We start from the raw sequence: 72,089 nt of genomic DNA, 5'->3' as shown, positions 1-72,089 counted from the left end.
ATCTCCCACGTCCGCCGTTAGAAGAAAGTAGAACACAGAGCCACATTACGCTTCAAAGATAGGCTAGATAAACATGCGCTTTCGAAATTAAAAGGCGAGGCAGCCTCTGCTGTAGCTCATTTGGTAGAGGGCCATACCCGACATGGGTTTGGACCCCACCGGCGGCATATGGTCTCTTCTTCGACCTTCTGTGCAACGTTTTCTAATATGAAAGTCAGAACAGTCTTAATTTCCTAGCTTAATCAACACTACTAAAAGAAGGGAACTTGCGGAGTCCTACGGAACGGGCTTTTCGATAGATGTGAATGGCATTAGATCGAGGGTTCGCTTATAGGGTTTGCGAAAGGGAATGTCGACCTTGTCTAGCTGTAGAGGCTTGAGCAGTTGATATGCAGTTGAGAGTGTCCCGTGGCTCATGAGTAGAGTGAAATTTTGAAGGCTATATTTTTTGTTCCGCTATTCCCAACGCAGAGAAGAAAATATAAGAATATTTTAACTGCTGTGTAGCAGTTGCTTAAAATGGTGTATCAAGGCAAGTTCTCAACAAAACCCATGCTGATCTCACCAGGCTACGAATATTTTCCAGATCTCTTTGTCGTATGGTGCACTAAACCTGGCGGCAAGCGTACGCAACACGTACACAGCTCACCGATGTGCCTTTCGACCGGAGTGGACGAAATATGCCAAAAAGTCAGGTGTAATGCGAAGCTCTTCAGTCTCACGCTCTTGCAGAAAAGCGTTTGAAGCTGCGTTGTCATCAGTGCCAAGGTTCCTCAACTGCTTCCTTGTTGTCGGGTGGCTTTTCGGTCGGTGTAAGACCTCCTCCATGTTTGAAAACAAGCGAGGTGGCGCTGCAGTCGCTACCGGGCTCGCGTTAGGCAAGAGGCCAGGGAGACAGCATTACATTTCCGAAATGAAGCTGAACCCTTCGTTGGAAGCACAATTACCAATATGTAATGCAGAAGCTCGGTTGAAGGATATAAAGAAAAGACACATCCCCTACAAAGTTTATATCGAGTTATTAAAGTGAAAGCTGAAAGATTTATTGGAGACTATTTGGAGTGATTAAATTAATAACAAGCTGCATCTGGCATAAGCAATCGTAGGATAATGGGACATGCTCACACTACGAATGTTTCACTGAAGTAATTTTATGCTGCCGTCGTATTGAACACACGCACCTCACTCGTAACTTCTTACTGACAAAGCAGAACAATCCTCGATGTTAGAAATGAGTAGGTGAGCTCACAGTAAACCAAATTTCATTATCATGCATAGTATTCGAAAAGTTAAGGAGAAAGTCTTTTACTCCATTTTGAGGCGAACACATCTTTTTCCACACCACCGTGCTCCTACAGGAGGCAATTCTTCTCTTAAAATTTCAACTATTTTCAGCTTCCTGAAGGAAGCAAGGATCCTAAATAGGTTTGTTTTAAAACGTTTCATTTCATACCCAGCGAACAAACTCATTAAACCTTCTGTTAGGAGCATGATGCCTGGCCGTATTTGCCTTTACATCGTAACACAACTGAAAACCCAATCTCATGTCACTGAAACCCGATTTTGTCGAAAGGGTCGTGAAATCACCCCCACATGACCACACGGGGATGTTCAAACACACCACAATGATCATACAGCACAACAGTGATAACGTCATTACACAATTCACCATTGGTCATCAGGGTAGTTACATCAGACGGAATTTAATTTGAATAAAATATGAGATAAACAATGGGATTATAAGGTCGCGACATGACTCAAACATCATTATGATAGGCAAGAATGTAAATTAATTGCCCTGAAAAAAAATTGAGTTGGTATGGGTATCGAACCCGGTACATTTGGGTCGCATGATGACGATCAAGACCAGCGTCACGAATATAGGTTGAGGTTCTTTGGTCAGGAATATAGGTCAATAACTAATAATGGGCAACATTTCTGAAAAAAAGGTCGACCTATATGCGAGTAAAAACGGTAAATGCTACAGCAGATTCTGCAAATTGCTGATATCAAATTATCGCCGTCACCTGCCGGCCTAACCTCCCCCTTGGGTGAGACCTCTCTCAATGACCTCCAATTATGCCTATTTTCCGAAAGTCATGACCATACTACTACAGGAAATTTTCCAAGCTCCTCAGCAGTCTCTACTTCCTTTTGCTTCCATTTACGCTTCTTTCTCTTGGTATCTGCTCTGTCGCTGTGATGGACCACAGGACTGCCGGTCTCGCGCATTGCACGACCAGCCGGAGAATGATAAGCCAAAACGCATAAGCCACATTTTTCTACTTTGCAGCGAGTTGTATCATTACCCCCGGATTACTAATGTGTTTTTCCGCAGGCCCTTTACCCAGAAATATGAATCAGGCTAGTTGCACAATACAGAGGAAAGTACACCACCACAACATTTTGTTTCATTCATAGCCGCTGTTCGCGTTTCATTCCAGCCTGACTGCAAAGATAACATGGAATACCAACTCCCCTTTAATGTCCCCGTTCTCGTCTCGAAGTCGCGGATTTTTAGATGTGCGCTCAGTATTCTCGTTAGTGCATTTGTGCTCACAAGGGACTATAACAGCCAACGCGGCTAATACGCTAGATTTAATCCTGGCAAATCGATCTGACATAGTCTCACCTATTACATATATACCTGCCAGGCATCAGCGACCACTTGCTAATGCACTCTGACATTAATCTAGCCACTCCGAACACTAGCAAAAAGAAAAAAAAAGAATAATACGAGACTACACGGAGCAAATTTTCAGGCGATAAATAATGATCTATTTTTTTTATCGATGCTTTCCCATAGCTTTGGTGTCCGCAGCATTCAAACCAACTGGAGCATGTTCACAGCTATAGTCACCCAACTCACAGAACAATTGTGCTCACAAGGGACTATAACACCCAACGCGGCGAATACGCTAGATTTAATCCTGACAAATCGATCTGACATAGCCTCACCTATTACATACCTGCCAGGCATCAGCGACCACTTGCTAATGCACTCTGACATTAATCTAGCCATTCCGAACACTAACAAAAAGGAAAAAAATAATAATACGAGACTACAACGGAGCAAATTTTCAGGCGATAAATAATGAACTATTTTTTTATCGATGCTTTCCCATAGCTTTGGTGTCCGAAGCATTCAAACCAACTGGAGCATGTTCACAGCTATAGTCACCCAACTCACAGAACAATACACTCCTGAACGCACTGCCACCACCCACTCAATAGCTCCCTGGTGTAATAATCACATTAAACGTTTATCTAACAAAAAGAAAGCCTCTACCGCATCGTAAAGTTCTCGCCAACTAGTGAGTGATCGGACTTCGTATTCAGCGGCTTCCAACATGTATGTTCAGGCGCTCAAAAGCGCTAAAAGCACTTCCACTCACTTGTAACCACCAATGTCAAAAATTCTGGCGGGTCATTAATTCTTCCACCGACGATAGTTTTGCGTTATCTGACCCGTTAGGCGACCCCATCCCTTCCGACGCTTGCGTCACGATTCTTAACCGCGCAATCACTGACAACTTTACACCCATATCTGATGTATACATATGCCTACAACTCACCACTTCAACTATATTTTCATGCCACCTATAACTGTTGCTCCTACTGGTGTGAATAAGCTTATTGATGGACTCAGTGTTCATTCCGCTCCGAGTTATGACTGCGTTACTTAAAAAGCACTGCAGCTTATTCGCCCATTATACTAACCAAACTTTTCCAGCATCGACCAGTCAACGCTGCTACTGAGTAGAAGATCAGAAAGGTGGTTACAGTCTACAAATCCGGCAGCAAAGCATCCCCTATTAATTATCGTCCCATATCCCTTACCAATACTTGACCCAAAATGTTCAAAAATATAATATTCACCAACCTTGTTAACTTCCTTTCATTGAACAACTTTTTTATGTCAGCGCAACATGGTTTTCGAAAACCTTACTCTTGCGAAACACAGTTAATATAGTTTACACATGCATTGCACTGTATTCTAGACCTACCATCACTAACTGACTGTATATTTCTGGATTTTTCGAAGGCTTTTGACGATGTATGTCACAACCTTTTGGCTCACAAACTAAAACATCTGAATATTGACTGTAACTTATTGAAATGGATTGAAGGTCTACTTAATCGCTCACAATTAGTTTTTGCTAACGGTTATAACACCTGTTTTACAGAGGTGCCTTCCGGAGTTCCACAAGGTTCAGTTCTTGGACCCTAGCTACTGTTCCTGATTTAACATTAATGATCCCCGCTCTCTTATGGATTCTCATATTCACCTATTCGCTGATATTTGCGTCATTTTTAGAGAAATAACCAACACTAACAACCTTACATTACTTCAGTCAGTGGCGGTCACAGAGAGTGGTTTTAGGGGGAGCGGACAGACTGCTGTATATAAAAAAAGAAAAAATAGAAACAACGATTTTTTATTTTATTTGCACAAAAAATTTTTTGCGCTTTGTTATTGAAAAATAAATGGCGAAAGGTATAGATATTATACCATTACTCAATCTTTGAATGTTAACGTTTACGCGAGCAATATTCATTTCGATACCAGGGGAAACGAGTCGACGTCTGAGATATCCCGCCACGACATGTCCACTAAGGTCAAAGCACCTGCCCGGACATTTCACCAGTGGGGTTAGCGGCCTTCATTTCTCAGTTCTGGGAAGTGGCTTTGTTCCGCCCTCAGTCCCCTCCTTCAAGGCTGCTGGTCGGCGCTCCTTGTCAAGCCAGAAAGGGATGGTCCCCTCGCTGGCGTCGCTGTGTCCCATGGTGGGATAAAGACATGAATGGGTGGCTCCCTTCCCCCCCTCCCCCGCTGACGAGGTTGCTGGCCACCGCAACCGCAGGTGAATGGCACCGCCGTCGCCGCTGCGCCGGCGGCATGGCAAGACAACGGTAGCGGCAAGGCAGGAACACGATTCCTCGACAATCACAACGAATTGTGCTCGTATAACTATCAACGTGTAGAACGTGGAATTGTGCGAAATAAGACAGCCGCTAACAAGGTGAACGTACAAAGCAGGGGACTACTTGACGAGACCGCCACTGACTTCAGTGCGAAGAATGGTGAATGCAGCTATATATGAACAAATGCGAAGTCATGCGTATATCTAGAAAAACTTCCGTCCCACCTCACTACTACATCGATAACATTTCGTTGGAATCAGCCTCATCATATAAGTGCATCGGCGTCCACATTACTTATTATCTTAACTGGTCTCTTCATACCGAGAACATAATTGAAAATGCTAATCGTATGCTTTGCTACTTACGTCGCAACTTCTTTAACGTTCCTTCCAATTTGAAACTACTGCTTTATCAAACACTAATACGATAAAAACTCGAGCATGCAACACGTGTATGGCACCCTGCTCATGACAACTTCATTAATGATCTTGAGCTGGTGCAAAATAACTCTGTGCGTTTAATCCTTGTTAACTACAACCGCACAGCGAGTATAACTACTATGAAGTCTAATATCTGCCTCCCATAACTGACATCGCGTAGAAAATTGTTTCGTATCACCCTGTTCCACAAGCTGTTCCATCATCCCGCTCTTCGTGATCACCTCATCCCCCATACAATTTCTGTATCCCGCCGCATTGATCATGATCACAAAGTCGGAAGTATGTCATGCAACAGAAAATGCTGCTCGCAGTCATTCCTGCCGCGAACCTCATGCGACTGGAACCACCTTCCCGCAGAAGTTGCCGGCACTGAAAATTATGAGCAGTTCCGCGTAGCACTAGCTAACATTGTATATTCAGGCGCTGTTTAATATTCATGTATTCAACTGTATTTTTCTCTCAGTTTTCGTATATTTACCACTCCCCCGTGTAATGCCACATGGCCTTGAGGGGTAACATAAATAAATAAACAAACAGAGTAATATGCAAGCCTCTTACACAACATTCACGAATATTTCTTTCTTTCTGTAATAACGATTTGTAGACAGCCTAAATACTCATATTTCACTGAGGTGAAGGTTCATTTTTCACAGTCACAGTTCCATACTGTAGAGCGCAGGATAGCGCTTGTGCTGCATCGTTCTTCTTCTGTGTGTGTCATTGTAGGCGCTATTGTTTATTTTCTCAAGTACTATGCACCATGTACCCCAAACTGAAATTCTTCTAAATCTTCTTTGATATTAGCAGTTGCAAATTCAAGCCTTCTGCAGGATTTGAAGGAGGCCCAATGAGCCGAGGACTAATTTTATGCATATGTAAATGTAAACAGCTAATCTATCTGTACTATTGTAACTTGCATTCTCTTTTTTGCTTTATGTGCTGTTTTTATATTTCGTGCCATAGTGCTGAATGTCGTAATTTTTGTATGTATTATATTGTAAATTGATACTGTATGTCTGCTGTCAAAGCGTTTTCTTTTTCTTTACTGTAATGCGCGATAGTAATGTTTATCTCTTATATTGTTTGGTGTACTTTCCATGTTCTTTTAAAGTACCAACTTGTTTTTCCTACGTTCCAAACTGTCATCTAATGGTCCCCTGGGCCTTGTCAAGCTGTGTGCACAGCTTTTAGCCCAGGGTGACCAGCCAGATTTTTCTGGTAAATAAAGTGCATTGACTGATTTATTAATTCATTGATATGCAACTTACAAATGATTGGAAATGAGGGGAACATGTGCACAGGGCGGAAAGCGCGTGGTCTGCCAGGAAACACTGAGGTGGCCCCGAGAAGGGCCTTTAGTAAGGACGACATCCGTTTTGTGCCTCTTCACTAAGCAGCGACGACAATGCGTGCGCAGTCCTCGTTTTGCCCGAGCTGTCGAAGCAATCCTTGGTAAAAAAAACACGAGGGAACAAAGTCGTGCTGTGTATGCAGATGCGATCGCCTCGTGGTTGCATTCACGGCGAACAATCATCCGGCAAGCCCGGCTTTTTCGACGGATTCACGAAACGACTGAAAAGAACAAAAGTAAGGAGCGAAGAAAGGTGCACTGCTTACAGGTTAGAACACAAAAAAACCAAGCTAGGCGCTGCACTCGGTTAACCCATTCAACGAGGCGTGGCGTGAGCTTTAAGGTGGCGGTTCCACTGCCGCCATCTTGAAAGTAGTTCATATTCTGCCACCAGGCTACGACACTGATCCATCACTGAGAAAGTGTCTACCCGTCTTGCCCCCAGGGACCCGAGACTGGTTTTGGTTGAGATGTTGAGATACGTGTCCGGTCCTTTCTTGACCCGTGCTGCGTGAAGGCTTTTCTTTTGTTGCTGCGCCTGCCTTCAGAGGATTACAAACGAACCATGGCAAGCCCGGCTGCTAGTCCCCGTCGTGCGTGGGGGGAGGTGTTGGCTGGGGTGGTTCCGCATGCTTCTTTCTCTGCCTGTCCCTCGCCAAAGCCAAAGAGAGTGGGGCTTCCTTTATTCGGTCTATGGTTCCGGAAGGGTGAAGGGAAAAAGTTGGAGAGCCGGGGCAAAGAGGGTACCGTCTTTGTCCAAACGGCGTCAGAGGTGGGTTGATCCTTGTCAGGGATAAGGATGCCAGCACGGGAACAGAGGACCGTTTCCTTCTCTCTCTTGTTTAGCCTTGGCTAAATAGCCGCAGAAAGCTGTACCGTCGATGTTACTATCTGGAGGGCCTCCTTTGAGGGAATGTGCCGTTTCGTTCTTGAGTTTTACCCGACTACAGACTTTCCTGTTTTCAATGTCGTGACATATATTAGTGGGAGCAAAGAAAAAGAAAAAAATAATGCTGCCCAGCCCGCATCGCAAAAGGCACAACGTCGACACAGTGGAAACTTGGGAGAGTTAGTGATAATTGTCGACATAATTGCACAGAGCAAATTAGTAAGTAAGCGAAAAGAGGAAGCGGACGCCAAAAATAAGGAAGGTGTGAAATAAAGAAAATTAATTATGTTTATGTCCCATGTATATATTTCTAGCGTTTTTTGTTTTGTTTTTTTCAATGAACCTTATAGTTGAAATCGGTGCCTTTCTTGTGTCCTTCCTTCTGCCCTCGTCTTTTGCGCGTTCAATCACTTCGTCACTGTTGATGCATAGTAATATTAGTAGCAGTCGGAACACTCCTGGTCTAGAGTGTAACCTGCTAACTATAGCGCTGAAAAAAAATATATTTTTTTATCAAATGATATTGCATCTATGATAAGTCAACGCACAGCGTATGCCTGTCCAACCTTATAAACTATGGTTGGTAAAGAAAAAGGCAGAGAGAAGTGGGCAATTGTCAATTTCTGTTTACCCTTGAGATGAATCGACATTGCGCAAGAGACGTGAAATTGCTATTGAGAGGGTTAGCACCGCAGGGTGTCGGAATGTGTTTACCTCAGAAGCAAATATTCGTCGTACATGCGGCGGCACCTTGCAACCAATTCCGATCAACTTCGACGGAATTTTGCCAAGGCTCACAAAAATGCAGTATGCAGATGCATACCATTCACGAGGCGGACTCGAGACTTTTTTATAGACATTGTACGAAGAAGAACGGGGGGGGGGGGGGGGGGGCGAGGTGTGCAGGAATGCTGCCAAAAAAAAGGGGTCGGCTACAAAGCGATAGTTCTGTAGGCACTTAGGGCGACCCCCTCCCCTCTCTCGTTTGGACCCTCAACTGCGTGCTCTTATTCATTTTAGACGTACGTCTTTCTTGTATCCAGTTTGCATCATTAGGTTGCTTATTCCCTCCAGAATTTTCCATCGCGTGCTGAAATGTATATCTTTCTTGCCTTGCGTCGATTTGCCTCGATTTGGTTGGATCAAAGATTGAAAAAGTGCGCCCGCGTATGTGTGTGTATATGCGTGCGTGTCCACGCGCGCGTACCTGGAAACTGTAGCAACAGCTGCTATTTTCACACCGTCTATTGTCAGGAAACTGTAGCCTCGTTTACATGAACCCGACTTCGGCGGGTCGAGCCAGGAGATCGAGTTGAGCAAGGTCAGCCCAACTTGACTGCATGTTTACATGAACTCGATTTTAGCGAGTCGCGACCGGTTCAACAGCAGCGGCACCAAGCGTCGAACGGCGCAGCGGGAAAGGGCAGTGGCAGCCGGGAAGATTGCGGCATGCACGGCTGCCTCGCAGGCGCTACGGCGCAAGCGAATAACAGGTTCGCATGTATCACCTCTCCTTCCACTAATCCGACTCAGACCGGTTTACGTGCTATCTGCTGTTGGGGTCGAGTGAGTCAACCCACCCCCTGCAGCGGAGTTGACTGGACTCGCTCCCTCGACTCCCGGACCCGACTCGTTTACATGAACCCAGTAACCGGTTTTCAGCTCAAATCCTCCACTCAACCCGTCATGTAAACACCGCTTATAACGTGCTTGTAATCATTTTCCGAGAATTCCTTTTCCTGCGGCGCTAGTCTACCCCGCCTGCAGGAGGGGCGCGCAGCAAGGGGAGGGGGCGGTCCTTTGTGCCAGTTCCGGAAGAGGGGACCTCACAGCACTATAGTCGGTTACAACTAAAGAACGAAGCGAAGCGGCACATGCAACTCAGAGGGAGCCCTCCAGCCAGTCACGTCGATTTCTGTGGCTGTGCATGCAGCCAAGCCTGCGAAAGAGAAGGAAGGAGACGGCGTTTTGTCCCCGTGTAGCCGAGAGTGGATGTCCTTTGTTCGGGATAAGGCTAAAAGAATAATAACGCAAAAAGAAAGGAAAAAATTTTGCTGCCCCGGCATCCGCCATCGTCTCTAGGAGCACCTGAGCTGGAGCAGGGGAAAAGACAGGGAGAAAGGCGAAGGTACTAGTAGGTGTGGTGCCCTCGTTTATTGTCTCAGCTGCACTTGTCAGTAAAGGGGGACAGGGGGGGGGGGGGGGGGGAGAGGGTTGGGCTGCTCACCTTTCGCATAGATCCGCGCGAGAGCGTCTTCTTCGCAAAAGCGCTGAATGTTACAGGTGGGGTCATACTCGGCAACAGACGGTCGTGGCAGCTTCAGTCTCCACTGCTGTCGCGGCGCACCTGTGGAGACCGAACAGAAAACTGTTCGGTCGACGCGCTTGGCTGGGCGGTCTCCTTTGATGGGCATGTGCTGCTTCGTTCTTGAGTTTTACCCGACTTATATACCACATGGATTCATTTCAGCGGTGGAACATGGCGCCCCCTGAACCACGGCATTCGTTTGAAAGAAGTGCGAGTCTAGTTCAGGAAAACTGCACCTGCTCCATGGTTAGTGCTGAAATAGTGCCGCTGCAGCCGCCATGGAAGCAGATGATGGTTTGCGGGTTGTGATAAACGGCGGAGACTCAAGTAACTTTCACTCGTCGACAAGCTAGAACGCTGCTCGAGTTCTCCAAAGAAACGGATCGAGGCTGGTTCATGGCAACATGTTATTGTGATGTGCTGTTTGCACATTTCTTCATGAGATACGAGAGGTTGGCTGCCGCTGATGTAGGCTGTAAACAGCTGGCTGCAATTCATTGGCATCGCAAAGGCTAGCGACGACCAGGCCTGCACTCGACCATCCGTTTTGGAAGCAGACAGTGCCAAACTGCGCTCAAAGTGCCGGAACTAGCGGTACACACCCGCCGCACCGCCGCTGCCGCAGAACTTTGCCGAACTGGTGCATTGAGTGCAGGCGAATCGAGCGCTCTCCAACTTCCCCTCCACAGCGCTAGCCGGAACAACGAACAACCGGCAGCACGAAGCGAAAGCCTGTCTCTTCCCTTTCCTGTCGCTTTAGCAATGCCTGTCCTCGAAAAATAATACGACGCCCAGAATGCGTTTCGTAGCGTCAGGTGAAAAAACATTGGCAGTGGTTTAGCTCTGCTATGCCTGGATATACGTAGAGTAAAGTGCTCCGGTGTTTCGGCCGCACGTTTCGCCTTGGCTGCTCGACGGCGAACTGCCAGGCGACAACCTCGGGATCGGAAGAATTTACATTTTCCAGTCTTCTGCGCCGTTTGGCAGCGGCTCGACTCTCCTTAGCTTACCAGAGCTTACATGTTGAGCGCGACCGTCATTTCTCCGCGCACCCTCCTCGCGCATGCGCAGTAGCGCGCGGCGCAACTGTCGTAAACACGAGGTCACGCGTCGGAGAGGAGCGCACGCCGGCGGCGCCGGCAGCGAGGAGCTCGCACCGGCTGTGGCGAGGAGGCGACGCACCTGCGGACCTGCGCCTCTCATGACGTCACGCGGTTCTCGCGCATGCGCATAACAGGCGGCGCACACTCGCGCAAAACTCGGCTCTGACCCGCGTAGTGTGGCTTTACTAGCTTTACGCTACAGAACAATCCAGCAAAGCAATATGGCGGAAATCTGCTTGGAAGTTCGACACACACTACACAGGGCAAAATCGAGGGAAACGTGCAAACATCGTAGAGGTATCGTTCCCTCTCGTGAACACCTCCTGATTGTAAATGTTTAGCAGCGCCACACTCGTTATTTTTTTAACTGTGATTATTTAGTACACGTGCATGTGTGTAGATGGCGCTACTTGCTACATTTATCGCATGTCGCTGCGTTATTGCTATTATTGTTTGTATTCTGTGGACTTTGTTCTTGGCAATTGTTACAAGTTGATTAAAAGAATGAGAGACCGACATTTTAAGAGTATATTTGCCAGAAAAAAAGAAGCCGCGGAACGTTTCAAGAGCTTGTGTCCTTCATGACGAGAACAAAAAAGGTAGCTAAAATCAACAAGACATTGCGCATTCCCCAAAAGCCGTAGAGTAAAGGCAATGCTTAGCCGCGTAGAGCGAAGTATTAAGTTTCTTCACGCAAAATCTCAAAACTGCCACGCGCTGGTTACCTGAACAGTATTGCATTCCGTTTTTAACTATTTCGAAAAAACGCTAACTTTGATAAGGAATAACTTTTAAACTAAACAAGGCAGACGGATGAAATTTTTAGAATGGAAGGGCAATTAGACGATCTCAAAGTGTACAAAAAGGCGCCGCAGTGCAATGCATATCCCAAAAGTTATTGCAGATTACATTGTTCTGTTTTCTATGCTTTTTCAAAGATGCGTGGCTAATAAACTAATCTATACACGTACTTCTAAATGCTTAAATATGTTCATTAGCATCCTATCTCAAAGCATCTCGAAAGATATTTCTCTAGGTGCAAGAGGTTTTTCACAATTTTGCATTTCCTGAGACAAGTTGAGCTGAACTGCCAGTTTTCGTCTTTGCGTTTTCTTTTACAGTTGAAACAAATTTGCAGCTACCGTTAAACAAAATGCATCTTTTGAAAGCAGAGAAAAGTAGCTTTTCGGAGATATCTGAGCCATATTTATGAAGCGAACGAGCGAGGTACAGTCGACGTACAAATATCGCCAAAAATGGTTCCCGCTCACCGTCAGAGTGGGACCGCCACAAGGCGTGAGAAGTCGCTAAAGAGGCAAAGGCACACTGCACTGGGTGAATGATATAGCTAGACTAAGCGCAAGTCATAACTTCTCTAAAGCCACACTGCACTCGTTTAATCCTGCAATGAGGCCTAGCGCGGGTTCTGATGTCTGGCGCCGATTTCGACAAAGAGAGGGAACACGGCCGCGAGATTGGAAGATCCCTTAGAAAAATAACCGTTTGCCGTGTTTGCAGCCAGGTACCACTGATACAACTTCTTTTATTTGACTTAAAAGAAAGCCCGCGAAATACAAAAAGAGCCACGTGATAGGGAAGCAGTTTCAACGCTCCCAGACGACCGGCCAAGCAAAGACATTCGCTTATCTTTGCAACGTTGTCCCGAACGGGTTCGGCGTTTTGCGATCGTTGCGAGATATACGCCAGCAACTCTCGTATCGGCGCTAGGGCGACCGTTTCTTCAGCGCGTGACGGTGCAAGTTAGCGGCACGGCCACATTCCTATCACTCGAGGCGAGGTTACGCGTCAAAAAGCGCTCCATGCGAGCCGCGCTTCACTTCCTTGAAAAGCAGCACCCGCTCACTTTCCATGACGCATAAGCAGTTCCTGGCGCATATCTCGCCACCTCCTCAAGACGCCAAACGCTGTTCGGGACAGCGTTGCAAACATAAGTGGATGTCGTTGCTTGATCGCTCGTTTGGGAGCGCTGTAACTGCTTCCCTATCATGTGGTTCTTTTTGTATTTCGCGGGCTTTCTTTTAAGTCAGATAAAAGAAGTTGTATCAGTGGTACTTAGCTGCAAACAAGGGAAACGGTTATTTTTCTATGGGATCTACAACTCCTGCTTCGACATTTCCTCCCTGAAAGCAATAATTAAAAAGTTAGCTAATTAGTCTTTGCTAATTAATCACGTTTGCATAATAAAACAATACTGCAGACTAGGACACGCGACTATCAACAACCCTCAGTTGGTCTCACTCGGCTAGGGATCATCCTCTTTTTAACAAGCTTGGCTACTTTTAGCTGGGACACCCTGTATATCTCCAGTTTTATTGGATTGTCACGCCGTGGGTCTGAAGCTTAGTGGTTAGCGCACCTGGCTCTCGCCCAATGGACCTGAGTTTGAATCCCGCTGATTGTGAGGTTTATTTGTTTGTTTATTTTATTTGTGGCAGACTTGAAGGTCATGTTGCGTACATGGCGATCTCAGCCATGCACCTGTAGCAGTGAAGCTACTGCTTCAAAAAAGTGCAACCACTGTGGATGATGATGGCACAGCCTGTCTGAACGCCGTCTGCCTAACACAGTGGTGCTAGACATGCCAGGCCAAGTAAAGCCGCTTTAGAAGTAAACATATGACCGCCACCGTTTCTCATTTAGGCTGGCATCGGGTGTTAATTCACAAGTATTACTGTGTAGGAATGTGGCCGAAGTTACATTGCAACGAACAGCAGGGTTTATAATGCATGGAACACTATTATCATCATGCCAGATCTAGACCACTACAATGTGTAGCAGCCAGGAAAATGCAGCACCCATCAACTCAGCAGCGAGGTTCTACTGTGCAAAGCTTTCACTGTTAGCTCGAGGGCAAAATACTTAATTTTTTTCATTTACTTGATAGCCCACAATGTCAAACTGAACTCAGTTTGCTTTTTGCTTATATTGGCTGCTGAGGTGCATTGATATTTTTGTACTTCCTTTTCTTGTCAAAAAAGCATGCTCAGCCGAGGAGATGGAGAACGCCGCGGACTGCCAGCTCCAGCTGCCTGGTCGGCAGGACACTGTGATAGGTTCTGCTAGGGATGATGGAAAGGTGATTGTGCATGTTCTTAAGTCATATAGTGTATCAAATACCTAAGTAGAGTGAGTGAATGATTCTTAATTAAATTGGGGCTGGCACATAGTGAAATGGGTACAGTTTAGAGGATGATGCTAGCTTACAGTAGAAACTTATACTAGTCCCAGTAAGTGTGCCGAAAAGGGTAGTGTGCAAAGCATAGATGACTGGTTTCAGACAATATCATGTAAGGCAGAGGTCAGCATTTCTAATTTGTCATTTTTGTACTTCATTACCTGACGATGCCATAATGGGTCTGCAGTTATTCTTGTCCTGAGGAAATTCTTAGTACACAAATAATTGTGTACTGTGGCTGTTGGCATCTTTCATATTTATAACGAGCCCCTCATCCCCCTTCCCTTGTTTGCTTAATTGTTTAGCGAGGGCCTTGGTTCTGGCAGCCTTGACGCTATAGGAAGCATAAGAGGGTTCTCACGCAGCTTCCACCCTCTTCGTTCGATGACGTTCTACGTCACACCTGCGGTAACTCAGGACGTTCTACGTCCGCCACTTATGAACGTGGGTGGCGCTGATGAACACTCTCAAGGTTAGGTTACTTGTAAACATAAATACCCCTGTATACCTAAATATATTTTATTGTGTCGTATCTCAAAATATAACAGCCATGCATCTTCTGGCTTGCATAATACACAAAAAGCAAAAAATTGAACTGCACTGCACCCCCGCGTCACTGCTGCTCTCTGCAGCGACCTCAGGTGGAGTTCTCCGCTGCTACGGCCGCTGCCGCACCCCGCTATGGCCAACCATAGCTTTTAGTACGCTCTTGGCGAGTTCAACGGTAGAAATTGGCCGTGCGAGCGGATGTAATGAGGTGTGAGAGAAGAATTGCTGTTTGGCTGTATTCAATGATTCATTACGTATGCCTGTTGCGTGTGACGCGTCTTTAGGGCACTGCGGATGCTAAGAGCGTGCTACCCAGCGACACAACTCATTCTATGTCATCAGACGCTGACTAAAAGCTGTGAAGGTGGTGGCGCGCGTATCTGCGCAGTATTTGTTTACGTCGCGCACTTCAAGGTTTTCCGGACTGGTTTTGTCACTAACGTCGATCGCCGTTATATACAGCAGTGACATCGCAATAATATCGTTCGGGCAGATGTGGGATCCTGTTTGTAATGACGGAATCGTACTTACAACAGAGAAAGGTGGTACGGTTGTGAAGTACGCAGTGCTTGCGTTCTGGAAATTACAAACTCTTTATTGCACTGGGTCTAGAGCAGGGACCGTTTGTCGATCCCTGATGTGTTTGGCACATTGATGCTGCGCTTTATCACCGATGAAAGGACGGCCAAGCCAAACAGCCAAACACCTGTGATGCGATGTTGTTGGAGTAGGGCGTGCTCCAAGCACCGTTTCGTCATCGTGCTCCGTGTTTGACGACTTGCAAGCAGGTGTGACGCGCCGTCAGCGTTGTGCTGTGTCTTACGTGGTTGCAACAGGATATAGTGTTGTGCAATCTTGGTATGCGAGCGAAGAAATCGGCGGCTGTCGCCACGTTGCGTGTCCTTCGCAGAGGTGCTTAGATTAATAGGCGATGACGTCCGTTTTGCCGGTTATATTTCGATGGTCAACATCGTCGATGTCTGTCAGCAATCAGCACAGCCGCGCAGCATACCTGTAGCCGGCAGAGATGTTGGGAGTGGCCCACCCATAGCGCGTACGCCTATAATTTATGTACGGCACGCCGGGGGCGTGACCAATGGTTTTGATTGACAGGTGAACTCGGAGCTAAACTCGTGAACGGTGAAGTCCCCCGAATTCATCTCGGGACTGTCATGGCGGCAGCAGCAGCAGCCTGGGTCATCGCTTCCTCTGACGGCAAATGTCAGTACGGCCGACTTGACCCGTTTACTGCCATGGCCGACGACGAATTCCAGCGACATTTTCGCCTCTCCAAAACATCGGTACGATGGTTGTGTAAAGATTTAGGCGACGACCCACGCCTGCGGAGAGTGCGTACCGGGCCTCACTCGCTTTCGGTCGAAGAGCAAATCCTCTGCACCCTCCGGTTCTTCGTGACCGGGAGCTTCCAGGGGAGCGTCGGCGCAGACCGCTTTATTGGACTCCACCAAAGCACTGTGAGCCGCTGTGTTAGGGACGTCTCCGACGCGCTTATTGACGCGGCTGGGCAGAAGTGGTGGCTCGCTTTCCCCAAGACTGTGGCCGAGCGTGCCTATGTTAAGGAGCGTTTTCTTCTGCGCGGCGGCATCACAGAGAACAAGGTGAATGCGTCTACTAGCTGGCAATGAACAGAGAGCAGTGAGTTGTGATTGACCGACTCTCAAATCATGGGCACAAGTTTCATACAAAACTCCCATGACATGCCTGATATTGAGTGCTGCAATGAGACTGCTTGGGTGTTCGACTGGCTGGTCGAGGGCTGTGGCTCCTGCTAAACATTGTGAAAAGAAGTGCGTAAGATGCATAAAGAAAAGCAAATGTAGCAATCTGTTTAAAGTGTATTAAAGCGCTTATTTGATCATACTTTTCTGTTGAGTGCAAGCTGTGCAGCGATGCATTAATTGCTTTCTCATCCCTATATATGCCATTTTGTAGGTGAGTGAAAATGGAAGAGTTTATGCTCTCTATGCACTGTGCCTGCATGGTGAACTTACACATATGTAACAATTGGGTGGCGACACAACTTCAGCTGAAGCCTGCGTGATGGAAAGCGTTCTTGTTTCAGGAAAGACAACAATGACAGAAATGGCAAGGACAAGTGGCAACAGCCAATCATGAATTTGCATGCTGTCCTCACCATGCTTTCAAGCGTTGCACTGCTGCCCTCACACTGGTGCTGTCACATCATAACCATCACGTCGTCCTCGTCAAGCCATTTTCATTACGTTGTAATCACGACTTGGCGTCAGTATCATCCTTGTAGATTGATCGAATTTAGTGCAATGCCTGGCCCAAATAGTGCGGTTGAACAGGATAGGGGCCAAATAAATGGGCAAACCCAAAGAGGAGATGCAGAAAACCTCACGTGTGCGTGATGGGCACACACACCATGCTAAAGGTGCCTTATTGAATGCCATCAAGCAGAACCTCAAATATGCAGCAAGGTGTCCCAGCATTTGATACAAAGCAGCTTCTCAAGATACATGTTGACTACCTTTTAATTTCATTCGGGCAGAACTGGTCTACGCTGATATTCAGAAGTTGGATTTCTCTTTACTGGCTGCTTCATGAAAGTGCCTAGATGCCTGGCAAAGAAAACCACTGTGCACTCGGCAAGAACACTTCACATTAAAATTGCTGCACACACTGTTCTGCACTCACTAGTGTAGGGTCCTTCAAGAGCAGTGAAGGCCCGCAACCCACCACACAGTCAAGGCCAACCAATGCAAGCACCCTTCCCCCAATATTGGGCAGCTTTCCACTACCCGTTTCACTGAAATTGAGAACAAAACGCGTATGGGTGGACGTCATGCAAAAGCAATCCCCAGATGAAAAGTTACCCGTGCAAAATTATTACACGACCATCACTGCTACTATTCCTTCCTATCTACCTACCCATTTACTCCAGTGCGTTTAAAGTGAACAAAAGTTGCTAAAAATAAAAGTGATAGCGCGGCCTCGCGACTGCATGCTGGCACAGTTAAGGAGTACAACGAATGAAGTGAATTTCATTGCGCACATAACGCAGAATGGCAAAGGAACTGTCGTTTTTTGTTTACAAATAACAACAGCAGTCTAACTTACCTGGTAGCGGCCGACACGACGTTCACGTCTTTCTTAGTTTGTGCGACGAGTTCCGACAAAAACCGTCGCCAACCTGCTGCATCTTTTACTGCGGGCCCCAATTCATTGAGGAGCTCTGCAACTTGTCGCCACAACCGCTCTCTTTCGCACCCCGTAAAAGATGACGATAAGTCGCTGCTCGGTCTTGCTAAACGAGGATGCTGCTCAAGAAAGTCAAGCAGCTGTAATTTCTAGCGAACGGAAGCATGCCGTCCCGACCTAGTCTTTTTCGCCGGAGTTGGTGTAGAGCTGCTTCCTGCCATGCTACTACTACAGCAATTGCCCACGGTGGAGGTGTGGTTTTGCTTCTAAGCACGAACTAACGCGTTTAAATTTTCGCGGTCCATTTCAAATTTTCGCGGGCTCACTTGAGACATGTGTCTATAAACGCCTTCTCAAAGACCGTCATTACGAATCTCACCTTAAAAACTTAAGAACCCGAGGAAAAGTGGCGACCTTTGGTTTCATGTCTAAGTAATGCAGTGCCTGTTTGTTGACGCCCTACGCCGCGCCGTTTACGCTACCTACCTCATCGCCATTGGCAGTCAGCTGATGACAGGACCGTAGCGTTGGTAGCGTTCCCTCGCGGTACAAAGCAAAAATTAATAATGCATGAATCACTCTAAAGCGCTTTGAATCCAAATCTTGCACACTATAAAATGCTTATAAAGGTGTACTAAGTGCATTATAAAATTCAACTAGCCTCGTTTGTCTAATTGCACACGCAATGCACTTGGTGGAGCGACACACAAATGAAAAGTGCACCGGCGGTGTGCTCACGTGACCCGTTCTTTGTAGACCGCCCAAGAAACCCATGAGGTGGCGACGATGTGATGATAAAGCACGGAATATATCCAGATAACCCAATGATGTTGGAGGCGTGACGAGGGTGGGATTTTGTCTTGCTACCATTAGTTCACTCATCTGAGGGCGTCGCCAGAGCTCGGGAAGATTCCGAGTTTCAGCAAACTCGGGCCTTCCAGCATAGCGCCCCTGGGCACAGAAAAAAACGAAGAGTCCGTTGCAGCACTCCCAGATCCCATTTTACGGTTGTTATTGCCGAGAAGCGGACAGCCGTTGTTTCAGCAGTAAGCATTGTAACTCTGTGTATATGAGATCGAGCCGTGCGGGGAGCGTGGCAAGAGACATCTAATTTTTAGGGCTGGCAATGCGATATTCGGTAAAGGATCTCACAAATCTTGTAGCGGCTCATTGCATCCGCGAAGGGCCAGCGCCCATGCCAACTGTGAACCACAAAAGCAACAAAAGATTGCCGTTCCCGTGCCAGTGGAGTCCTGTGTTTCGGTTGTCCAAAAATACCGGCGTGATGTCTTATGCTGCCTCGAGCGCCCTCAGTAGTGAATATTTGCTTCCCTCAGCTGTCAACGACATGAAAATAGCTAAGCAGGTATTGTCGTGTGCGAAATATACGCGACCGACATCGGTGTCACGCCCACCCACCACTCACATCCAATCATTGCCGCTCACGTCCACTCACATCCACTCATCAATCATGTCCACTCACCTCTACTCTCGCTCACATCCGCCCACTCGCACTCACACTCATATCCACTTACACTCACATCCACTCACTCACACTCATGACCACCCATGCTGTCATCCACTGACTCGCAACCACTCACTCGCACTCACACTCATGACCACCGACACTCATACCCACTGACTCGCACTCACGACCACTCCTCACACTTACAGACGTGAGTGTGGTGAGGCGATATGAGTTGTGGGGTTTTAATAGGGGAGATAAACGCGTTCTTCCGACTTAACCGCGGCTGACACAGTTCAGGACCGCGCGGACCCCACCCCGTGGTCGCGTACGCTACCACGGGAACAAAGGAACGACACACTGGCTGACACAAACAAGGCATTTATTGCTATAACAACAATAACGCCAGCTAGCAACAAAATACGCTGAGGAATCGAGGACGACCGACTCACCAGCACGGTTACGAGCGAATGTTGACCCACGGTAGGGCAGAGGAAAACTCCGAGGCCGGGCAGGACGACATGGGGGGTGAACGTTGCTCCAGCCGGCGAAGAGCGGAGCCTTGCGCTTGAACGTCTACGCGCTACCCCTGGTCCCGAGCAGAAGAGAACCGTCTCTCCCCTGTGCGCACGCATCAAAACGCCATCCGTGGCGCTAGTGTCGCTTAGTGTCGCTGCGACGCGAGCGCCCTCCCCTGTTAGTTAAAGTAACACAACTGAGAAGAGTGCATTGCGGGAAAGCGAACCGCAGGGGATGAGTGCGTCCCCACAGAGTGCACTAATGAGTGAGTGCGGCGACCTATATTTCAAACACGGTTATACGGACATTTCTTTGAACAATATAGTCGGGCAGCAGCTATGAAATATTATAAAAACGGGAGTGAGAGAAACCCTTTAATGAAGAAGAGAATTTAGCCGGCGTTTAAAAATCGCTAGCATACTACTCTGCGTGGGGAAGGGAATTCGGGAGATAAAGACGGAAGGAGAGCGGTGCGGAAAAGGTACAATAAAAGAAAGAGGAGGCAAGATAAAATGGGGCCATGAAATGCGTACTAAGGTGCATCGGCGTGAAATGATGTAACATATGGAATGATGAAGTGCATAATCCGACAGATGGGCTAACAAGGTTCACAGCGTGAAGACTGCATAAGGTTAACATGCAAGGTGAAATCAGAGCTTGTCAAGATGTCCAGTGCCCTTTAAATACGCAAACAAAAAGTTAATTGCATTTCTCTGTGGCCTTGGGCAGGCTAAGGGGCCTAAAGAACTGTCCATTGTTAGAGGCACTGGGGAGAGCATCTCCACGCAATGTTCATAGTACGCACGCTCGTCAGCACATGCTGGGCACTCAAGCAGGATATGTTCCACAGTTTCGATCGAGCCGCAGTTGTCATGAAGCGTGCTGTTTTATGACCGAAGCGGTATCGCAAGCCGTTTGTGAATGCAGCGTTCAGGTGAAGTCGGTGAAAAAGTGTTTCCAGATGGGGAGGAATTCTGGGTGGGAGTCTTGATCTAATTTTCCAAGCGTTAAATTGAACCGGCAGAAAATTTAGAAGCGTGGTGAAGCAACTGTGCAGGTTTGTCGGGAATGGCAGTCGCGAGAATATATTGTCACGACCAGAGGAGCTGTGAAGGTAGGCGTCGGGAAGAACGCAAGACTGGGAGCCTTCTTTAATTGTGGAGCCAGCTTCCAGGACACAGAACAGAGCCAGCGCGCTTCGAGAGGCCACCGCCGCTTCTCGTCATTTTCGACTCAGCGCGGAGGCCGCGCGGCGCGTTAGGGGCGTAGCAATATTACTTTAAATAAGCAATTAACAGCTTTAATTAACCTGCTGCCAAATAATCTGGACGGTAGATGGAGTCCGACAGTAGAGATTCACAATACAAAACTACTCCTCAATAACCGTCACCTCGCGCTACACTCACTTTCGAACTATTATGCATCATTATTTATTTATTTATTTATTTATTCAAAATACCTTACAGGGCCCAGAAGGGCCCTGTAATACTATTAGGTATTTATTAGGTTCACATGGTCAAGCCCGAAATGCAACGTAACCTTCATCTGGCAACACCAACAATTCACGTCAGCGGCCACGATCAGGAAATTCGGCGCGGCATATAAAGAAACGCTCGTCCGCATCCGGCATCGTTTTGGTACGACACCGCTGCAGGAATTAGGCACTTACCCACTTATCCAGGTTAGTAACTCGAGTCGTTCTGCCTGTATAAAAAGTAGTAACTACTGCTCTTCAACAATGTCGAGCCCAGTAGAAGTGTACGATGTGATGAAAAGTTATTGATGCCGCCTCAGAAGCGTGCTTCTTTTTTTGATTTCCTACTTCTTTTGTGTGACATTGAAGAGAACCCGGGTCCTGATGGCAATATTTTTACATCTGTTCTTGAATCTATGAAAAGAAACATCAAATTCCGTTTGTAGAATGCAAGGTCGGCGTGGTGTACCAGATACCGCTCTCATGTGGACGACAGTATGTCGGTCAAACTGGTCGCTGCCTGAATGACCGCCTCCGTCAGCATAATCGAAATGTAAGTAATAAAAACGAAAATGATGGAGAACTCGTGAAACATTGCAACGCATGTGTAAAGTGCAAGCCGCTACTACACAAGTGTTTTTTTTTTTTAGTTGGGAAAAGTAAGCACAAGCGCACTCGGGAAATTATCGAAGCAGAAAAGATAGCCAGATTAGGAAGTGCCTGTGGAAGCACTCCTTCTGTCAAACTCTCAAAAAAAGAAATTGCTTACCAACGCTCGCAGGTAATTTGCGCATGGTTTAGAATGACACGGCAAAAATCCATGTATAAATTCTTGTGCTTTTGTTTCAAAGAAAATTGTTGGAAGTTAGCTCTGTGTGTGTCTACTCATTCTTGGTCCCTAGTCCTGTTTGCGCTATTGCTCCGATGTTTGTAGAGTTACCTGATTCATCACTGTCCTCACAAAAGGCGGGGACATATATGGTTTAAAAGCAGCTGTTTCGGCCGGACCGAGGGCTGGTTTCAGTCAAATGTAAATGTTTTCTCCTTGCTTGTATCTTTCTTTGTTTTATTAATAGTTATTGAACAATATTGAATCTACAAGACGTCAAGCATCCTTCAATAATTATCACCAATGCAATTTCTCTCCAAAAGATTGAGAGGAAAACTCGACTGTGATGAAACGTTGCGGCGATTTTCGGCAGTGGATATGAGATGGCAACCAAACTGGCCGCAATCTTTTTGATTGGGTAGACGTACAGTTCGAACTTAATTTTTATGTACTCGGGAAAGGGATAGAAAATATCATGCCTCTGAGTATTGTCGCCGTTTCCCTCAAGAAAAAAAAAAACTACAAAAGAAAAGCAGCACAAGCAAATGAAAGCTAATAAGAATCAAGCTAGGGCGACAGTTTTTGTTTCGCCTAAAATTATCGTGCAAGCGAGTGCAGCTGTTCAAACTGCCAATACCGAGAAGGCAGTGAAGAAAAAAACGACCGACGGACGCCACAGACAAAATTGTGACGAGAAGAAAAGAGAAAACGGTTTGCGGCAGGCGGAAGGGGGGCCAGGAGCTTTTCGTAAAAAGGTCGAAGGGTGCCGGCATGTTCGACGCTGGGCTAGGCTCGTAGAACAGGAAAGAGTTGAAAATTAAGCTCCCCCACGCTTTCGCCGGAGTCCAAAAAAAAAAGTTTTTGTGTGTGTGTGTGTGGCCATGAAAAGGCTCTCGTCAGCGCCATGTAAGCGGAACTCCGTCGCCGGCAATTTGAGCGGCTGGGGGCTGCCGTGACTTTAGGGCTGCCCTATGGCAAGTCGCCACTGCATACTAGCTTCCGCTGTATGTGTGCAAGGCGTGGTTCTGATTTATGGAGCCCAATCTTTGGCACTGGCCGAGTGAAATCGAAATGAACTTGTGAAATGAGATTTTGTTTATTTTTCGTGTTTTCAGTACAGTAAGTGGATTAACTTCTGTTTGCACGCACCAGCCCCTTGTGCTCTAAGCGGTGCGGGCCGGGCGCTATTATTTTTCTTTCTTTTTTGACACGCCCACCCTAATTTTTGTTTTCACTTACAGATGTCAGCTACCCGCACTGATATCTGGACAGCATGAGATCGAGCTATTCTTTCAGCCGGACACTACAATTTCCTCCAAGAACTTCTGGATAGCGCTTTTTCCCAGTAAAGTCCTATCCCTTCAGAAGGGCATGCGCTACAAAATGGCTCACAAACAGCTGCATGCGCATTCTTCCTCGAACAACGTTGGAGAATAATCTGGTGCAATGTAAGCACCCCCTGTTACCACGTGGATGAGCACGTGGTCTCCGCACGCACTGGATTCAAAAATACTGCGCTGGTTTGTAAAGCCACCATCAGACAGGGATTATGTGCTATTCAGAAAACGTACTGCACCACAGACTTGTCCACCGATCGGTCACGCATAGCAAGCTTAGGAGGTTTTGCAAACCGATTGATAATGGCAGCTACCCTTAGTGTCGTTATTACGCGGAGAAATCCTCTACTTGCGGCCCATTCCAGCCATTTCTCTTTCCGTGAGGAAATCACTCGATCGTCTGAAAAACATGCTCCATTTTCCATTCCGCGAAAAGTATTCACAGTCGTCACTTGACTCCAATGTGTTCATGCAGGCACCGAATGTCATGGTCAAACCAAATATTGGTAATTTAAACCCTATCCTAGACTATCGTCAAAGCAAACTCATTATTGTTACCCGCGCACAAGGTAGTGGGCTGCGACTACACCCCCCCCCAATTGTCTAAGTCCCCGAATCGCCATGCAAGACTGCCCCATACATTTAGTCTAGGTTCGTTCGATTCGCCTGCACTCCCTGCACCAGTTCTGTAAAGTTCCGCGGCGGTGCCGCTAGCTTGCAGCGCCAGTTCCTGCAGATAAAGTTCATTTTGGCACTGGCTGCTTCCAAAACGAATGTTCGAGAGCAGACTTGGTCGTCTGCTAGCCTTGGCGTCGCCACCAAATTACAGCCAGCAGCATGGTGCCCATATATCAACGGCCACCAACATCCCGAACCCCGTGAAGAATATTCAAAAACAGCACATCGCAGCGAAGTGTTGCCATGGATCAGCCTCGATGCAACCTCACGAACGCTAAGCGAAACGCACTTGTGTTCTTTTACTGAACTCCACTGAGGAGTGCGCGCTCCGACTTGCATGTTAAGCGGTTGTTGCAACAACGTGCATCATGCTGCATGCAAATGTGCACTTTTTAGTTAACATAACCGGCTTCAAGTACTGTTATAACTTTATTAGTCCAAAGGAAAGACGGTGGTGGCGGGTCCGTCGAGAGCACGGTGGCCAGCGAGGTCCGCCGTCGCCGCCTTCTCAGGTGGCCAGTCACTTTCCGTAAGAGTCGGGCGGGTGTGAGACACCGTTCTCATCGGCGAGTGGAATAATTTGAGTATATCCGCCTTTTATCGCAAAGCGCAAGCCATCGTCGCGCAAGCCGTCATCTGCTTCCATGGCGGCTGCAGCTGCACCATTTCGGTACCGACCACTGAGGAGGTGCAAAACGTCTGCACCTTTTTGAAACGAATGGCGTCGTGCAGACGGCGCCATCTTGCACCGCTGAAACGAATGGCGCAGTGCAGCACCGCGAGAACCAGATCACGTATAGTTAGCTCGTTAGTTCATTCTTTAAATAATTGTAGAATTTGCTTTCGTGCGCGCCGCTCGTTAGTACTTCCGTGCACTTGCTTCTTATACCATTCGTTTACTCAGTCGTTTGCTTGCTCTTGATTTGTCCGCTCGTCTAGGTATGTTTTTTTTTCGACTTTCTCCCGATAGCGCATTCAAGCACGCACATGTTTTACGCTATGTTTTTAGCAGTCCCCTTGCTTTAATTTGCGCTAACTAAAAGTGCAACAGCTATGTTTCCAGAGCGCCTACTGTAAAATAACTATGACTCACTTGTCGGGTGATTTGCTGCCCACTCCATCACATTGTAACATCAAGCGCACCATTAAACTTCTACTCGCTGCGCTGTAAGGCATAAAGAATGATTAACCTTAAAGGTACACTGAAGAGGATTCTGAACATGTCTTTTTGCCGCGGGAACTCGATCCACACGTTCCTAGCATTCTTAGAAACAGTGACTTATTGCCCTGTGTGGCCGATTTCCCCAATTAAAACGAATTAACGTCCGGCTCCCGCCTTTTTTTTTTTAATTCTGCCTGGTACGGTGGGTGGAGTCGACCAACGCGTGGAGCGCTTTTCACCCAGTCCCGTGGAGGCTTTGCTTTCGCTTTATTTTGTTTTTTAGGTTTCCATGAATAAATAGTTCCATTCGTAGATAATATAGCCGCAAAATAAGCCCGACGAAATAAAAATACGCGCGGACTATTTGCTACTACGGACTACTACGTATTACTCCGCCGATGGCAGAGCGGCAGGCCGCCACGGGACTGGGAGAAAGGCGCTCCACGCGTTGGTCGACTCCGCCCACCGTACGAGGCAGAATTAAAAAAATAAAAGGCGGGAGCCGGACGTTAATTCGATTTAATTGGGGAAATCGGCCACACAGGGCAGTAAGTCGCAGTTTCTAAGAAAGCTCGGAACGTGTAGATCGAGTTCCCGCGGCAAAAAGACAAGTTCAGATTCCTCTTCAGTGCACCTTTAACAGTATTAACACGCCAATAACATCATTCCGGTCTTCGCTTCTGCCACTGATGCAAGGGTGCTCTCAAACTTTGACTGTGCCACAGTTTGGAGTAGCAAGATGAATGTAATGAATTTTATTTACTTTTTGCTTCACATTTCATTCGTACCGCGCTTTATTGCGCGCCACTGTTTTGTTACTGAATTTTGCTGGTCTTGCCTTTCCGACCCATGCCACTAACTCGTCGCACTGCATATAAATATTTTTTCTTATACTTACAAAGGCAATATTATCGCTCGCATCTTACTCGCCGATACTTGGGAGCGGCAACCCCGAAATACTTTTTTTTTCGTAATCAGGAGCTATTGGTATGCGATCAGAACAGTTACATTGTATAGTTAACCAAAGCGTTTGCTCATTGCCGCTCGGTAGGTAACGGTTTTACTGGTTTTAAGCAAAACAATGAAAATAAAACACCGTGATTGCATTGAAAACAACTTGGGGTTTTCAATAAAGCACTTGCGGCCCATTGCTGCAGTTTACCGACCACCACCGTGACGCTGGGGAAGCACTGGCGTAATACCGCACCGCCGTGGACCGTGCTCAGGTTGCTTAAAGTACCACGACGATGCTGCTGATGACAGCGCAAGGAACAGTTCATGCCATGCGAACGGCTTTTGTGACGTAAACGAGCCGTCCGATATCTGCATGGTTGCTATCGCAACATGATGTTTCATTATGTTTTCTTTCTTCGGGCGAAGTTTGCCCGCTTCATCGACACTGGCGCTGCGATCAGCGGCCCGATTCGGATGACGCGGCTAGCACTTTATCTGGCCGCTTGCGGCCAGTGCGCCGCCCGCGCTGTGTCCTCACCTATCTTACACCGTGGCCCAGTCGCTGCCGAAGTGTCCGTCGTTAGCACAAATTATCCCAGAGGAAGTGCAGCAGGCGGTCCCTGAACTTGTTGGCCCTGCTGCCCTTACACCGACGCCCCCGCGCCAGACGTACGCGTCGGTACTCCGGCAGAACTGCCACCTCACCCCTTGGAGCGCAAGCCCATCTGCTTACCAGCCGCGGCCCCCGCCTGTCCGTGTGTTGGCCGAAGCGAGGCTTCGGAAGACGGACGTGTGGCGGGCACCTGACGAGCGGCCCCTTTGTTACCACTGCGGTGAGGCTGGCCATATCTTGCGGTGGTGCCCTTATCGCCGAGCTAGAATTCGTGAATTTCATCCGCGAGTCCCCTGTCCGCTCAATGACGAACGGCCCCGCGAAATTGAGGAGCACTTGTCAACGCGCCGGGATCACACTGATTTTCCTCGCCCTGACTACCGCCCACCGACCTCCACCCGCTATCGTTCGCCGAGTCCCCGTCCTTCGACAAGCCGTTTTAGCCGCTCACCGAGTCCTCGCCGGGGATACCAGACTCAGCGGCCTGCGGAGGTAAGGCCGCTGACGAGCGAACAGCCGAACATCCTCTATCGCGTTCACGACCAGAAGACGGCTATCAAACGAGGACACGTGACGATCACAAAGGATGTGCAGCTTCACACTTACCGGTTGATATCGACGATTTAGCAGTTACGGCATTGGTGGATACGGGAGCGAACTATTCGGTTATGAGCAACAAGCTAGCAAATGAACTCAGGAAAGTTTTAACCGCGTGGACTGGGCCTCAGATTCGCACAGCTGGTGGGCACCTAATCACCCCTGTTGGCCGGTGTACGGGGAGAGTTACAATCGAGGGATTTGTTTAAGTTTGTGACTTTGTTGTCCTACCTCACTGTTCGCGCGATGTCATTCCCGGCCTGGATTTTAGAGCGCAGCTCTTTCGCGTCCGTTCCTGGGTTTCGCGTCGTCGTCGGCGTTGTCGTCGGCCTCGTAACCAGCTCCGCCCCCCTTTCATCCCCCCAGCGCTAGCAGCGACCGACTGATACCGCTGGATGCCGCTGACGCCGCTAGAGAGTCAAGATAACGTGACTGCATAGAACACCGTCGCCGCCATGCAGAAAGAGGAGGAAAGGGTCCCCCCCCCTGTTCTTGTGTGGCGGATAGGGTGCTCTTCAGTTGCCGACGCGCCGGTTATTGCACGTAGGCCCCGGCACGTCGACGAATACGTGACCACCTTCCCACGGCTAGACCTGGTTCTTAGCGCTGCGGAAGCGAGGGTATCATATTGTTTGTGTCGGCATCGGCGGCGTTGTCCCTGAAACCAACTCCGCAGCTGGGGTTGACTGACTATCGAAAAGGTGAAACAGCTTATTTGCTGCGCTCAAATTTCGCATTAGGAAGTAACGTAATCGTCGGTAATTTTTTTTTACAAGCTAACGGCGCCGTTATCAATTTAAAAGAGCCGCGCGTGACGTTTTCGCCGACGCAAGCAATTGAAAGAGCCGACCCAGACGACTACAGAATGCCCACCCTGCGTATTGCTGCTGATGACGTGACGGTGCCTCCGAGGTGCAGCATGATGGTCCCCGTGCGAAGTGACTCGCCCGGTGATCGAGACGTTATGGCAGAGAGAAACGTCAGCCTTCTACTCGAGAAAGGAATCTGCGCTGCAAGAGGGCTTGTTCGCTTGCGGGATCGCTCTGCGACACTTGCTCACCAACTTCGGAACCGCGTTCCAGCCCATTGCGAAAGGAACGGCCGTCGCATACGTTACCGACTTCATTGAGCCCGCTGAAATATGTGCTCTGGAGTTACCGTCGCCGGACGAACGTGATTCAGCAGCCGTTCTGTCTACCGTGGACATTAATCCCGGCTTGTCGGTGGGTCAGAAGCAGCGCTTGTTAGAGCTCCTTCCCGATTTCGCAGAGTGCTTCGCCACGACATCAAAGGTAGGGCGAACCCCGGTAGCCAAACACCGCATCATCGTCAACGAGTAGACAAGCCCCATATCCCAACACCCGTACAGAGTGTCGCCGATGGAACGGGAGGCTATACGATCCCAAGTGCAAGAAATGCTTGCAGACGACGTAGTCCAGCCGACCACGAGCCTCCGGGCTTCGCCTGTGGTACTGGTGAAGAAAAAAGATAACAGCTTGCGATTCTGCGTCGATTATCGGAAGTTATATCGTGTCACGAAACATGACGTTTACCCCCTTCCACATATCGATGATGTTTTGGATCGACTGCATGATGCTAGATATTTTTCTTCACTCGACCTTAAGAATGGTTACTGGCAGATAGAAGTGGACGAAAGGAACAGAGAGAAGACAGCGTTCGTGACACCTGTCAGCCTTTATGAATTCAAAGTGCTACCCTTTGGACTGTGTTCTGCACCAGGAACCTTCCAATGCATGATGGACACCATTCTTTCTGGGCTGAAATGGCAGACATGCCTAGTGTACCTTGATGATGTTGTAATTTTTGCTCCTAGCTTCGAGGAACACCTCAACCGGCTGTGAATGGTGCTACAGGAATTCCGTTCGGCACAGTTGACGATAAAGCCACAAAAGTGTCACTTCGGTTTCGAAGGGCTCAGTTTTCTTGGTCACGTGATAAGCGCTGACGGATCCGTCCTGACCCGGAGAAGACTACCGCTGTAGGACAGTTCCCGCGCCCAACCGACAAAAAGTCCGTTCGTAGGTTTCTGGGCCTGTGTGCCTACTACAGACGTTTCGTTGAAAACTTTTCCACAATTGCCGAGCCCCTTACAATGCTTACTAGAGACAATGTCTCTTTTTTGTGGCACGAGGATCAGGAAGCTGCCTTCAACAAGCTACGCAGCCGCCTGCAGACTGTCCCAACACTCGCTCATTTTGATGAACGAGCCGCCAATGAAATTCATACTGACGCCAGCAATGTTGGCCTCGCCGCTATTCTCGTTCAGTGGCAGGACGGCAACGAGAAAGTCATAGCGTACGCCAGCCGCTCCTTCTAGAAAGCAGAGGCAAACTACTCTACCACAGAGAAGGAATGCCTTGCGGTAGTGTGGGCGATTAGCAAGTTCCGACCATATCTCTATGGTCGCCAGTTTCGAACTGTAAGTGACCATCAATCGTTATGCTGGCTAGACAACCTTAAAGACCCTTCGGGACGGTTTGCGAGGTGGAGCCTTCGGCTCCAAGAATACGACATCACGGTAGTCTACAAGTCCGGCCGTGAGCACAACGATGCCGATTTTTTGTCACGTGCACCTGCCGACGTTGCTCCGGCCGACACGGAGGACGACTTCCCGTTTTTTGCTCTCATGTCGTCCGATATGGCCCGGCGTCAACGGGCTGACTCAGAGTTGCGTCCACTCATCGAGAACCTGAGGGCCTTAACGTCGCTCTTCCACGGCTCAGTTTTTTATGTCATCCATTGTCTTGCGTCATGGTGCGCTATCAGTCGTCTCCATGGACCATGGAACCGCCTTTACGGCGGCATTAATGCCATCTCTCTTCGAACTCACCCACACCAGTCACAGGAAGACAACAGCATATCATCCACAAACCAACGGCTTGACTGAACGCCTCAACCGGACGCTTGCAGATATGCTTGATATGTATGTCGACGTTGAGCATCGCACGTGGGACGAAGTTCTTCCTTATGCAACCTTCGCCTACTTTACGGGCGAACAGGAGACTACCCGTCTTACACCTTTCCAGCTGGTCTACGGACGGTGTGTCACTACCATGCTGGATGCTATGCTGCCCGCTGGTCATAACGACGCAGACATCGGCACCTATGCTGACGTTGACACATTTGTCCAGCGTTGACACATTTGACACATTTGAAGCCAAAGAAAACATCTACTTGACGGCGCACCAGGCGGCCAGCTGAGTTTTGGTATTTTTTGGTGGTTCGCGGCTTTACCAGCTATGCGCTTCGCATGGTTTAGTTTATTGGCGCACCTCGATACCTATGTGCGGAAGTGCAGAGAAACTCCAAAAGTCCATCGGAGTGCTCTTCGGACGATGATCATGCCTCGACATGTACCTGCGACGAGGGAAACACCTGTGGCTATCTAACGTTGCACGAGCCTTCACATTAGCAAACGCACCGCTCGGAGCGTTGCTTCGCCGAAGTACCAAGACGCTAGGTCGCACAGCCAGCGCTACAAAGACTATCAGTTAATACAGACATTGAATATGTCCGTACGCACCCGTCTTTATTCACCCGTCGTGACGGTGGATTGGCGATGAAAGCTGCCGCACCACTACCTTAGCTTGCTGCCGACATTGCCAGCTCCCCGACTCTCGGGCTATCCTTCCAGACCTGCCACCTCAGCCCAGAAGCATCGTGCGCTGTGTGATGTTGCAGTAGCTGAACTGCAGACTGCAGTTTTTGCGAGAACTTCGTTATCGGGATCGGGAACGGGCCCATCGTAACCATAGCGCAAACATAAGCGATGCGATGGTAGCGACGGCTGATTGCGGCTTTCAACGTCCGGCCCGCGGTAGTTTTCATTTCGGCTACTGCTGTGTTGCACCGTTCGAGTCAGGAACCACGGAGTCCACGTTTACGTCAGTTTACGTCACTTTTAGCGTATTTCGTCGTCAGAGAGTGCGTGTTTGAATCAGAGCGACGGGAAAAAGTTTCTCAACTTCCAATCCAAATCTTTTAGCAAGAAATGCATCTTCCGTCGCCGTACAAGCGAGAACAAAGCTAGAAATGTCTAGCTATCAGATTCTGCTAAAAAAATGATATAGCTGTCCTCAGTGTCCCTTTAAGACCTATTGCCGAGTTCTTCGTTACAGTGGTAGAAAAAAAGACACTGGAGAGAAGGCTGCGTCCCGATTTCAGGAGACAAGAGCTCATGAAGCCGCTCCCTTTCCTCTTACCCTCTTTGGGTACCCCAAAGTCAGCCCCGCGGGACGACCGACACCCGGTACTGGCCACCCGAACCAATCGTATTCTGTAAAGTGGGGAAGCTCTTTTCCGTTTAAAACAGCTCTTACTAGTTCCCCTTTTCGCGTCCCGTCTACATACCCCACTGCCCACAGACTATGAAACGTAGGAAGTGCAGCAGTCGCCAGCGTAGCAAGACTGGGCTAAAAAAAAAGACCGCTTTTGAGCCGGGGCGTCGTTTTCTTAACTATTATATAGGCATCAAATCTGCTGGCTCGTTATCATGGTTGCTCTATCCTGGTCTCCACCCTATGGAGAAGGCCAACTTTAGCAACCGATTACGAGGCGTAGGCGCTAATCCGTACTGGGATGCAGATCACTCTTTCCTGTATGTTTATAGGCAGGTGACCGTTAAATTATTCATTGGTCGCGAGAGATTACTCGGGAAGAGCAACGGTGGCTGTGATGGAAACAGGCACCTGCCACTGAGCTGGTAGTGGTATGAGGACTCGCTGCAATCTATGAGCGTAGAGTAGAGAACGACCAATTCTGCATATAGGCATGAAATCGCTAAAACCCTTAAGTGGGAGCTTAAATGGGTTAAACGCTGCCACTTCTTCCTTCCCTCATTGCATGCGAATATACGACACCAATTATGGATGTCGTCCTCTACACTTCTTACCAGTCTGACCGGTCTCCTCAGACAAATCCTGCAGGCTCCTGTTGTATCGCATCCCTCCTCCTTATGAGTTGGCCTTAAAAAGCGGGCCCGGCACAACGGTTTTAAAGGCTTAACGCCCTAAAACTCCTCGTCAGCAAAACAAACTATCCCGAATGAAAGTTGTCGCAGTGTAGGACTAAAAAAAATTCCCCTCCAATGCATCTATAATGTGCACACATATCGCAAAAAAGAACATAGGCGGTTTTTGCACTCTCGATAAAATGACACAGGGTAGAGATGTGAACTACAATCTCTCGCTCAAAAGCAGAACGCCTGAGGCACTAGCCATCAACCCATCGCGGTGTGTAAACAGGAGAGATATGCGAGCGGCTGACATTGCTTGAAGGCTCTTGAAACATCATTTCAGAGCACGACGCCCACTGCTGCTGTACACGAGCTTTCGAAAACTAAGCCAACAGAAGGATTCAGTCACGCAGGGTGTGGCATAAACTGTCGCCAAGGACAGCAGCAACATCATCATCATTTATTAACCCTTACGGGTTCAGTGGGGACATTACATTAGCGGGTGGGGGGGGGGTACAAATGTCAGGTGGTCATACATAAGAAAAGGCAAAAAAAGGAAAACTAGGCAAAGGAAAACAGTACACAAATTAGTAAAGTCAAAGAAAATATGAAAAAGAAGCAAACACTAAACAAATTAGTAAAATCAATTTAAGACAATGTTAAAAGAAGCAACACAGTAAACAAACTAATATAGTCAATAAAAACACTGAAAAAGAAGCATACATAAATACACACTACAGTAATATAATGTGTACAATAAAGTGTTCGATTGTTTTGCAGCGCTTCCTAGCTGACACACAGGTAAAGTTTTATTGTTCTTGGAAATGGCCGATGTGTAGCCTTCTCAAGTTGCAACGATTATTCTCGACGACAATGTTTTCAGGCAAGTTATTTCAGAATTCGATCGCTCAAGGAAGAAACCATTTGTTGAATGCATTGGTGGAGCCGTGCAATCGCGCTGTATGCTAAATGAATTACATAAGCGGCGAGATGATCGTACCGGAGTTCGCAGACGGTTTTCCCGAAGTACGGGAAAGTTAAAGTAGAGTTTGTGGGAGAGGCAGAAAATTTAAATTTTTCGGCGAAGCGCTAATGATTTGAGACCAAGAGATGATTTCATGACAGTGACACTGAGTCGAGGTTTGTACTGCGAGGTGATGAAACGTGCTGCCCGGTTCTGGATGGCCTCGAGTGAGTCAATCAAGTAGGCCTGGTGAGGGTTCCGTATTGTTGAGGCGTATTCTAGTTTGCTGCGAATATATGTTTCGTATGCTAGGTCTCTGATAGCTGGGGGAGGCATGGCAAGTGATCTCCTGTTGAATCCATGTGACCTCGAAGCACTAGCGCATAATTTTGTTGCGTTATCTGCCCATGTTAGACTGGTCGTTATCTCAGTGCCGAGGTACCTGTAAGAATTAGTTTGAGACAAGGCTGTGGAGTTCAGGGTGTATGGAAAATAAAGATTGGAGCGTTTGCATGAAATGTGCATGACTTTACAATTTGAAACATTGAGCTGCGTTACCCAGTCGGAGCACCACTTCTGAATTCTCCTGAGATCTTCCTGTAATATTGTCTTATCAGTGCTTTTGCTGATGCGCTGATAGATGACGCTATCGTCCCCAAAAAGACGCACGGTTGATGAGATACCAGAAGGTATATCGTTGATAAATATTAAAAACAGTAACGGAGCGAGCACCGATCCCTGGAGGACGACGCAGATTACTCTAGTAGTTTCGGAAGTATGACCGGCGATCACTGTGAACTGTTGACGGTTAGTTAAGAAGCAGTGGATCCAGGTTAAAGTAAGAGGATTGAGAGACAGACGGTAGAGTTTGGACATCAGACGTTGGTGGGGGGACATTATCGAAGGCTTTGGTAAAATCTAAGTAGATGATATCGGTTTGAAATGAGAAGTCTAAATTTAAGTGAAGATCAGTAGTGAGCTCGAAAAGTTGTGCTTCGCACGAAAAGCCTGCCCTGATGCCATGATGATTGGGAAAGAAAAAGAAATTCTGATCGAGGTGAGATGCAATGTGTGAGTATAATATGTGCTCGAAGAGTTTACACGAGATACATGTCAATGAAATCGGTCTGTAATTCGAGGGGTTGGTGCGATCTCCAGCTTTGAAAATCGGCACAACTCTGCTTATCTTCCAGTCCTCCGGAAGTCAGTTAGTTTCGAGACAATGAGCGAAAATAAGTTGTAGGTTTGTTCCTTTGAGGATCTTTGGCGGGGGTGTTGTCCGGTCCAGGGGAAGTGGATGGTTTCAGATTGTCAATGAGATTTGAGAATCCCTCTGATGTGATGACAATAGGTGGCCTGGCTAGGTGCATAATTAAGGTTAGGCAGGGCAAAGCTGCTGCTTTCTGTTGGCTCATGGGTGGAAACAGATGTGAAATACGTGTTCATTACGTCGGAGCGCTCGAAATCTGTAACATCGGAGCCGTCTCGCGCCTCCAAAGAAGTATTGCAGGAAAGGTTTTTATTCGGCATAAGTAGGTTCCAAAATTTTTTCGGGTTCACCCTTATTATGTCCAAGAGGTCGTGGCAGTAAAATTTTCTTTTGAAAGAGCGTAATAGTTGTGTGTATTCGCGTAGGCAATCGACGTATTTGCCACCTCACAGCGCATCCTGATTACTTGGCACTGCGGAAAAAGCGTTTCTTCTTTCGAGATAATTTCCTCAGCGCATTTGAGTACCATGGTTTACCGGTGTCACCTCGGATGCAGATAAGCGGGACATTACTGTCTACAAGATATAACAGATTTTCTTAAAAGGCAGCAGTTTTCATTAACCGATTTCATGTGTCCGTAAATTCCAAAGGCGCAAAGGAAATCTTCGAGATGGGCGTTAATGCTCGCGAAATCAGGCTTTATATAATTTCGTATATATTTAATAGACGGTTGGTGGATAGGGATTTCAATGGAAAGCTTGAAAGATATGAGGCAATGATCGCTTAGTCCACTAGTACACGAAAGCGATTCGATGAATTGAGGGTTACAAACGAGGACTATGTCGAGAATGTTTGAACCTCGCGTTGGGACACATACTGCCTGAGAAAGCTTGAAGGTAAGGACTAGTTCTAAAAAGTGTTTGGATTGCCGAGATGACAGAGTCATGTTTTCCTAATCGATGTCAGGAAAATTGAAGACCCCGCAGACTGTACACGAATGGCGTGAGGCAAACGAGACGGCAGGTCCTCGAGAACAGAATGCAGGTCATTAATAAACGAGGGATCGATATCAACAGCTCTGTAGCATGCAACTAGTATGTTGGTACAAAAGAGGAAAAAGAATTTAATGCATAATATTTCACTATGGCTGGTAATACTAACTAGGGCAGAAGAAAGGCTTGATTTCACCAGAGCAAGGATGCCGTCTCCACTGCGGTCTGCTCTGTCTCGCCGGTACACGTGAAATGACAGATTGTCATAGAGTAGTTCGAAATCTTGAATATCAGGTGTAAGCCAAGATTCAGTGAATAATGCGATGTCTGTGCTGGGGTCATCAAGAAGGGCATCAACTATTTCTTTTTTACGTAAGTAACTTCGAAGAAGTTGTTAGCAAAACCAAGGTTTTATGAACGGCTGCCATAGGGCGTGGGTACTGAGAAGGATTTCAAAGATATGAATAGCGGGTCCCGCGGCACTTGCAGTTATCCCCATGGTTTCAGCTAAACTACAGAATCCGCATCTGCACGATAGACTAAATGCTTTTTGCGGATGAGTAGCTTATCGAAACGAATCTTGAACTATGCTTTGCTTTGCTCACCGTAAGAGAAAAGTTTCTTTCTAGCTAATCGAACCTTAGCTGAATAATCTTCGCGAACAGAAAATGCTGTTTCCGTAAGCTTCGGCCAGGCAAACAATATTCTCGATTTGTCTTTGAATTGTGCTAGCGTGACAATGATTGGACGGTTTTTGCCTGCCTCGAAGCTACCCGATCGGTGCGTACGTTCGATCTGATGGTTATGAATTGAAATTTCGAGCTTTTCGGAGCGAAAAGAAACATGAGCTTCGGACTGTTACCAAGTTTTGCCAAAATCGTCTGTGATGCCGAAGAATAACAGGTTCGAGCGACGTAAGCGATTCTCGGCATCGTCGTACTTATCAGTCAACAGTTTAAAGTCAGATTAAAGCTTAGTGAAGTCAGAGGTGGTTGTAGGAGCAGCGCCACTTTCAGGGTTGGCTGCTAGATTTTTTCAAGGATTTCAACGCGCGATGAAAGCCTACGTACACAGACCTCAATGGTAGTTTGCGCGGATCTAAGCACGGCAAGCACATATAGAAATGTTTTCTCGCTCAGTTCGATGCGTAGTACTGCTTGAGAGATTGATTCTAAACACAGAGGGACGTCGTTCTCGGCAGCACCTGGGTTTAGTTTGGCATCTCCGGACAAAGCGAGCAAAAGGCAAGTAAGGTGAGCATTTAGGCAATAGAAACCAGCAATACATATACTGCTTCGACAGGAATCAATAGTGTCTTTGCGGCACGACATCGCCAGCAAGAAACGGTCATAGAGCGGAGATATTTGGCACCAGGCAAGTAGAACCTGTAGAAGAAGAAAATGCCTCTCCATAAGACGTTGATTTGCGGCGGCGTGCCCCAAGTGGCTCCAGCAGGGCAGCGGCTTATGTATTCGTGCAGTTATGGTGGTACCGGCATTTGGTTGGCAGGTGAAGGTCCCGTCCATCGCCAGGAATCGCGGATGCAGGTGAAGCTTGTTGTCATCTGGGCTGTTTCAGTATCGGCTGGCAGCCAGGCGAAATGGTGGCTGCCGTGCAACGCGAAAGGGCACGAGCAGTCAAAGTAGAGCTGTTCAGATGCGATAGTCCGGGGTAAGATAACCTGTAGAAGCATGACCGGTTGATTTGCGGCGGCGTAGCCCAAGTGGCTCCAGCAAGGCAGCGGCTTACGTGGTCGTGCAGTTCTGGTGGTGGTAGCGGCATTTGGTTAGCAGGTGAAGATCCCGTTCATGGCCAGGAATCGCGTATGCAGGTGAAGCTTGTTATCTGCGCTGTTTCAGTCTCGGCTGGCAGCCAGGCGAAATGGTGGCTGCCGTGCAACGCGAAAGGGCACGAGCAGTCAAAGTAGAGCTGTTCAGATGCGATAGTCCGGGGTAAGATAACCTGTAGAAGCATGACCGGTTGATTTGCGGCGGCGTAGCCCAAGTGGCTCCAGCAAGGCAGCGGCTTATGTATTCGTGCAGTTATGGTGGTACCGGCATTTGGTTGGCAGGTGAAGGTCCCGTCCATCGCCAGGAATCGCGGATGCAGGTGAAGCTTGTTGTCATCTGGGCTGTTTCAGTATCGGCTGGCAGCCAGGCGAAATGGTGGCTGCCGTGCAACGCGAAAGGGTACGAGCAGTCAAAGTAGAGCTGTTCAGATGCGATAGTCCGGGGTAAGATAACCTGTAGAAGCATGACCGGTTGATTTGCGGCGGCGTAGCCCAAGTGGCTCCATCAAGGCAGCGGCTTACGTGGTCGTGCAGTTCTGGTGGTGGTAGCGGCATTTGGTTGGCAGGTGAAGATCCCGTTCATGGCCAGGAATCGCGCATGCAGGTGAAGCTTGTTATCTGCGCTGTTTCAGTCTCGGCTGGCAGCCAGGCGAAATGGTGGCTGCCGTGCAACGCGAAAGGGCACGAGCAGTCAAAGTAGAGCTGTTCAGATGCGATGGTCCGGGGTAAGATAACCTGTAGAAGCATGACCGGTTGATTTGCGGCGGCGTAGCCCAAGTGGCTCCAGCAAGGCAGCGGCTTATGTATTCGTGCAGTTATGGTGGTACCGGCATTTGGTTGGCAGGTGAAGGTCCCGTCCATCGCCAGGAATCGCGGATGCAGGTGAAGCTTGTTGTCATCTGGGCTGTTTCAGTATCGGCTGGCAGCCAGGCGAAATGGTGGCTGCCGTGCAACGCGAAAGGGCACGAGCAGTCAAAGTAGAGCTGTTCAGATGCGATGGTCCGGGGTAAGATAACCTGTAGAAGCATGACCGGTTGATTTGCGGCGGCGTAGCCCAAGTGGCTCCAGCAGGGCAGCGGCTTACGTGGTCGTGCAGTTCTGGTGGTGATAGCGGCATTTGGTTGGCAGGTGAAGGTCCCGTTCATCGCCAGGAATCGCGTATGCAGGTGAAGCTTGTCATCTGGGCTGTTTCAGTCTCGGCTGGCAGCCAGGCGAAATGGTGGCTGCCGTGCAACGCGAAAGGGCACGAGCAGTCAAAGTAGAGCTGTTCGGATGCGATGGTCCGGGGTAAGATAACCTGTAGAAGCATGACCGGTTGATTTGCGGTCGTCATTCTGTTTTTTGAATGGCCGCTCCACCACTTGTGGGTTTATATCCTCGACATGCCAAGTGATTTGGGACATCCTTGGCCCGATATATATTACGGTCCCAACCACACCTGAGGAGTGGTTGCAGGTAATCAAAGAACTGGGCATACTCGTGGCTACCACACCGAAACTTCTTTACGCTTGCCATGTAACATCCCTAATTTTGAAGCATCTCAGCTTGCTCCCTGCTTGTTTTACATATGAGAGTCAATTATTTATTTCACCTAATTTTTCAGGTCGCACACGACTTTCAAGAGCGATGAAACTTGCCACATTGTTTGGGTGCGCTTGATGGCAAGCATGTTGTCATTGAATGCCCTGCTAATTCCGGCAGCCTCGACAGAAATTATAAGAATTTCTTTAGTAAATCACTGCTTGCTATCAGCGATGCTTACTACAGGTATAACTCCTTGGTAGCAAACTGTACTCTTTACATGTTCATCAACAGGTCCATCGAAACGAAGAGCTCACTTCATTATTTTTTTTTGTCAATGTTGCTTTGCATAAATACTCATCACGTCCACATGTAAGGATAAAGAGGTGCAAACTTCCTTATGTGTGATAGATGCTTGTAATGAACACATGAAAATAGCTCTGTGCATTGTTGCAGTGCTGTACAGACTGTATCACGCATTAGCTGCCTGCCAACGTGATATTACTGAAAATCATGCACAAGTATACGTGTGGTGTGAATTGACTTGGCGTGCCTATGAAGGCACTTATATAAAGTGTAATATTTCACATCTTCATTTTAAGTTACATAAACATTCTGTGCATGTTGTTTCATTTTTTACGTTCATTTATGTTGAGGTTGGACACTTCGGGAGCGAGTCTGATGGCGGAGTATTTGGCCGCAGTACCCTCCACGAATAACTCCCACGCGATGCGCCACTAGGAACAGCAGGCAATATGCCATATTTTTCTGTTGGGGATGAGGCTTTTCCCCTGAAAACGTCTATGATACATCCGTACTCCAAGAAAAGTAAGCTTCATCAATATCTTTGCATGAGTACTTTGTTGCAGTAGCAGAAAGCACCGATCTTTGAAGCTATGCTCGAGCTCTTTTTTGCCAAGCACTGTTATCAAACATTTAGGCCGACATGTGGTGAAGAAAGTGTGAAGTGGAATTGACCACTTCCTGTATTTCCTCCGATTTCTAATCACAAGGAAGCTAGCCAAAAGTGTTTTCTTCCGCTTTCTCCGCATGCAGCTTGACTGCAATGAGCATGAGAGCAACGTTTAAAACCTGGCACCAGCTATAACTTAGTGGTATAAGGTACTCAATTAGTAGCAGTGGTAATCATGAGCCTGGGCGAGCAGTCATACCGATGCCTCAGTGACCCAAGGCTCGCAAAGCTTCCGGCTGGAGGTGCACAGCAGCCACTGCAGCAGAAAAATGGGCTGAAGGCACTGAAACAAGAAGAATGTCTGCCCGACGGAATATAGTGCTAGATTGACCTGCGATATGTTAGTCCCACACATTCAAGGCTCATTTCTTATATATTAAACTTGTTCATTGCAAAATCATAACTAACTTTCTTGCATGTAGGTACTATTGCAGTAGAAAATATCACTTGGCCCAATAATATGACATATTGGCTGACATGTCGTTGATATATGCTGTTCATGCCGGTGTTTCATCTGAACTCTGTAGTGAATTGCTGTTGTCAGCTTGTTAATTTTTAATGTATTCAATTGTTCTCTGCTCTTGGTTCACATTACAGACCTTCATCCGCTGTTTGCCGCCAGTGGTTCTAGTGGACCACAGCCCGGCAGTCAAAGCGCTGCCCCAAGTGCCTTTGAAGAAATGCACCAGAAAAGAATTTTTAATTACCGTCTAAGCCGGGCTCGCAGGGTTGTAGTAAATGCCTTTAGCATTATGGCCCAGAGGTGGCGCATTCTGCAAAAGACGAGAACATCAGAAAAATAATATCTGCATGTTTTGCCTTGCATAATTTCCTGATGAAGGAGTCACATATCTCTCGATCTTCATATTGTCCGCCCGGTACAGCTCACAGCACTGATTGGCAAGGGAATGTTATTGATGGAAGTTGGAGGGCAGAAGATGATGCAAATTCTGCACTGAGGGACTTGCCCCACTCTGGCAGCAACTCAACCAGGTACTAAGAGCTTGCAGCTGAATGCGGGTCTTTTACATGCCGGTGTTCAGTAATTTTTTCAGAACTGTGCTTGCATGTTGTTAAAACTTGCATCACTTGCTTCAGTTACAGTGTTTCTGTATTTGAGGTGTGTTTAAACCACATTTATGTTACAGGCTTGCGTATGACGTAAGGGACAGATTGTGCCGGTACCTTATTAGCGACGGCAAAGTACCATGGCAATGTCCATGATAAGGGGGAAATAAGATTCAGCAGGTAAAATATCACATTTTTATTCGCACATGAACCGCTTCACAGTTGCCACTAGCTGTCATGCTTCGCAAGTTCGCCTCCTATTTTCAGTGTCATGCATGGCATCTAATTGTCCTCAGGTGAATATAATATATTAGGTAACATTGGCTAAGGAAACATATCACAGTTCTGTTTAGAAAATAACAGCAAAAGAGTTATTTATCAAACAGTAACGCTTCCCTCATTTTTGGATACATAACGTTATCAATTTCATGCATGGCATCTAGCTGCTGCACTTTGGTCAAACTTCGCAGTTTGTCAGCGAGTGCCATACAAAAATGGTATGGCAGATCTTGCGTCTGCTGTTCAGATTTCATTGACGATATCTGTTGCAGGCACGAAGAAGCTACTTGCAGATGCATGTCCTCTGAGGAGCTGAAAATATAATTTTAGTGTGTAAATTAAGCATTTTCACTTTACCTTCCTGTGGTGGTGGCACGTTTACGAGCCTTTGCTGGCTTAGGAGTGCTAGAAAGAAGACAGCGACTCAATTTAGCAAAATTTCAAAAGTACACTACATGAATAGCAGCAGGGTATCATAAGAAAAATACCTTTCAATGTCCAAAGGAGCGTCCAACTCGGCATCTAGCCCAGCTTCCATTTCGCTCCTTTCCAGTGACCTACAATAAAGACAACTTTGCTGTTTTACCATTCTGTAACGCAGTAGTGACCAGTTTTTCTTCGCCTTTCACTTTCCACACTCAGGTGTTGTAGGTCAAGGTGGTCCAGCTGGACTTACAGGAATATGAAGGAGCTCCTGTGACTGAGGCTCTTCGATTGCTTGATTGGCCTCTGTATGTGCAATACTGCAGCAGGATCATATCATCATCATCATCAGCCTGACTACACCCACTGCAGGACAAAGGCCTCTCCCATATTTCTCCAATTAACTCGGTCCTGTGTTCACTGCAGCCATGTTATCTCCGCAAACTTTCTAATCTCATCCGCCCATCTAACTTTCTGCCGCCCCCTGGTATGCTTAATCCAATTCATTACCTTTAATGACCATCGATTATCCTGCTATCTCATTACATGTCCTGCCCATGCCCATTTCTTCTGCTTGTTTCAACTAAGGTGTCACGAACTCGTGTGTGTTCCCTGACCCATTCTGCTCTCTTCCTGTCTCTTAGCGTTACACCTATCATTTTCCTTTCCACGGCTCGCTGCGTTTACCTCAACATCAGCTGGACTCTTTTTGTTAGCCTACACGTTTCTGTCCCATAGGTGAGGATCAGTAAGATACAGCTGTTACACACTTTTCTCTTGAGGCACATTGGTAAGTTGCCGTTCATAACCTGAGAGTGCCTGCCGAATGCGCTCTGCTGCATTCTTATTCTTCTAGTGATTTCAATCTCGTGGTCTGGAACTGCGGTCCTGCCCTAAATATATGTATTCACTCATGCAGTAACATGTAGTGTGCCATGAAGCAAGCTTGCATGCACCAACCAATGCTTTAGACAAGAATCCTTGCATCGTGGCTTAACTCTGTCATGAGTTTCTGTTCCTTTCTTGTCCTTGCTACCAAAAAACTAACCATAGCAAGTGGCTTTCCTGTTATGCATGCCTTTGGGTGTCGGCACTTTTGTAGTCTGACATATTGTTTCAAAACTAACTACATTCTAGCAAAGCAAGAGAAGAAATTATCGGCCTATTACTTATGTGTATAGTTCAAGCCTGTAATAAAGAACTTTTTTTCTACACTGAGGTTACTTTGACCCACCTGATGCCTGTAATGACAATAAACGCTTCTATCACCCCCCCCCCCCTATTGGCATGTGAGTTGAAGGTAAACTGTATGCGTGTTCAGTTCAGAGTACAAAAGAAAGCTTTGGCTTCAAACAGTACTGCAGACCTACTTACTACAGATGTAGTGAGTGCTGTTTAGTGTGAAAGGAGTGGTGGATGCCTACCTGCTTCAGGGCATATTGAAGTTAGTTAGGTGTACAGGCTTTGTCAAATAAAATATATAGCTGAAATGATCTGACCTGCTTTCGTGCTGTGCCATGCGGCTTCTTTCCCGTGATCTTCCATGTTCCAAATGTGTAGTAGGGGAGACAAAACTTTTGTTTGCCCACTGAATTCATTCTGGATCTCCTAGGTTCAGCATGCCCCAAAACACGTCTCAGAAATGAATCATAGCGACTGTATATTGTTGGCAAGGGCTGTATTTGTGTCCTTCAAAACATGCTTCATGTGAGGTTCCCATTCATATTAATGCTCACATAGTGCTAATAGTTTAAAGTAGTGTTATAACTCACTCTTTTACAGTGACAAATCTCACATTGCTGCAAAGGCTGAAAAAGTTTTAAGACAAAGCATTTATTAGCAAAGTTCAAGCACAGCAATACGACATGGAGTCTCTAATATCTTGCACATGATATAGTTGCCTAGAAAAAAGGGGTGTTCTGCGTCAGTGCATTCGCGTGAAGGTACTTCATACTACAAATCAACAGGACCATTCAGTATGAAAAGGAACAACCATATTGCAGAAAAAGAAGGAATTTTTGTTACTTCATATTAAATTCGAAAATTAGTTTCCAATATTATACACAAGGAGGAAAACTAGCTAGGAAACAGGAAAAAGTGTGCTTGTCCCACATAATGATAGAGTAATAAATAATTGAATGCCCAAACTTCGATTCATATTGAGAGAGCCTGTCGTGCCATTTCACTTTCAGTAGGTTACCTAAAGGGGTTGTCAACACAAGCATGCAAAGCATTCTGCTGTAGTATACTGACATTGCAGTAACATACAGTAATGTTAGTAATGTAGGAAAGTACATTCTCGTTTCTCTGTTGGAGTATGCAAACCCTTCTCTGAGGAATATGTCCCTCAGCTACTGCCCAGTTCCAAAATGCGCAACAGATTTCAAGACAAACGGCATGATTACTGAGCTTACATTGGTTGCCGTAAAACTGGTTCGGTTTGGTTTATTGGGGTTTAACGTCCCAAAGCAACTGAGGCTATGAGAGACACCGTAGTGAAGGGCTCCGGAAATTTCGACCACCTGGGGTTCTTTAACGTGCACTGACATCGCACAGCACACGGGCCTCTAGAATTTCGCCTTCAAGAAATTCAGCCGCCGCGGCCGGGATCGAACCCGCGTCTTTCGGGCCAGCAGCCGAGCGCCGTAACCGCTGAGCCACCGCGGCGGGGTTGCCGTGAAACTGGCTCTATAATAGCCATTATGGAATCAAAATACTTCCACTTTATGACTGGGATGTCATTACTTCCTGCACCACTTTTCATTTTGTTTTTTATTTATTGCGGCACTTAAGAAAAGTGTCTTTTAAGTTTTTAAATTTCTTCTGGCAGGTCATCCCTGGAATAAAGAATTCATGTTCACACTATTTCTTAGCTATATATGAATACAATGATCTGGTTTTGCATCGATCCACAAACAACATGCAGCATATACTACAGGCACGACAGTGACCGTAAAGAAAGCCTTGGCTGCGCAAACATTGTAAATCGGCAGCAAAAGTTTACGGGATGCATGCTCTCAGAAAAGAAATCATTCTAGATCTGCCTCGCCACCCAGTCCCGTTGTGTTACCAGCTGACGAGTGTGCACGTCCCCTCATTCCTTGAGACATTTCAGGTGACGTAGATGATATGGCGATACCGAATTTTTTTACGCGTACTCGCGCACCGCAAAATTTTCCTGGCGATTAGCGGATGATTAAAAACACAAACGTGCAATCTGGGCTTCGCGCACAACCGCGATGACAACGGGGGCGCGTACGCGTTCTGCTGTTCGCGGTGATTTTCATCGTGATTGTACATTCCACAACACATGCAGTTGGTTTGCGGTTCTTGAATGTATTGCTCTTAAAACTTTATGTACTGATTCGTTTCCGCGCGTTTGGCGAATTCATTGAGCTTTCGAGGAAAGGTATCCAGCCAAGCAAGCGTAACCAGAACACCATCCGCATTCCGAGAGACTCAGCTGTGGGCGAGCCACAGGTTTTTATGCATCGTTATAATCCGGTAATAATAAGTGGTTCATCTGAGGAAATATTCGCCCGCTTGCTGTAAAAGTTTTCAAGAAGCCATTACCGTTTGCACGCATATCGCGGAATATTACCACTTCACCCAGGCTAAGCACGCCATCGGACAGCGTCTAGGCACATTAACTGAAGTTTGGCGACGGGAAAATGCACATTAAATCCCTCGCAAGATCATGGCGTGAGTAACCCATGCACTGTGGCAACAAACGTTGGGACATACCCTGTGCGGGCATAGTAAACAAGAGATGCGTACGTACCGCTCATGCCGAGTTCGGCGGCGATCTTATTCCACAGGTCATCCTTTAGAAGGTTATTCTTGTGATCTGGATGCCGCTTGCCATACAGAACCGAATAATTTTTCACTACGTCGATGAACATTTCAGTTGTGACTGGAGACATGGCCATGGAACCACTCGCGCTCACCGACGCCATATTGCAAACTGCCGAAGCCCGCGGGTGCTGTCCTACTGGCTGATGGCAGTCGGCGGATTTTTTCCGGCGGCGAAAATCGGTTCTTGACTGAACGGGCATTCCGCCGCGTATTCCGGCAGATTCTCTCCCGCGGCAGCGGATTCCGCTCGCTCTCGCCGCCGAATGCCCAACGGTGAACGAGCCATTAAAGGCGTAGATATAGTCCGACGTAACGCGCGCGCGCGCGCGCGTCAGTCTCCGCGACGTTACGCTGGCGAAAAGCCGACGTCTATACTTCAACGCAACGACGCAGTGGACGTAACCAGCGCCACCCGGCGCAGACCAACGTCGCCGACGCGGAAATAGCCTCTCGGCTATTTCTCGCCGACCACGCCAGGCAGCGTCCGCCACGTATCCCAGCATTCTCTGCGCGCAGAGGCAATGGCGGCGTGCAGCTACAGCGGAAGCGGCGAGCCCTCGTATATCGAGAATACAATGGACAGCGCCGAGCCGTCAAGTAGTGTTGTGGAGCGGCTACTTGAGGGAATCCGCGCACATCCCTGCGTCTACGATACGAAACGATTAGATTACAGGGATGTGGAAAGGAAAGCAAATGCGTGGGAAGCGATCCGCAAGCTATGCGGCCTCGACACAGGTGAGTGTCTCATTGACTCGACATTTGCAGTGCATACTGTGCACTGCCTGTCTTAATGCACGGATCGAAGACGTGCAATGCCTTTATTGTTTCCCTTATGCGTGCTGCTTTCAGTGGCAGATTGCCACAAACTATGGAAGCGCCTGCGGGACAGATACACGCGGGAGGCGAAGGCAATCGACTTGGCGACGCGGAGCGGCAGCGGCTTCGTGTCGAGGAGCACCTGGGAATTCTCCGCGGCGATGGAATTCTACAGAAATTGCGGCCGTCCAAGAAAGTGAGCCTTCTAGCGGGTGCTTAACGCAGTGGGGGAAATGACCGAACGCCTTGTCTTGTAGCTAGATTAGTTGATCAGAGTGCGAGATCGAGAAAAACACCTGCTAAGTCGTGCACCGTATGTCTGAATGTGCGATAACGAGAAATAGCTCGATTACCACTTTATTTATGTACTGGAACGCGGTGCCTAGATTTACTTTAACAGTTTCGCGACCCGCACGGAACATGGAAAGAATTTAAAAATGTTTGGGAATGCAAGCGAAAAAAAGAAATACTCACAGAAAGCGCACTCGATCTGGATCACGCTTTTATAGTTTTCAGTTGAAGTTAGAAAGTGTGCAAAAATTACTAAGCTCCACTGCTGTGCTGTATATGTTGTTTAGGTCTTGTTACTGGTGTGCATTACAGAAAAAAATGTGATTTTCAGTAAAATTTATAGCATTCACTCTTGGTTGCACGTTTGTGTTGTGGAAGAAGCAAGTTTTTCAGGTTCAGAATGGAATGCTATGCATGTATCATTTGAAAAGTTTGCCATGCTAACTGGACCTCACTAGGTGCACCACTTTTCGAGGTAATCAAAGGAAGTAGCTTGGGAAGTGCACGGCAGCTTATGTCACTTGTCTTTCTCTCCCGAAGAATTATTTGGTGGTCCCATCACTTCTCGACATATCTTCTGTCTGCCTGCGTTTTTAACGTGTTTTTCTTTGCTCGCATGGAGTCTATAGCTTGTCAGGGTTGGGAAGGAAAGCTGACTTGCCACTAAGCACAGCATTAGAAAGTTTTGTTTTAATTGCAGGCAGTGCATTTTTCTTTTTCATCCTAAAACATGGTGTCGAATTAGTGACATGTATATTTGTTCCTTTGTTGCAGAACTACGTGCAACCTCCAAAAGCTCCCGGCAGTGGCAGGGGACATAGATACCTCACCAGAGGTTATCTTTAACGACATAATGCACGGCAGAGCATCGCCTGCTGAGAGCATACCAGATGTGCCAGCAGCACCTGTGTCCGCAGAGCCGCCTAATCCCGAGGATGAGCCTGCTCCTGGCCGGATGGCACCACCCCTCTCCCAGCCAACTAGGGAGCCATCAGCAAAAAAAAAAGGAAAGGGGGTACTGATGTGTTCGAACAGCAGGTACTGTCCCACCTGCAGCACAAAATTTCAGAGACTGAGGCATTTGGCCTTTCAGTTGGGCTGACATTAGAAAGGATGGGGAGACAGGCCGCAGCCAGGTGCAAGGTACGGATCATGGAGATACTGGAGGAATGCGACGGCTGATAAATCGTAGCAGCTTTTTTTTTGTTGTTGTTGTCGGGTAACCACGTTAGCATGCTCCATGTTGAAGATGTAAAAAAACAGCGCAGCGACGACGGATAAGACAGCAGGAAGAAGGACAAGCGGTGACTAACAACGGAGGTTTATTGAAAAACCATCTATTAATACCCTCCAAAAAAACCACCAGGACGCATGCTACCCCACAGTCAGTTCTAATCATAGGAATCAAGATGCTTAATCTGACAGTCATGGAGAAGCACCGAGGCAGTGCTTACGCACGTGTCACCATTCACGTGGATTTGATATGCGGCACACAGTTCCCTTGTTAATTTATCTCTATGCCTGCAAACAACTGTCGTCTCACAGAAAAGAGGACTGCACATTTTCTTATCGGGGCAAACCGGGATATCATTATTCAGGGGCAGTCTCTGTTATGTAACGCAAGGTTGGACGATGGGGGACCTTTTAGCGAGGTATGATGCTGGCGTAGGCGGGTGTTCACACAATTTCCGGTTTGGCCGATGTATTTCTTGCCACACGAAAACTCAACGTCATAGACTATCCTTTCAGCACATGGCACAAACTTATTTTGGTGTTTTATCTTGCAGGCTCTACTACCGGTTATTTTTTGTTTTTTAGCCTTTGCTTTCCTATCTACTATGGCACATATTTTTCCAAGTTTTTTCGGGGCTGAGAACAGCACTTGAATGCCATATCTGAGGCCTACACTCTTTAGTATATGGGACAAAAGATGAACATATGGTATAATCGCATGCCTCTTCATACCGGTCTGCTCAGATGGATGGTAATTCTTAAAAGACTGTGGTTTCCTCAGAAGTTTATTGCATGCAGGCAAGATTATCTCATCTGGAAAGGCTGCTGATTGTAATCTCCTAACCTGCTGACGAAAAGTATTTGCCATTCCATGCACACAAGACTTTCAAAGTGCTGATCCTAAACATGCAACGGCTATTCCACATTTAACTTGCTTGCATGCACTTGGTTGCATGCAATAAAATTCTGAGGAAACTAAAGTCTTTTAAGAACTGCCATCCATCTGAGCAGACCAGCATGAAGAGGCATGCGGTTATACCGTATGTTCATCTTTCTTCATAAAGAGTGTAGGCGCCAAATATGGCATTCAAGTGCTGTTCTCAGCCCCGGAAAAACTTGGAAAAATATGTGCCATAGTAGATAGGAAAGCAAAGGCTAAAAAACAAAAAACAACCGGTAGTAGAGCCTGCAAGATAAAACACCAAAATAGGTTCGTGTCATGTGCTGAAAGGGTAGTCTATGACGTTGAGTTTTCGGGTGGCAAGAAATACATCGGCCAAACCGGAAATTGTGTGAACACCCGCCTATGCCAGCATAATACCTTGTTAAGGGGGGATGAGGGTCTTAAAAGTGACCTTTTTATTTGTGGCTAGAATCTGATGAAATTTTGCACACAGATGTGTTTCTCTCTTCTGATTTCAAAAATGTAGTGATAATGGTGGTCTTAGATCAAAAGTTATCTTAAATTCTAGAGTGTAATTAGGTAATTTCTTATGCAGCTTTAATGAACTTTCTCATTGCATTTTGTTGCTTTTAATTACATGAACTGATAGCCAGCAAATTCCCATACCCGATGACATTCTTACTTTTTTTGTTTAGGCCATGTATAAATAGCAATTTACAATTAGCTTAACGAGTTGCAGTGTAAAATACTGCAACCCTCGACATAGTATATCAGGATGACATGCCTTTAGAGAAAAACGAAGAATGTCATCGGGTATGAGAACTCTCTGGCTATCAATTCATGTGAATAAAACAACAGAATGCGACGACAAAGTTCATTAAAGCTGTGTAAGAAATAACTAATTACATTCTAGACTTTGTAAGATCTAAGACCACCAGCTCAATTATTTATTTATTTATTCAATAAACCCCTAAAGGCCCTCAATCGAGGGTATTACATAGGGGGGAACAATGACACACAACGCAAAATAAGAATGAGCAAGCACCAAGGTGCAATACATAAATACAAAAAGCACATGTAGAAAACAAAACAAGAAACAAACAAAAACCTGTAGTATACATTGTGATTTACACGAAAAAAGAACAGATAGCGTTTTAGAGGCAATAACAATTGCAGGAACAAAACAAAATAATAAAACAGCTCAATGTAGCAAGTGGTACAATCAATTAGTAAAGCTAAACAGACATTTGGGTTAGAAGGTCCTGAAACTTGTTAAGATCCCTTTCAGAAGCGATGTGTGATGGTAGATTATTCCAGTCGACTATAGTACGTGGTACGAAACAGTTAGCAAAAGAAGAAGTGTGGCATGATATGCGTTTAACTTTCAGCGGGTGGTCGCGACGTGGAAAAAGAGATTCAGGTGATTGAAAAAAATCGTTATGGAGCAGAACAGGATGATAAAGTTTATGGAAAAGGGTCAAGCGTACATATTTGGAATCATAAGAGAATAATGCATCTGTGTGCAAAATTTTATGCGATTCTAGCCATAAATAAAAAGTTAGTTTTAAGACCCTCGTCCCTCCTTAAAAGGTCCCCCATCGTCCAACCTTGCGTTACATAACAGAGACTGCCCCTGAATAATGATATCCCGGTTTGCCCCGATAAGAAAATGTGCAGTCCTCTTTTCTGTGAGACGACAGTTGTTTGCAGGCATAGAGATAAATTAACAAGGGAACTGTGTGCCGCATATCAAATCCACGTGAATGGTGACACGTGTGTAAGCACTGCCTCGGTGCTTCTCCATGACTGTGAGATTAAGCATCTTGATTCCTATGATTAGAACTGACTGTGGGGTAGCATGCGTCCTGGTGGTTTTTTTGGAGGGTATTAATAGATGGTTTTTCAATAAACCTCCGTTGTTAGTCACCGCTTGTCCTTCTTCCTGCTGTCTTGTCTGTCGTCGCTGCGCTGTTTTTTACATCTTCAACATGCACCAACTCGCTCAGTTTTCGGTTCTTCTGCATATTCCATGTTTTATTTCGCTTCTGATATGGAACTGCTCCAGTTCTGTGATTTTAAATGTGATAGCATGTTTCATATTTTAATTCGCTCATGATATGGAACTGCTCTAGTTCTGTGATTTTGAATGTGATAGCATGTTCCTATTTTTAGTTTGCTTGACCTGTGCCATCTCTGCTCACTAATTATACTGTGCTTAGTCCAGTTACAACACTGATGGGATACACAGTGCTTGTGCAGATTTAAAGGGACACTGAGGAGAAATTGAAGTTGGCTTGTATCGACAGAATACCAGCTCCTGATTACAAAAACGCCACTCACACTGACAACAAAGCTCTTGTAACGTAGAAAAGAGCAAGAACCAAAATACAGGTATCGCCGCCACAGGCCAAACTCGCAAGTACAAGCGTGATGTCGTCATAGGACAAAGCAGTGTTGCTAGAACCACTCTAGGACCCGAGAAGCCACAAATCCCTGAGGCGCAGCCAATGCATGCGCAAATGTCCTTGACCTCGCCAGATGGCGCCATGTGCCCGGCAACTACGCGCGCTCCTGAAGCATCGGGACCAATCAGCGCCTGTTTTCCGGCGGTAGACGGGCTCCCGGTATTCCGCTAGCGGTAACAAGGTACACGGTATGCTAAAGGTGTCTATTTGCGAGAACTTCGTTGCCGACTTCGAGAACGAGATCCATCGTAACGCTGGCAAAACGCCAGTGCAAACGTAATCGAAGCGACTGTAGCGACGGCCGCAATAGCCGATAGATGCCTTCAACGTGCGGCCGGCGGTAGCTTTCATTTCGGCTGCTGCTAGGCCGCATTATGCTAGCCACCATAGCCGCACTGCTGGCTGCCAGAAATCACGGAGTCTGCTTTACGTCATGCACACGTCATGTTTCACGTCACTTAGTCCTGTGTCGTCATAGGAGAATCCCAAGTTTGAATCAGAGCGGCGGGAAAAACTTTTTCAACTTCGAATCCAAATTTCTTGGAAATACATGCATCTTTCGCTGCCAGCCAAGTGGCAACAAAGCCATGACATGCCGAACTATCGGATTTTACTATAAAAAAAATATTAATAGTGCTCTCCTCAGTGTCCCTTTAAAGGATGGTTTTTATTGCAACCCATTGCTGCTACATCTAGTACCTGATTGTGTTTTACAGGTTTAATATTTGATTGGTAGCTGTTGTTCAGCTACATTACTTTGCTGCAGTGTAAACCCAGATGCGCATTTTAGCTACTGCTATTGGCATAGTAATATAATTTCTGAATCAACTGTGATGTTAGCTATGAATGTATAAAATATGCATCATACCACTTTTTCATTTCAATGCAAGAAGACTGGCCGCAACATGCTTCAAGTGCTTCTGATATGGAACTGCTCCAGTTCTGTGATTTTAAATGTGATAGCATGTTTCATATTTTATTTCGCTCATGATATTGCCACGTATCATTGTAGTGTTTGTATGCGAGACTGTAGCAGCTGCTGGGCTCTCTCCTTTCGCACGACGTTCGTGAAGGTCTTTAGAAGCTGCTCCTTGAAGGTTTCCCAGTTCGTGAGGTTAGCTTCCTCATTCTCAAACCAGACTTTTGCTGGTCCCTCCAAGGCGAAGAAGACGTACCTAAGTTTTGTGGCATCGTCCCAGTTGTTGAAGATAGCCACACGGTCGAACTGGTCCAGCCATTCTTCGGGGTCGGCGCCAGGCGAAGCGTCGAAGGTTGGTGGCACCCGGGGCTGGTGAAGAATGATTGGAGTCGTCGTCTGGGGCAAGCTCATGGTAGACGTTGCGGCTGGCTTCCGCTTCCGGGTAGGGTCCGGCAGATTCCCGAACTCTGGTGCGTCCCCTTGCAGGCGTCGGCTAGCGCGGTGGCCTGGACTCAGGTCCTGCGGTTGATGACTCAGAGGGCTGGCGTCACGGCTTGTAGGGGGTGTCCGGTACATGGAAGGCTACCCAGCACCTCCACCAGATGTCACGTTGTAGTGACGGCAGTCCAGCGGTCAGGAAGACACCAGAAATACTTGCAAACAAAGCTCTTTATTTGGGCTGTCTTGCGCCCGCAAAAGAACTGACTCACTCGGTGGCGGCGTAAGCAGCAAGCGTGCTCGTCAATCGTCGAACTACGAATGCCCGCCGCTCGCGGCATCGCTGAATTTAAAGCCGGCAAAGAAACTTCCAGATAGCAGGACAAGATCATCTACAGTAATCTGGAAAAACCTAGATGCAGCCTTTCGTGGCTGCGATCAATCGAGATTAGACTGGTCGCTTCTCGCGTCACGAACAAAAATGATAACAGCCCTTTCCTGCAGCCTTGAGCGTGAACGAACAAACACTACAATGATACGTGGCAATATGGAACTTCTCTAGTTCTGTGATTTTAAATGTGATAGCATGTTCCTATTTTTAGTTTGCTTGACCTGTGCCATCTCTGCTCACTAATTATACTGTGCTTAGTCCAGTTACAACACTGATGGGATACACAGTGCTTGTGCAGATTTAAAGGATGGTTTTTATTGCAACCCATTGCTGCTACATCTAGTACCTGATTGCGTTTTACAGGTTTAATATTTGATTGGTAGCTGTTGTTCAGCTACATTACTTTGCTGCAGTGTAAACCCAGATGCGCATTTTAGCTACTGCTATTGGCATAGTAATATAATTTCTGAATCAACTGTGATGTTAGCTATGAATGTATAAAATATGCATCATACCACTTTTTCATTTCAATGCAAGAAGACTGGCCGCAACATGCTTCAAGTGCTTCTGATATGGAACTGCTCCAGTTCTGTGATTTTAAATGTGATAGCATGTTTCATATTTTATTTCGCTGATGATATGGAACTGCTCTAGTTCTGTGATTTTAAATGTGGTAGCATGTTCCTATTTTTAGTTTGCTTGACCTGTGCCATCTCTGCTCACTAATTATACTGTGCTTAGTTGTCACAAAGTGCATGCATGCCTTTTCTTTCTTTTTTCTTCTCCGACCAATGTGGCCACGGCTGGCCACGTTGCCGGTTGTATGCAGGCATGTCGCGACGCAGCGGCGATGACTTTGCCTCCCCCCGCGTGGGCGTTGACCCCTCGCGACGCTGGGGGGTCAAGACTACGCCGCCCCCCTGCTCAGGATTATCGCCGGGAAGCGAGTGCTTTCCCGAGGGGGGGACAGGAAGCGGCCGCTGAATGCCCTAGCACCCGTCCCAACCTTGGGAAGTTAACATCGCTCCTCGTTAGGACCATACCTTTCCTTCGCATCCCCTTCAGTTTCGTCATGTTTCTTCTCCCCCCTTCTCAACATCTGTAAATCGTTGGTGCACGGGGCCGAGAGGATTCGTTTGCTTTTATTTGTTTTTTTGTGGTTTGTCACGTGAACACGGTGGCGGGAAAATCACGACCGAGTTAGTTGGTTTAGAGATTTCGGTGCGTGTCCGACGTGTGTAGGGTCAGCCAGGGCAGTGGTCGGCAAGCGAGCCTAGGCGGTGTCTGACGCGTAGAGCGTGGCGATGGCGGCCACGAAAGACGCGTGGAAGACGCGTAACCCATGGCCCAAGTTCGCCCGTATCCGCACCCCCCCCCCCCCCCCATCAGCACCGCGCGCTTCCGCAGCCCGACGCTCCCTGCGACCGGACCTTGCCACTACGCAGCTAAGTCACCGATTCTCACCACTCGCTTTGCTCTTTTCTTTGTTCTGTCGCTGTTCTCGTCCTATTCTTTTGTATATTGCTTTAATCGTGTAACTTTGTTGTATAGTTCTCGCCCTGTTGTTTTCCTTCCTATTGTTAATAGTTTGTGTTTGTGTTCTGATTTTGTGCTTGTTTATTCGCGTCGCGCCTGTGTATTTTCGGAATATTGCTTGGTTTGTTTTGTAGCCGTTTGTTCTTGTTCTTACCCAAGTAAAAGGGTTGCTGAGGAAACTTGCCTATACGCCTCATATGCCTCGGGTCAACGGCTAATCAGGCGTGGCCCCTATCGCCGGTCAGGAGTCTAACCTCATCTTCCGCACGCGGGGTGGAGAGGTTTGTCGCTCCTCCCCCTCCGAATTTACGGAGAGTGCAGTGGTGGGCAGGTTGGCCCGATTAATTATAATTTCGGCGCCAATCAAACATCTAGCCGGCCACCATATCCTGACAATTGGCGTCCGCGACAGGACTTGCTGACCACGATTGGCCTTGACCGCGAGGCATAGCGTTCAAGTGAGAAAGCGCGCGCTGTCCCAGCTAAGAGCATGTGTACGCTGGATGACTTAGAGAGCCTCATTAGGCGAGGAAAGGTTCTGGGCCTCGAGGGACCTAGCCTTCGTGAATTTTTCTGGAATGAACGGAAGGCGCAAGAGGAGCGTCTACGCGAACGTCGTCGCGAGGAGGACGAGCGCCGTCGTCAGGAGGACGAGCTAGACAAAGCACGCTCAGCGCGCAGGCTGCTGGAGATGCAGAAAGAACTTGAGGCGCTTCGAGCAAGGAGCAAGCTTAGCAGGAGCGAAGGCTCTGATTACGCTTCAAACGGAAGCGAAGTGCCAGGTGAGGCGGCACAGAAGGTGCTTGAGGCCGGCGAACGAGATTACCGGCAAGGCGACTGCAGGGCGGAAGCAGAAGTGGCATCGGCAGCAGATCAGGTGCGTTTGCCGACGCCTCCCGAGCATGGGGAGCTCACGTTCAAAGGGGGTGAACTTTGTATCGTCAAAGGACGAAGTGGTGAGCTCGGCCATGCAATCGGGGTAGAGGTGAGTTCGGAAACGCCTGAAGCGAACACGCTGGAAGAGCTGTTCAGCCGAATGCCGGCACCGCCCTCAGACGTCACATTGGAGGCCACAGTGTCGCCTGACCTGGAGGACGGGACACTGAGGCGGTCTTTCGGGAACAAAGATCCCGGCGATGTCGCGGCTTCCGAGCGACTGACCGAGAAACGGGCTGTGAAATGCCCCGGTCCTCATGATGATGAGGAAAGAAAGGCCGAGCTCGACGGTGCGGTCCGAGTAGAGGTGAGTGCGGAAACAGCTGAAGCGAATACGCTGGAAGAGCGGTTCAGCCGAGTGCGGGCACCACCCTCAGGCGTCACAAAGGCGGCGACAGCACCGCCTGATCTAGCGAATCGAGCACGGGTGCAGCCTTTCGAGATACGAGAGGATCCTGGGGCTGTCTCGGTTCCTGAGAGGCTGACAGAGCCGCAAGGAGGGGAGGGTGACGACCTTGATGTCGTCGAAGAACCCGAGGCCAAGCTCAACGGAGCGGTCAGAGTCGAGGAGCATTGTTCGGACGCGTCGGCTGTAGAGCCGGACCGGGAGAACGGAGCCCAGTTGCGCCTCGTAGGGGAATCAGCGCATCATCGTGATGCCGCAGTTCCCGCGCGGCTAGAACCGCGACAAGCGGCCGAAACAGGATCGGTCGCTTTGACAGATGACCCGTTTTCGGAGCAGCAGCCAGGAATGCAGATAGGTGTACAGTCATACGTGGGGGTAGGGCGAGCCGGTTGCTGCGAGAGCGCCGTTTCCGCACAGCCAGGCGCACAACCGGCAAATGACGTAGAGTCCTTAGGTACTCGCCAAGGGGACTATTTCCACGAAAAGCCAGGTTACCGCACTGGGGATATGTGCAGCTCGACAAACGCGAGCGAGCAAGTAAGCCCTGTGATGCAGTGCCCGTCTTCCAGTGCTGCGCATCAGAAAAGGGAGGAAGAAACACATGCGGTGCTTCTTAGCAGCCTGAGAGCTATAGGGCACCTGATTTGCATGACTCGTACCAGACTCGGGAAGTGCTCAAACGGCGACAACCGTTTTCACGCTGCAGCGAAAAGTTTGTACGATGCCCGAGCGATTTTTCGTGTCAGCTGCCTTAATGTCGAGGTAGGAAACGGAAAATTCCTATCCGGGAAGTTCTACACCAAGAGGTACGGAGAAGTCCCTCTCAATGCCGGAGTAAAGAAAGAGACGAGACCGGCACTGGTTATCTCTGCCGGAACCTAGACGGTTATGAGCTATGAACGCTTCTCCCATTCTAGGTAGACATTCCTTTTTCTTTCTTCATGTTTGAGGGCTTGTTTTCCTATGTCGTGGAAATTCTGTGCAGCACAAGATGTTTGTGTGCTGCTTAGCATGTGAGTGTCGAACTGTTTCGATAAAATGTGAACTGTTTCGGTTGAATGTGCAGTGTAGAACAGACTGCAGTGACTGGGACGCGACAATGTGAAGTGTGCAGTGCGCGACTGTGCGAGCCATCGTGGGAAACGTTGTGCGAAGAACTGGTGCGCGCTCCTGACAGTGAAGTGCGCGTTAATTCATCTTCGTTTCCTTGCTCGGCAAGACGCATTTGTGCATGCACGACATTTGTGTATTTGATTTTGAAATGTTATTAAGAATAACATTCTTTTCGTGGGGGTTGTGTCACAAAGTGCATGCATGCCTTTTCTTTCTTTTTTCTTCTCCGACCAAAGTGGCCACGGCTGGCCACGGCGCCGGTTGTATGCAGGCATGTCGCGACGCAGCGGCGATGACTTTGCCTCCCCCCGCGTGGGCGTTGACCCCTCGCGACGCTGGGGGGTCAAGACTACGCCGCCCCCCTCCTCAGGATTATCGCCGGGAAGCGAGTGCTTTCGCGAGGGGGGACGGGAAGCGGCCGGTGAATGCCCTAGCACCCGTCCCAACCTTGGGAAGTTAACATCGCTCCTCGTTAGGACCATACCTTTCCTTCGCATCCCCTTCAGTTTCTTCATGTTTCTTCTCCCCCCCTTCTCAACATCTGTAAATCGTTGGTGCACGGGGCCGAGAGGATTCGTTTGCTTTTATTTGTTTTTTTGTGGTTTGTCACGTGAACACGGTGGCGGGAAAATCACGACCGAGTTAGTTGGTTTAGAGATTCCGGTGCGTGCCGACGTGTGTAGGGTCAGCCAGGGCAGTGGTCGGCAAGCGAGCCTAGGCGGTGTCTGACGCGTAGAGCGCGGCGACGGCGGCCACGAAAGACGCGTGGAAGACGCGTAACCCGTGGCCCAAGTTCGCCCGTATCCGCACCCCCCCCCCCCCCCCCATCAGCACCGCGCGCTTCCGCAGTCCGACGCTCCCTGCGACCGGACCTTGCCACTACGCAGCTAAGTCACCGATTCTCACCACTCGCTTTGCTCTTTTCTTTGTTCTGTCGCTGTTCTCGTCCTATTCTTTTGTATATTGCTTTAATCGTGTAACTTTGTTGTATAGTTCTCGCCCTGTTGTTTTCCTTCCTATTGTTAATAGTTTGTGTTTGTTTTCTGATTTTGTGCTTGTTTATTCGCGTCGCGCCTGTGTATTTTCGGAATATTGCTTGGTTTGTTTTGTAGCCGTTTGTTCTTGTTCTTACCCAAGTAAAAGGGTTGCTGAGGAAACTTGCCTATACGCCTCATATGCCTCGGGTCAACGGCTAATCAGGCGTGGCCCCTATCGCCGGTCAGCAGTCTAACCTCATCTTCCGCACGCGGGGTGGAGAGGTTTGTCGCTCCTCCCCCTCCGAATTTACGGAGAGTGCAGTGGTGGGCAGGTTGGCCCGATTAATTATAATTTCGGCGCCAATCAAACATCTAGCCGCCCACCATATCCTGACATTAGTCCAGTTACAACACTGATGGGATACACAGTGCTTGTGCAGATTTAAAGGATGGTTTTTATTGCAACCCATTGCTGCTACATCTAGTACCTGATTGCGTTTTACAGGTTTAATATTTGATTGGTAGCTGTTGTTCAGCTACATTACTTTGCTGCAGTGTAAACCCAGATGCGCATTTTAGCTACTGCTATTGGCATAGTAATATAATTTCTGAATCAACTGTGATGTTCGCTCCAACAATGCTTGTGCATATCTCAATGTTTTTATTGCAGACCTTTATTACTTCTGCTTTTAGCTGATTCTTGATTTTTAAGAGTTTTATATTTCATTGGCAGCTGTTGTTCGCGTGCACTACTTTCTTATTTCTTGACTTGAGGTGTGTATTTTTTATGCTATGTGCCAAATGAAGTGATTTTAAGTCAAACATGATGTTAGTGATGGAACACCAGTGTTCAATTGCTGTACCATTTGGATACTCAGTAGCCTGCAATATTTTTTCACTTGTACGGGTATACAAATAAAGGGAGACTGTGAGGAACCGACTTTGTAATTTGTACATAATAAAGCAGTATCTTATTGATGCACCTCATTGCATAAAAATATTTATTTAATGTCATTTTATTTTGGTGGTGTTACACTGCAAAATTAACCATTCAATCTTTCAAAAAATCCAATTAACTGGAAGGTTGTTAAGCATGTAATTCGGAAATGACCAACACGCCAGTACATCAAAAAGGCCCAGGTTTAGTGCCAGTGCTTGCTGAAGACTGTTAAAGCTTTTTCCATTGGAAAGAAGGAAACAAAAGAACAGTAGTCTTTAAACCCCACAAGTAGACCAAAATAAACCATGTGCTACTTCCACCTAGAATAAACTTTCTGTTACCTGCATGACATGAAAGTATGAAGTGCACTTGTAGAAACAAGTGATGCAAATAAATTGTGAAGTCAAAACAAAATGTCAGTCATGTTTAATAGCACGTTTGAAAAACAGACAGCATTTAAGGAATAGAACAGGCTTAGCAACACTTGACAACAAAATGAGTTATTATTACTACTAAAAGACATGGAAAACAAGCTGGGAAGTGATGCGCTCGAACAGAACGAAGTCTGTCTGGTGCTTACACAAAATGAACGGTATAAAACTGCAGTAAGGCTACATTACTTTCGCTGTTTAAGAAAGATTCACAAGATGGTTGCTCATGCAACGTCTTGTAAAGGTTTAGGCTACTTTTTAGCTCCTCCGAACGACATTCAGCTGCCAAGGAAGGGAGCCTGCTGGAGATATGAAATATTCAGCGATTTCATCCCTCAAGGCCATGGCCGTTGAAGTCGACCGATTACTTGTTACTGTAGAGTGGTTGCTGCTGCTGCCTACTTCCATAACTGTTCTGCGCCAATCGCCATCTTGCACATTTTCTCCACACACACTATCACTATAGCCAGATGGGCAGTATGCAGAGTCCTGCATTAACAAATTATGTAAGCACACTGCTGCTTTAACCATATTGGTTAGGAGTTCAGGGTCTCCATCCACAGTGGAAAGAAAGGAGCGCCACCGTGCAACCAAAATGCCAAAGGCATTTTCAACGCACCTCCGTGCCCTAGACAACCGATAGTTGAAGACTTTTTTTTTCTCTTCTAAGTTTTTCCCAGGGTAAGGCCTAAGTAAGTACGTCTTCAGAGGGAACGCTGCGTCACCCACGATACACAGAGGCCACCTGGACGTTGAAGAAGGTAGACCCAGTGTTCCGTCTTCAAGCTGGTCTTTGATGGTGCTCTCTCTAAAAATAGCACCATCTGGAAATCGTCCTTCAGCTCCGATTTCAACCAGCACGAATCGATAATCGGCATCTACAACTCCAAGAAGCACAATTGAGAAAAATCCCTTGTAGTTGTGGTAATCAGAGCCAGTGTTGTCCGTACATCTCATGGCAAAGTGCTTCCCGTCTATGCTGCCAACACAGTTGGGAAAATTCCATTTCGTGCTGTAAGCTTGTTGGATGTGCTGCCACTGTGCTGATGTTGGGCGCTTCAAGACAACTGGTGACAGGCAGTCCCATATCGCTGGCAAAGTTTCCCTTAGTATTTGCGACACTGTTGAAGTGTGCATGCAGTACGACATTCCAATGTCTTGTATGCTGCAGCCTGAGGCAAGGAACCTGTAAGCATTTAGCAGTCATAAAATAAATGTTCAGCAATCATAAAATCGATATGATGAGCATAGTTTCGCAGAAAATGAATTTTGACTTGTTTTAGTAGCTGTTTGACTTTGTGACAGGCTCACAGCAATACAAAATGTGCGAACCAAGGCAAGCAGAGCAAATTTTTTTCACCTCAAGCAGTGATGACCTCGTGAGTTCTGGTTGTAACATGCCGTTCAAAATACACAGCCTTAATTTCAGCACCACACTCACCTCAGTGTAACAGCCAGCCTTTCACCTGGAGATATCGGTCTGCGGTGGTTGGGAGGATGCAAAATTTTGAAGTATATGAGGTCCAGCAGGCGGTCGAAAGATGCTTTGGTCATTATGCATGAACAGACAAACTGTACTGAAAATCTACCTTACCGGTTTGCAGTGGCAATTACACACAGCCCGTGTTGCTTCAATTTGCGTCAGACCATATAAGTCGTTTCGATTATGGCAGAAGAGCGCTACAGCGCGCTCAGTAACTTTAGTACCTGAGCACTAGGTATACCACAAAAAAAAATGAATAAAGCTACTTGCGACGCACGCCACGGGTACGAACGAAAAACTCAGTGCTGAAGTGTCGCTACACATCACTTTGCCTCGAAACCCGATAAAGTAAATATAACACGTGGAACTTTTAGAAAACGCTACTGTATCGCGGGACAGGAGAGCAAGCTGCAGGACTAGTTGGTGATGCATGTCGTGAAGAAGTCAGCGCAAAAAACGGACGAGAGAGAGAAGAGATGACACAGTAGCACTCATGAACTTGATATGTATCTTCTCTGTCCCTCGTTTGTTGCGTTGACGTCTTCACGACATGTATTGCGGGAGCACTATAAAATTGTTTATGTTACCTGAAATACTTGAAATGGTACTCCGGGTCCACTCGCCGGAGCTCCTGTACCAGGTGGTGGTACTCGCCAAGGTCTGGCCTCTTGTCGAATATCTCTCTGATGTACATTGATCGCCTACGTTTGCGCCGAAGACGCTGCACTAGCAGTGCTAGTGCAAGTTTCTTTTTCGCCTCGTGCGTCAACGGCATACTGCGCGAATAAATTTGCGCGTTCTGCAAGTAGTGAAATTTGCGCGGTAGCAGCAGAAAAACAACGTGCTCGCCTGGCCGCGGTGAGCGCGAAAAAGAAAAAAACCTGTTCTCCGCAGGCGCTGAGGCGCTGGGCACGTCAGACGCGCCAGACTCAAGACAGGCCGGTTTCCCGACGCGCCCGTCGTAGCCGGCGTAACGTAGCCGACGTCGCCCGCCGGCGCGCGCGCGCGCGTTACGTTGGACTATATCTACGCCTGTAGTGTTGTGGAGCGGCTACTTGAGGGAATCCGCGCACATCCCTGCGTCTACGATACGAAACGATTAGATTACAGGGATGTGGAAAGGAAAGCAAATGCGTGGGAAGCGATCCGCAAGCTATGCGGCCTCGACACAGGTGAGTGTCTCATTGACTCGACATTTGCAGTGCATACTGTGCACTGCCTGTCTTAATGCACGGATCGAAGACGTGCAATGCCTTTATTGTTTCCCTTATGCGTGCTGCTTTCAGTGGCAGATTGCCACAAACTATGGAAGCGCCTGCGGGACAGATACACGCGGGAGGCGAAGGCAATCGACTTGGCGACGCGGAGCGGCAGCGGCTTCGTGTCGAGGAGCACCTGGGAATTCTCCGCGGCGATGGAATTCTACAGAAATTGCGGCCGTCCAAGAAAGTGAGCCTTCTAGCGGGTGCTTAACGCAGTGGGGGAAATGACCGAACGCCTTGTCTTGTAGCTAGATTAGTTGATCAGAGTGCGAGATCGAGAAAAACACCTGCTAAGTCGTGCACCGTATGTCTGAATGTGCGATAACGAGAAATAGCTCGATTACCACTTTATTTATGTACTGGAACGCGGTGCCTAGATTTACTTTAACAGTTTCGCGACCCGCACGGAACATGGAAAGAATTTAAAAATGTTTGGGAATGCAAGCGAAAAAAAGAAATACTCACAGAAAGCGCACTCGATCTGGATCACGCTTTTATAGTTTTCAGTTGAAGTTAGAAAGTGTGCAAAAATTACTAAGCTCCACTGCTGTGCTGTATATGTTGTTTAGGTCTTGTTACTGGTGTGCATTACAGAAAAAAATGTGATTTTCAGTAAAATTTATAGCATTCACTCTTGGTTGCACGTTTGTGTTGTGGAAGAAGCAAGTTTTTCAGGTTCAGAATGGAATGCTATGCATGTATCATTTGAAAAGTTTGCCATGCTAACTGGACCTCACTAGGTGCACCACTTTTCGAGGTAATCAAAGGAAGTAGCTTGGGAAGTGCACGGCAGCTTATGTCACTTGTCTTTCTCTCCCGAAGAATTATTTGGTGGTCCCATCACTTCTCGACATATCTTCTGTCTGCCTGCGTTTTTAACGTGTTTTTCTTTGCTCGCATGGAGTCTATAGCTTGTCAGGGTTGGGAAGGAAAGCTGACTTGCCACTAAGCACAGCATTAGAAAGTTTTGTTTTAATTGCAGGCAGTGCATTTTTCTTTTTCATCCTAAAACATGGTGTCGAATTAGTGACATGTATATTTGTTCCTTTGTTGCAGAACTACGTGCAACCTCCAAAAGCTCCCGGCAGTGGCAGGGGACATAGATACCTCACCAGAGGTTATCTTTAACGACATAATGCACGGCAGAGCATCGCCTGCTGAGAGCATACCAGATGTGCCAGCAGCACCTGTGCCCGCAGAGCCGCCTAATCCCGAGGATGAGCCTGCTCCTGGCCGGATGGCACCACCCCTCTCCCAGCCAACTAGGGAGCCATCAGCAAAAAAAAGGAAAGGGGGTACTTATGTGTTCGAACAGCAGGTACTGTCCCACCTGCAGCACAAAATTTCAGAGACTGAGGCATTTGGCCTTTCAGTTGGGCTGACATTAGAAAGGATGGGGAGACAGGCCGCAGCCAGGTGCAAGGTACGGATCATGGAGATACTGGAGGAATGCGACGGCTGATAAATCGTAGCAGCTTTTTTTTGTTGTTGTTGTCGGGTAACACACGTTAGCATGCTCCATGTTGAAGATGTAAAAAACAGCGCAGCGACGACGGACAAGACAGCAGGAAGAAGGACAAGCGGTGACTAACAACGGAGGTTTATTGAAAAACCATCTATTAATACCCTCCAAAAAAACCACCAGGACGCATGCTACCCCACAGTCAGTTCTAATCATAGGAATCAAGATGCTTAATCTGACAGTCATGGAGAAGCACCGAGGCAGTGCTTACGCACGTGTCACCATTCACGTGGATTTGATATGCGGCACACAGTTCCCTTGTTAATTTATCTCTATGCCTGCAAACAACTGTCGTCTCACAGAAAAGAGGACTGCACATTTTCTTATCGGGGCAAACCGGGATATCATTATTCAGGGGCAGTCTCTGTTATGTAACGCAAGGTTGGACGATGGGGGACCTTTTAGCGAGGTATGATGCTGGCGTAGGCGGGTGTTCACACAATTTCCGGTTTGGCCGATGTATTTCTTGCCACACGAAAACTCAACGTCATAGACTACCCTTTCAGCACATGGCACAAACTTATTTTGGTGTTTTATCTTGCAGGCTCTACTACCGGTTATTTTTTGTTTTTTAGCCTTTGCTTTCCTATCTACTATGGCACATATTTTTCCAAGTTTTTTCGGGGCTGAGAACAGCACTTGAATGCCATATCTGAGGCCTACACTCTTTAGTATATGGGACAAAAGATGAACATATGGTATAATCGCATGCCTCTTCATACCGGTCTGCTCAGATGGATGGTAATTCTTAAAAGACTGTGGTTTCCTCAGAAGTTTATTGCATGCAGGCAAGATTATCTCTTCTGGAAAGGCTGCTGATTGTAATCTCCTAACCTGCTGACGAAAAGTATTTGCCATTCCATGCACACAAGACTTTCAAAGTGCTGATCCTAAACATGCAACGGCTATTCCACATTTAACTTGCTTGCATGCACTTGGTTGCATGCAATAAAATTCTGAGGAAACTAAAGTCTTTTAAGAACTGCCATCCATCTGAGCAGACCAGCATGAAGAGGCATGCGGTTATACCGTATGTTCATCTTTCTTCATAAAGAGTGTAGGCGCCAAATATGGCATTCAAGTGCTGTTCTCAGCCCCGGAAAAACTTGGAAAAATATGTGCCATAGTAGATAGGAAAGCAAAGGCTAAAAAACAAAAAACAACCGGTAGTAGAGCCTGCAAGATAAAACACCAAAATAGGTTCGTGTCATGTGCTGAAAGGGTAGTCTATGACGTTGAGTTTTCGGGTGGCAAGAAATACATCGGCCAAACCGGAAATTGTGTGAACACCCGCCTATGCCAGCATAATACCTTGTTAAGGGGGGATGAGGGTCTTAAAAGTGACCTTTTTATTTGTGGCTAGAATCTGATGAAATTTTGCACACAGATGTGTTTCTCTCTTCTGATTTCAAAAATGTAGTGATAATGGTGGTCTTAGATCAAAAGTTATCTTAAATTCTAGAGTGTAATTAGGTAATTTCTTATGCAGCTTTAATGAACTTTCTCATTGCATTTTGTTGCTTTTAATTACATGAACTGATAGCCAGCAAATTCCCATACCCGATGACATTCTTACTTTTTTTGTTTAGGCCATGTATAAATAGCAATTTACAATTAGCTTAACGAGTTGCAGTGTAAAATACTGCAACCCTCGACATAGTATATCAGGATGACATGCCTTTAGAGAAAAACGAAGAATGTCATCGGGTATGAGAACTCTCTGGCTATCAATTCATGTGAATAAAACAACAGAATGCGACGACAAAGTTCATTAAAGCTGTGTAAGAAATAACTAATTACATTCTAGACTTTGTAAGATCTAAGACCACCAGCTCAATTATTTATTTATTTATTCAATAAACCCCTAAAGGCCCTCAATCGAGGGTATTACATAGGGGGGAACAATGACACACAACGCAAAATAAGAATGAGCAAGCACCAAGGTGCAATACATAAATACAAAAAGCACATGTAGAAAACAAAACAAGAAACAAACAAAAACCTGTAGTATACATTGTGATTTACACGAAAAAAGAACAGATAGCGTTTTAGAGGCAATAACAATTGCAGGAACAAAACAAAATAATAAAACAGCTCAATGTAGCAAGTGGTACAATCAATTAGTAAAGCTAAACAGACATTTGGGTTAGAAGGTCCTGAAACTTGTTAAGATCCCTTTCAGAAGCGATGTGTGATGGTAGATTATTCCAGTCGACTATAGTACGTGGTACGAAACAGTTAGCAAAAGAAGAAGTGTGGCATGATATGCGTTTAACTTTCAGCGGGTGGTCGCGACGTGGAAAAAGAGATTCAGGTGATTGAAAAAAATCGTTATGGAGCAGAACAGGATGATAAAGTTTATGGAAAAGGGTCAAGCGTACATATTTGGAATCATAAGAGAATAATGCATCTGTGTGCAAAATTTTATGCGATTCTAGCCATAAATAAAAAGTTAGTTTTAAGACCCTCGTCCCTCCTTAAAAGGTCCCCCATCGTCCAACCTTGCGTTACATAACAGAGACTGCCCCTGAATAATGATATCCCGGTTTGCCCCGATAAGAAAATGTGCAGTCCTCTTTTCTGTGAGACGACAGTTGTTTGCAGGCATAGAGATAAATTAACAAGGGAACTGTGTGCCGCATATCAAATCCACGTGAATGGTGACACGTGTGTAAGCACTGCCTCGGTGCTTCTCCATGACTGTGAGATTAAGCATCTTGATTCCTATGATTAGAACTGACTGTGGGGTAGCATGCGTCCTGGTGGTTTTTTTGGAGGGTATTAATAGATGGTTTTTCAATAAACCTCCGTTGTTAGTCACCGCTTGTCCTTCTTCCTGCTGTCTTGTCTGTCGTCGCTGCGCTGTTTTTTACATCTTCAACATGCACCAACTCGCTCAGTTTTCGGTTCTTCTGCATATTCCATGTTTTATTTCGCTTCTGATATGGAACTGCTCCAGTTCTGTGATTTTAAATGTGATAGCATGTTTCATATTTTAATTCGCTCATGATATGGAACTGCTCTAGTTCTGTGATTTTGAATGTGATAGCATGTTCCTATTTTTAGTTTGCTTGACCTGTGCCATCTCTGCTCACTAATTATACTGTGCTTAGTCCAGTTACAACACTGATGGGATACACAGTGCTTGTGCAGATTTAAAGGGACACTGAGGAGAAATTGAAGTTGGCTTGTATCGACAGAATACCAGCTCCTGATTACAAAAACGCCACTCACACTGACAACAAAGCTCTTGTAACGTAGAAAAGAGCAAGAACCAAAATACAGGTATCGCCGCCACAGGCCAAACTCGCAAGTACAAGCGTGATGTCGTCATAGGACAAAGCAGTGTTGCTAGAACCACTCTAGGACCCGAGAAGCCACAAATCCCTGAGGCGCAGCCAATGCATGCGCAAATGTCCTTGACCTCGCCAGATGGCGCCATGTGCCCGGCAACTACGCGCGCTCCTGAAGCATCGGGACCAATCAGCGCCTGTTTTCCGGCGGTAGACGGGCTCCCGGTATTCCGCTAGCGGTAACAAGGTACACGGTATGCTAAAGGTGTCTATTTGCGAGAACTTCGTTGCCGACTTCGAGAACGAGATCCATCGTAACGCTGGCAAAACGCCAGTGCAAACGTAATCGAAGCGACTGTAGCGACGGCCGCAATAGCCGATAGATGCCTTCAACGTGCGGCCGGCGGTAGCTTTCATTTCGGCTGCTGCTAGGCCGCACTATGCTAGCCACCATAGCCGCACTGCTGGCTGCCAGAAATCACGGAGTCTGCTTTACGTCATGCACACGTCATGTTTCACGTCACTTAGTCCTGTGTCGTCATAGGAGAATCCCAAGTTTGAATCAGAGCGGCGGGAAAATCTTTTTCAACTTCGAATCCAAATTTCTTAGAAATACATGCATCTTTCGCTGCCAGCCAAGTGGCAACAAAGCCATGACATGCCGAACTATCGGATTTTACTATAAAAAAATATTAATAGTGCTCTCCTCAGTGTCCCTTTAAAGGATGGTTTTTATTGCAACCCATTGCTGCTACATCTAGTACCTGATTGTGTTTTACAGGTTTAATATTTGATTGGTAGCTGTTGTTCAGCTACATTACTTTGCTGCAGTGTAAACCCAGATGCGCATTTTAGCTACTGCTATTGGCATAGTAATATAATTTCTGAATCAACTGTGATGTTAGCTATGAATGTATAAAATATGCATCATACCACTTTTTCATTTCAATGCAAGAAGACTGGCCGCAACATGCTTCAAGTGCTTCTGATATGGAACTGCTCCAGTTCTGTGATTTTAAATGTGATAGCATGTTTCATATTTTATTTCGCTCATGATATTGCCACGTATCATTGTAGTGTTTGTATGCGAGACTGTAGCAGCTGCTGGGCTCTCTCCTTTCGCACGACGTTCGTGAAGGTCTTTAGAAGCTGCTCCTTGAAGGTTTCCCAGTTCGTGAGGTTAGCTTCCTCATTCTCAAACCAGACTTTTGCTGGTCCCTCCAAGCCGAAGAAGACGTACCTAAGTTTTGTGGCATCGTCCCAGTTGTTGAAGATAGCCACACGGTCGAACTGCTCCAGCCATTCTTCGGGGTCGGCGCCAGGCGAAGCGTCGAAGGTTGGTGGCACCCGGGGCTGGTGAAGAATGATTGGAGTCGTCGTCTGGGGCAAGCTCATGGTAGACGTTGCGGCTGGCTTCCGCTTCCGGGTAGGGTCCGGCAGATTCCCGAACTCTGGTGCGTCCCCTTGCAGGCGTCGGCTAGCGCGGTGGCCTGGACTCAGGTCCTGCGGTTGATGACTCAGAGGGCTGGCGTCACGGCTTGTAGGGGGTGTCCGGTACATGGAAGGCTACCCAGCACCTCCACCAGATGTCACGTTGTAGTGACGGCAGTCCAGCGGTCAGGAAGACACCAGAAATACTTGCAAACAAAGCTCTTTATTTGGGCTGACTTGCGCCCGCAAAAGAACTGACTCACTCGGTGGCGGCGTAAGCAGCAAGCGTGCTCGTCAATCGTCGAACTACGAATGCCCGCCGCTCGCGGCATCGCTGAATTTAAAGCCGGCAAAGAAACTTCCAGATAGCAGGACAAGATCATCTACAGTAATCTGGAAAAACCTAGATGCAGCCTTTCGTGGCTGCGATCAATCGAGATTAGACTGGTCGCTTCTCGCGTCACGAACAAAAATGATAACAGCCCTTTCCTGCAGCCTTGAGCGTGAACGAACAAACACTACAATGATACGTGGCAATATGGAACTTCTCTAGTTCTGTGATTTTAAATGTGATAGCATGTTCCTATTTTTAGTTTGCTTGACCTGTGCCATCTCTGCTCACTAATTATACTGTGCTTAGTCCAGTTACAACACTGATGGGATACACAGTGCTTGTGCAGATTTAAAGGATGGTTTTTATTGCAACCCATTGCTGCTACATCTAGTACCTGATTGCGTTTTACAGGTTTAATATTTGATTGGTAGCTGTTGTTCAGCTACATTACTTTGCTGCAGTGTAAACCCAGATGCGCATTTTAGCTACTGCTATTGGCATAGTAATATAATTTCTGAATCAACTGTGATGTTAGCTATGAATGTATAAAATATGCATCATACCACTTTTTCATTTCAATGCAAGAACACTGGCCGCAACATGCTTCAAGTGCTTCTGATATGGAACTGCTCCAGTTCTGTGATTTTAAATGTGATAGCATGTTTCATATTTTATTTCGCTGATGATATGGAACTGCTCTAGTTCTGTGATTTTAAATGTGGTAGCATGTTCCTATTTTTAGTTTGCTTGACCTGTGCCATCTCTGCTCACTAATTATACTGTGCTTAGTTGTCACAAAGTGCATGCATGCCTTTTCTTTCTTTTTTCTTCTCCGACCAATGTGGCCACGGCTGGCCACGGTGCCGGTTGTATGCAGGCATGTCGCGACGCAGCGGCGATGACTTTGCCTCCCCCCGCGTGGGCGTTGACCCCTCGCGACGCTGGGGGGTCAAGACTACGCCGCCCCCCTGCTCAGGATTATCGCCGGGAAGCGAGTGCTTTCGCGAGGGGGGGACAGGAAGCAGCCGCTGAATGCCCTAGCACCCGTCCCAACCTTGGGAAGTTAACATCGCTCCTCGTTAGGACCATACCTTTCCTTCGCATCCCCTTCAGTTTCGTCATGTTTCTTCTCCCCCCTTCTCAACATCTGTAAATCGTTGGTGCACGGGGCCGAGAGGATTCGTTTGCTTTTATTTGTTTTTTTGTGGTTTGTCACGTGAACACGGTGGCGGGAAAATCACGACCGAGTTAGTTGGTTTAGAGATTTCGGTGCGTGCCGACGTGTGTAGGGTCAGCCAGGGCAGTGGTCGGCAAGCGAGCCTAGGCGGTGTCTGACGCGTAGAGCGCGGCGATGGCGGCCACGAAAGACGCGTGGAAGACGCGTAACCCATGGCCCAAGTTCGCCCGTATCCGCACCCCCCCCCCCCCCCCCCATCAGCACCGCGCGCTTCCGCAGCCCGACGCTCCCTGCGACCGGACCTTGCCACTACGCAGCTAAGTCACCGATTCTCACCACTCGCTTTGCTCTTTTCTTTGTTCTGTCGCTGTTCTCGTCCTATTCTTTTGTATATTGCTTTAATCGTGTAACTTTGTTGTATAGTTCTCGCCCTGTTGTTTTCCTTCCTATTGTTAATAGTTTGTGTTTGTGTTCTGATTTTGTGCTTGTTTATTCGCGTCGCGCCTGTGTATTTTCGGAATATTGCTTGGTTTGTTTTGTAGCCGTTTGTTCTTGTTCTTACCCAAGTAAAAGGGTTGCTGAGGAAACTTGCCTATACGCCTCATATGCCTCGGGTCAACGGCTAATCAGGCGTGGCCCCTATCGCCGGTCAGCAGTCTAACCTCATCTTCCGCACGCGGGGTGGAGAGGTTTGTCGCTCCTCCCCCTCCGAATTTACGGAGAGTGCAGTGGTGGGCAGGTTGGCCCGATTAATTATAATTTCGGCGCCAATCAAACATCTAGCCGGCCACCATATCCTGACAATTGGCGTCCGCGACAGGACTTGCTGACCACGATTGGCCTTGACCGCGAGGCATAGCGTTCAAGTGAGAAAGCGCGCGCTGTCCCAGCTAAGAGCATGTGTATGCTGGATGACTTAGAGAGCCTCATTAGGCGAGGAAAGGTTCTGGGCCTCGAGGGACCTAGCCTTCGTGAATTTTTCTGGAATGAACGGAAGGCGCAAGAGGAGCGTCTACGCGAACGTCGTCGCGAGGAGGACGAGCGCCGTCGTCAGGAGGACGAGCTAGACAAAGCACGCTCAGCGCGCAGGCTGCTGGAGATGCAGAAAGAACTTGAGGCGCTTCGAGCAAGGAGCAAGCTTAGCAGGAGCGAAGGCTCTGATTACGCTTCAAACGGAAGCGAAGTGCCAGGTGAGGCGGCACAGAAGGTGCTTGAGGCCGGCGAACGAGATTACCGGCAAGGCGACTGCAGGGCGGAAGCAGAAGTGGCATCGGCAGCAGATCAGGTGCGTTTGCCGACGCCTCCCGAGCATGGGGAGCTCACGTTCAAAGGGGGTGAACTTTGTATCGTCAAAGGACGAAGTGGTGAGCTCGGCCATGCAATCGGGGTAGAGGTGAGTTCGGAAACGCCTGAAGCGAACACGCTGGAAGAGCTGTTCAGCCGAATGCCGGCACCGCCCTCAGACGTCACATTGGAGGCCACAGTGTCGCCTGACCTGGAGGACGGGACACTGAGGCGGTCTTTCGGGAACAAAGATCCCGGCGATGTCGCGGCTTCCGAGCGACTGACCGAGAAACGGGCTGTGAAATGCCCCGGTCCTCATGATGATGAGGAAAGAAAGGCCGAGCTCGACGGTGCGGTCCGAGTAGAGGTGAGTGCGGAAACAGCTGAAGCGAATACGCTGGAAGAGCGGTTCAGCCGAGTGCGGGCACCACCCTCAGGCGTCACAAAGGCGGCGACAGCACCGCCTGATCTAGCGAATCGAGCACGGGTGCAGCCTTTCGAGATACGAGAGGATCCTGGGGCTGTCTCGGTTCCTGAGAGGCTGACAGAGCCGCAAGGAGGGGAGGGTGACGACCTTGATGTCGTCGAAGAACCCGAGGCCAAGCTCAACGGAGCGGTCAGAGTCGAGGAGCATTGTTCGGACGCGTCGGCTGTAGAGCCGGACCGGGAGAACGGAGCCCAGTTGCGCCTCGTAGGGGAATCAGCGCATCATCGTGATGCCGCAGTTCCCGCGCGGCTAGAACCGCGACAAGCGGCCGAAACAGGATCGGTCGCTTTGACAGATGACCCGTTTTCGGAGCAGCAGCCAGGAATGCAGATAGGTGTACAGTCATACGTGGGGGTAGGGCGAGCCGGTTGCTGCGAGAGCGCCGTTTCCGCACAGCC

At 47.5% G+C, this 72,089-nt stretch overlaps 2 protein-coding genes across 2 annotated transcripts; both read left to right on the top strand.

Moving 5' to 3' along the window:
• Window positions 1-45,933: 45,933 nt before the first annotated feature.
• On the top strand, window positions 45,934-46,898 carry LOC149355966 (transcription factor Adf-1-like). The gene is made up of 2 exons (XM_089577720.1): window positions 45,934-46,357; window positions 46,472-46,898. Exons 1-2 carry the CDS (start codon window positions 46,144-46,146, stop codon window positions 46,636-46,638), a joined length of 381 nt encoding a protein of 126 aa, XP_089433846.1. The 5' UTR covers window positions 45,934-46,143; the 3' UTR covers window positions 46,639-46,898.
• Window positions 46,899-61,948: 15,050 nt separating this feature from the next.
• LOC149355965 (uncharacterized) lies at window positions 61,949-63,713 on the top strand. The gene is made up of 3 exons (XM_089577719.1): window positions 61,949-62,073; window positions 62,188-62,350; window positions 63,220-63,713. The coding sequence occupies exons 2-3, from the start codon at window positions 62,316-62,318 to the stop codon at window positions 63,623-63,625; spliced, it is 441 nt and encodes a 146-aa protein (XP_089433845.1). The 5' UTR covers window positions 61,949-62,073; window positions 62,188-62,315; the 3' UTR covers window positions 63,626-63,713.
• Window positions 63,714-72,089: the final 8,376 nt, after the last annotated feature.

Source organism: Amblyomma mixtum, chromosome 3, assembly GCF_055824585.1.
Source record: "Amblyomma mixtum isolate Tamu chromosome 3, ASM5582458v1, whole genome shotgun sequence".
NCBI lineage: Eukaryota > Metazoa > Arthropoda > Arachnida > Ixodida > Ixodidae > Amblyomma > Amblyomma mixtum.
The sequence above is the reverse complement of the archived record's forward strand: the minus strand, read 5'-3'. Positions and strand labels throughout refer to the sequence as shown.

Coding starts and splice junctions, on each gene's coding strand:
- LOC149355965 (XM_089577719.1), top strand. CDS start 62,316: ATGGAATTCTACAGAAATTGCGGCCGTCCAAGAAA. Junction 62,351..63,219: donor AATTGCGGCCGTCCAAGAAA/GTGAGCCTTCTA, acceptor CCTTTGTTGCAG/AACTACGTGCAACCTCCAAA.
- LOC149355966 (XM_089577720.1), top strand. CDS start 46,144: ATGGCGGCGTGCAGCTACAGCGGAAGCGGCGAGCCCTCGTATATCGAG. Junction 46,358..46,471: donor GCTATGCGGCCTCGACACAG/GTGAGTGTCTCA, acceptor TGCTGCTTTCAG/TGGCAGATTGCCACAAACTA.